This window comes from Calidris pugnax, unplaced genomic scaffold, assembly GCF_001431845.1.
Source record: "Calidris pugnax isolate Ruff unplaced genomic scaffold, ASM143184v1 scaffold58, whole genome shotgun sequence".
NCBI lineage: Eukaryota > Metazoa > Chordata > Aves > Charadriiformes > Scolopacidae > Calidris > Calidris pugnax.
Genome location: NW_015090868.1, coordinates 6572077 through 6644165, shown reverse-complemented (window position 1 = coordinate 6644165; position 72089 = coordinate 6572077). Strand labels below are relative to the sequence as shown.

Genomic DNA, 72089 nt, shown 5'->3' with positions numbered 1-72089 from the left:
AAACCTAGCACAGGTTGTAGCTCCCAGTGCAACTCTATAAATGATACAGCAAACTCCAAAGGGCTTAGCTAACAGGTACACCCTCTGCAGTACAGACAGTATATTATACCTTTGTAAAGGTATAGACTGTGGACTACAGGTGACACTCTAACTTCTCCATCAGCATCATCAAAACCTTACAACCTTTAAAAAGCTCATCGCCCAGGCAAAATAACTGTTCCACAGTTATGGCACTCTGATTTCCACCCAAGTGACTCGGTGTCAGCATTCCCTAATGAAGCTATCAGCTCGGAATAGCTCACACAGTATTGTAGCACTCTAATTTCCCCCTTTTATACTATCAGAATAAATAAATTTGCCAAGGCAAATTAGTTATGATTTTCTAAATTATTTCTTATGTAAGTGCTCAATCTGAAAATACCAAGTTTGGGAGGGGGTTTAACCAGTTTTCACTGACATCAGGGTCAACGTTGAGCACTTCTCAAGCCCACCATAATTGGCGTATATAATTTATTCCTGCACGTACTGTACGAGGAACGAACACAGCATAATCTTCCTTCAAATACTGAAGGAGTCAGTTCCAGCTGTGCCACTCACAAGGCAACAGTGACAACAAAGCACCGCTGTTAAGAGGCAAGAAATAAAAAGTATTATTATTAAACATAAATCAAGAACACCGAACCAATCTAAACCCTTCTCTCGATGAATGTGCTGGGAGGGGAAAGGGGTCAGAGGTGGGCAAGTGGTGCTTTGATTCTGCCCTAACATCTTCTTTCTGTTTTGTGCAAGCAAACAGTCTGCTGGGGCTATAGTCAGCCATTTGCAGACGGGGCAGCAGGAGCCAGGCTAAGGATGTGTTTGCTTTCTGGGACACCTTCCTCCTCTTGGAGTGTATGTACCAGCAGTAAATGCCACCATAGCACGGCTAATTAAAGGCTAAAGTGTGCGTGATTAATATCAGATACCCTAATGCTGTAATATGTGTGTAACGCTGATATCTTTTATTAGCTCAAATGGTAGAGTTGGAGATAAGAGGCCAGCTTTGAATACATAAGCCTTTTATAATGTTTCAAAGGTAATATACAAAATACTACCATTCCTTAGACACCTTGTCTCACTTATGTCTAATACACCTGGAGCAGATTCTTAATAACTTATGTCTTTATTAATCCACTTACCACCCTTGCTAGTATGAGATGCCATTATAGAAAAATAAGTTAGATTTTACAGTTCTTGCTAGTCTAAATCTCTGTATGGTTTATCTATGATCATGGACAAAAGTTTCCACACTATCCTTACTGACTATATTCCCTCAGGGTCACAAACTGTCTTCTGCTTCCAGTCAGTGCAATTCTTTGAGTTCTCCTCTCGTTAATATGAGACTGAGAAGGAACATGCTGTTCAGCTGCTGAGTCTCCTGGGGCTTACTCTGTACCTTTACGGTGTGTCCTAAGCTTATCTGGCTGGATAACGAGGGAGAGACAAGGGGGACAGGTGACTGTGGAAGGGGAAACCATCACAAGCCTACACACAGTTATTTTTCAATCAGATTTGTATTTCAATCTGATTTTTTTCAATCAGATTTAGATCATTTAGACTGCTCTTTTCCAAACAAAGTAACATCTTATTTAAAGGTATATAAACAATCAATTTAATTTATGTAAGTTAATTAATTAAATGTAAATAATACATTTAAAGTGAACTGAATTCCCAATTAAAATGTTCTTTTCCAAACAAAGTAACATCTTATTTAAAGATATATAAACAATTTAATTTATGTAATTTAACTAATTAAATGTAAATAATATATTTAATTTATAGTTAATTGAATTCCCAATTAAAATGTTATTTCAGTGAATAAAACATCTTCATTGCCATTTTTAATGAGGTATCTTAGATTTCCCTAAATGCTTCTTTTAACTTCCTGTTTCATACAAGTTATTTATAGACGAACAGGTATGAAAAGAATGAAGTAGCAAGCTTTTTCCTGCCCCAAGAGAAAATGAGCAAGAAAGGTTCCTGGAACCAAGAAACACTCTGAAACTATGTCTAAATTAAGACACCCAGGAGCAGCTCCAGAGTCCCGGTTGATGAATGTGCTGGGAGGGGAAAGGGGTCAGAGGTGGGCAAGTGGTGCTTTGATTCTGCCCTAACATCTTCTTTCTGTTTTGTGCAAGCAAACAGTCTGCTGGGGCTATAGTCAGCCATTTGCAGACAGGGCAGCAGGAGCCAGGCTAAGGATGTGTTTGCTTTCTGGGACACCTTCCTCCTCTTGGAGTGTATGTACCAGCAGTAAATGCCACCATAGCACGGCTAATTAAAGGCTAAAGTGTGCGTGATTAATATCAGATACCCTAATGCTGTAATATGTGTGTAACGCTGATATCTTTTATTAGCTCAAATGGTAGAGTTGGAGATAAGAGGCCAGCTTTGAATACATAAGCCTTTTATAATGTTTCAAAGGTAATATACAAAATACTACCATTCCTTAGACACCTTGTCTCACTTATGTCTAATACACCTGGAGCAGATTCTTAATAACTTATGTCTTTATTAATCCGCTTACCACCCTCGCTAGTATGAAATGCCATTATAGAAAAATAAGTTAGATTTTACAGTTCTTGCTAGTCTAAATCTCTGTATGGTTTATCTATGATCATGGACAAAAGTTTCCACACTATCCTTACTGACTATATTCCCTCAGGGTCACAAACTGTCTTCTGCTTCCAGTCAGTGCAATTCTTTGAGTTCTCCTCTCGTTAATATGAGACTGAGAAGGAACATGCTGTTCAGCTGCTGAGTCTCCTGGGGCTTACTCTGTACCTTTACGGTGTGTCCTAAGCTTATCTGGCTGGATAACGAGGGAGAGACAAGGGGGACAGGTGACTGTGGAAGGGGAAACCATCACAAGCCTTCACAGTCACTTTTCAATCAGATTTGTATTTCAATCTGATTTTTTTCAATCAGATTTAGATCATTTAGACTGCCCTTTTCCAAACAAAGTAACATCTTATTTAAAGATATATAAACAATTTAATTTATGTAATTTAACTAATTAAATGTAAATAATATATTTAATTTATAGTTAATTGAATTCCCAATTAAAATGTTATTTCAGTGAATAAAACATCTTCATTGCCATTTTTAATGAGGTATCTTAGATTTCCCTAAATGCTTCTTTTAACTTCCTGTTTCATACAAGTTATTTAAAGACGAACAGGTATGAAAAGAATGAAGTAGCAAGCTTTTTCCTGCCCCAAGAGAAAATGAGCAAGAAAGGTTCCTGGAACCAAGAAACACTCTGAAACTATGTCTAAATTAAGACACCCAGGAGCAGCTCCAGAGTCCCGGTTGGCTGCGTACTGAAGTGACATTGCACCCCCATTTTAGGGACAATGCATGTCCTTCCTGCACACTGGATCAGAAAGGAACCACAACATATTCCATCCTTGATACAGAGAAGCTGGAGCTGCGACTCCAGGGCATGCTGAAACTCATGCAAACTGTGTGACTTAGATGCGGCCTTAACTTACCCTAATGGTGGTTTCTTAATTTCTTCCCTGTCAAACTAGATGCCATAGGTCCATTGAGAAGGAGCTCCATCTCCATTTGTAGGCTGGCGCATGTGGTCAGGTCCTCTAAGCCCATTAAGCAGCAGCTGCATAAGGCAAGACAAAGGCATTTGCACCATCTCAAACCTACAGGAGATGTAAATCAACTCAGCTACAGCAGACACATTGCAAACCCTTCTGCTTTCCACCCCCTCCACCCAACAGCCCTTGGATGCTCCACCATCCAAGAGCAGGATGGAAGGGACAGCAGTGAGAAACCACTACATCCTGACCGTAACCCTCTCCCCACTCCATGCTGCTCCTCTGGCTTCCTCGCTGAAGAGACTGAGTGTAACCGGTGGTGGCAACAAGGGGAAGAGTCTGGAGTGAAGGAGTGAAGTTGATCCTGGGAAAGGGGGGGGAGAAAGGTCTTTTCCTTATGTGTCTTAATATTTGTCTTTTTTCTTCCTTAATTAGTAATTTTTACATACATATATATATATAAATTGGCAATAAATTGAACTAGCGTTCCTGAGTCAAGTCTATTTTGCCTACAATGGACATTGGTAAGTGAGCTTCCTCTTTCCCATTCACAGAATCACAGAATCACAGAATCTTAGTGGTTGGAAGGGACCTCTGAGATCATCGAGTCCAACCACAAAAAAAAACAACAACAAAAAACACAAACAAAAAAACCCCAACCAAACAAATACAAAACACACCACACCAAACGCCCACCAAAAACACCACACCCACCAACTAAACCCCACACTCAACACCTCACCATAAACCAATAACCTTGGGCACTAGAGCATGCCCTGAAGAGCCATGTCTATACGTTTCTTAAATCCCTCCAGGGATGGTGACTCCACCACCTCCCTGGGCAGGCTGTTCCAGTGCCTGACCACTCTCTCAGTAAAGTAGTGCTTTCTAATATCTAATCTAAACCTCCCTTGCCGCAACTTCAGACCACCTCCTCTGGTCTTGTCATTCGTCCTTTGGGAGAAGAGGCCAACACCTGCCTCTCTACAACCTCCTTTCAGGTAGTTGTAGAGGGCAATGAGGTCTCCCCTCAGCCTCCTCTTCTCCAAACTACTTCTCCAAACTCCAAATTCCTCCTCCCTTCTCCCTGCATCCCGCTGAGCGAGCCAGTGGCTGGGTGGGACTTTGGCTGCCGGCTGGGGCCAACCCACCAAAGGCAGCAGAGAATGTGGGACAGTGCCTGCGAGCAACGTTTGGCTTCACAGGAGAAAAGACACTGCGGGGCGGGTGATGAAAGTGAAAGTTATGATAGGTCAATCCTACATTGCGCTCTCAGTTACACTGCAGTTTTGCACTGGAGTAAATTAAATTACCCTGTGTTAACACAGAATTAATCCGACAGAAGCATCTGGCCTCAGATTTCATTCTCACCACATTCTCAGCAGAAAGCAAATAAAGAGCTATTCCCTAAGCTACACTACGGGGCCTATATGCTCTCTCCCACTCGACTTGAGCAACAAAAGTCCCAGTGAGCATACATAATTATTTGTTTGGGTCATGTTCAAATACAGAATGGTGTCACGGAAGGTATAGTGACTTCTGTATAAACACTAATTATTTCTGAACAACAGGCGTAGGCATAATCTTTGGATAATGATCTTTGAAATGGCCAGCTTCAGTGAATTCTGAAGGTTGATTTGGAAATGGCACTGATCAGTTAAAAAAAACATCAGAGACAGCATTTCATCACTGAACGATCAGGTTCTGTTCTCTCTGCTGTGACAAATGCCAAGCTGTAACTTTAGTCCCCAAAATCCTCTCCTCCCTTATTCTGAGTTTCTAATCTAACAGCTCTCTCTCCTGCAATTAAGGCAGACCACTCCTCCTTACAATATTCATCCTCTTTTTCATATATATATGGTCTACCTTTGGGTTTGACAATGTTGGTATACCTGAGGGCTCCTTGGCAAAGAAACCCAGATGTGGCTGATGCCCATGTGTCTAACTGAAGCCTATTGCTGGTATTTGACAGCAAAACCAGTAAAGGACTTGGCCCATATGAAACTCAACTTGCGCAGTGGACCATTCAGATTCCAGAGGTTCTGAGAAGAGGAGATTTCTCAGTATCTCACTGGCAAGAGATGGTAGTTCAGCTTCAAGGGTCCCATTATTATTTGTGGGAAGATACAAGGCCTGCATCAAAGTGCTGGAATTTACTTCTCCAGATCTCAGGGTGGAATGGCTTTCCCCAGTCCCAGCTTCCACAAGAGACCTCCATTCACCCCTGCAACATCACTGGCTTCTGCCCTGCTACTGGCATGACAGGGGGGATGGAGCCCTAATTTTTAGAAAAGAATAAAATATCTCTATCTAGACCAACACTTCTATATTTTAATCAAACTCATTCACAGCTAGGTCTTGGAGGCTGAGTACAGCTTCTGTTAACCAATACCAACATCTCAGAAGTACTTCAGACTATGTATTGGGTCTGTGAATGCTTCAAGTTCCCAGAGAGATATTAAGTATATTTATTATGATATTTTTTTTTTAATAATTAGCTTTGATTTAGAAGTCCATCATATTTGCCAGCCTACAGAAAGCGTTAAGGTATGTTACAGGCCTTTGAAGTCTTTCTTCTAAAATATGTAATTAGTATGTAAAGAGCAACTAAATTACAAACAGTATATACCCATCACATCAGCTAATTTTAACTGTAATCATCATATTCCACGCAAGAAATACGTCATAAAGGAGCACACTTAAGAAAGGAGAGTCAGCCTGGAAATGTTATGTGAGCCTTTCAGGCTAAAAATAACTCAGCTCACAAATGAGAAATCAAATGCCTACGCTGCACACCAGGAGTCAAACCTGGCCACGAACCGGGGGTATCTGACATTTCCATCTTCATCAAGGGGGATTCTGTCAAGTAGCAGCTCAAACTCTTCATCAGTAATCTCCCCAGCCAAACCTGAAACAAACAGCAGTTAGCAGGGCTCGCTGGCGGAGTTCACATTTGGGTCAACAGTACCCACAATACCCCGAGCATATGGCTGCCATTAACTCTTTGTTACTGCTTCGGTCCTCAAGATCAAGAGCACCACGTGAATATCAGAGGTTAATCAGGGTTTTGATGGCTTCAGCTTTCTCAAAGAAAGAAATTCTACCCGAGAATCCCGGCATTGGTGGGGCACAGAAATAGAAATACCAGCATATTGAGCTGTGTGCAATTGTCCTCTATCAAAAAGTTATTCATTACGCTAAAACACTGGTATTGCTTAAACTAGTTAACTCTGAAAGGCTTTTCATTTGGACTGTTTAGCATGAAAGAAAATGGAGAGAAAAACTGTCTTTTCGGGAAACAGCTTCTTAGTGCTTTTGGAAAGCATTTCATAATGGCTTTAAAGACATTTTGCATACAAATATTTTACAAGTGGCAGTGTTTATTCATCAGCAAGAAAGTGTTTTCACCTCTCCAGAACAATCAAAACATAATCCTTGAAATACTGGCATAAACAGGAATGACTTAAGCAATAATAAAGAACAAGGCGTTCATTCATGATTTTGCAAAGCTGATAAAACTCTGCTGACTTTTGGGGGAATATATTGTCTTTTTGGCAAGGCAAGGAAAGGGTATATAAAATGTAGTATTTATTTGTTGTTTTGGTTTCATCGTCATGCTTTCCCATTCTACGTAACCCAAGAAACCCTTCTGTTAGAGTGCTGTTTGTCCTTCACTTATTTGGGGGGTTTCTGACTTGGAGGTTTGGAGGATGGAGAAAGGCTGTAGAATCTTTTACTCTGCTTTATTTGGGAGGAAGTCTGCCGAGGAGACAGCAGATACAGCTGCTTTGGCATCTGCCCTCAGCTGACAGGATCTTATTTTACCAGCTTTCGACTTCACTTTATCTACATTCGCTTCTCATTTAGACACGTGCATTTAGGGAAGCTTGTGTTCTGCCAACACACATAAAACCACATAGAAACAACATAAATCTGTAGCATTTTTTTACCTATGAAGACTATAAAACCTAACTTGGCTGGGGGTGTCAGTAAGAAGAACTTTTCAGGAATCTATAGCTCTTAAACACCATTGCACAGGTCATTTGAAGACTAACTATTTGCGTATGTGATCAATGGACAAAATCAGCTACATGATCAGTTAAACAAAGTCTCCTGTCTGATGCTGGCTCCTAATCCTTCTCTCCATCACTTGTATGAAGGAATGCCATCCCAGAAAGGAGTTTAGGCTGTATATAAGGCATAAGTAGTTGAGAGGCCATGCTGAGGACCAAAAAGTTAGGTAAATTGTCCAACTCCTAGCTCTGCAAATAAAACAGATGGACTGTTTAGTCATTATATTACTTCTCTGTGTGTAACCACAGTTAAAAAGAAAGCCAGATAGGTTCCATGTAAAGCAACATGTGAGATTCAAGGAAGAAAAAGAACAGCACTTAGTACAGCAAGCATATGTATCTGGGGTAAAGAAAATGGCTTTTCATATTCATCACCACTATCTTCAAATAGGCAGGTGAGCAACCAAGCCACAAACTGTTAAAAAAGCAAAATGAAGCCGTTTGAACATTGTTCTGGAGTTAAAGACAAAGAATTGCTATGAACTGAAAAATAGGAATAAGGAGGAAAAAAAACAAGCTCATGGGATTGGAAGTTATGCCTTAATGATCACTATCCATTTTGTCCTCTGAGTATGACTAAATAATTAGTGGAGGCCCTACTTCTCTAGCAACTTTGTTTGTTTCAGTACAAGAACTTTTGTAAAGCCTAGAAGGAGACAGAAATTCACACACAGATCACTCCAGAACCTTTTGCTGCAAATAAATTACCTTTCAATTACTAATTAAGCAGACTTCTGTGGGGGTGCTCACTTGTATTATTCTTCCCTCTCCATAGCAAAGGATGGGTGCTCTGATTGCGCCAATATAAGTGTTCGAATGAAAAGAAACAGAATCTATGATTTATTGTTGTTGGCCAAGAAAATTTTTGATGTAAAATGAGGGAGAAAAATCTTCATTTCTGCTAAACCAGAGGAAAAAAAAAATCAAACCCCCTTGATAGGCAAATGAGTAAGGACTTCCTTGGTAGTGAATCCAATCTGATCACAACTTGTTACTGAGAATATTTCTCATTATATATGTTCAGTATAGCTCTGAATAATACCTGCTTATTTAATTTCACTTTGGGAGGCTGATAGCTAGCTATTGGCTGGTAGCCTGACCCAGACAGGCAATTCTGTAACACAGAGTGAACCACGCCACGGCAGCTATTGCCATGACAGCTTCTATCATATCTCTTTTGTAAGAAGAATGTCTCAAACGGATCTTCATATCAAGCTACAGAAAGAGACTACCGAAAAAAAGGTTGTCTAACGCTCAAGAAAGTTACAGAACTGTCAACTGCCAAGATGGACTTCTTTATACCCACATGGAAGAATTAACTACCTCTTTTCTCTGTATAACTTCCCATTCCCAGCATCAGCCTGTAACTGTGGTCAGTGATACCTGATCTGGGCAGCTGAGCACTGAAACCCCAGACATACACTTGACAGCGTAAAAATAGATTTTATGAGAAAAAGACCACAATCATTTAATGAACTAAATAAATAATGTCATTTCTACAAGGAAGGTGGGTCAGAATCCTGCTCTCGTGACCACTTTGCTGTTCACCTCTAGTAGTACAGAACAGCCTTCAAACTGTTTTGACTGAAGCATCACCAGTGACACACACACTGTTACTGGGAAAAAACAGCAATTTGGAAAGAGCTCCGGGTGTCACAGCCCCTCTTAGGAGATGTCAAAAGTCATTTCACTGTTGCAGGTCCCCAAGCTTCCTAAATGCATTCGGGGAGACAGGAGCTGATCCTGAAGGGCTTGTCTAAAAGGACGCCTGTAAATATTTACATTGTAGAGTGATGAATCCTATAGGAACAGGAGGGGAATCAATGCCAGGTTCTGGAGGGTTCCCTATCCCTGCCTCATGTCATATCTGCAAGGTCAGAAAATACACAGACTGGTCTAAAGGAGTAAAACTGGGGGAAGGGAGGAACACGGTTGCACCAACTTTGCATACTGACATTTTCTCCATTATTAAAATTCCAAAGACCTATTTTACATTACCGATCTCGGGATTTCTGGAAACATGCTGTGACTACATTACGTCCATCGTGCTCACTGGTGTGGAAACAGAAAAAGCCTTGAATGAAGAGAGTGTATGGCCTATACCATTTGTTATCCCAAACACTGACATTATACCTTTCATTCTGAACCTCCTCTTAAGCTTTACAAACACTTCCACGATACACAAAAGCAGTAAACAGGAGGATCAAGTGCTCCAGCACGCAAACGCAGCCACCTGAAACTAAGCAATGATTTAATCAAACAGCAACAGCACACAACAGATGAATCACTGGGTTCTCCAGGGCACATTTTCAAAGGCAGGTGCAATGGGCAGGGCTTGAGAAAAAGATATCTATTAACTGGAGGGCTAAGCCTATTTAGAGAGAAGCTGATGCAAAACGCAAGGGACTGGTTAACAGCGAGGTTGAGAGCAAATGCTTTGGCAAGAAGCCCAGAGCCCCAGCAAAGGGAGCACCTGCAAAAAGTCACACGTGGTTTATCCTACCAATACCTACATTTGCACATCCAAACCAGGAAACTCTTATTTCCATTTTATCCTATGTTTAATATCAGCCATATCCCCGAATAAAGGCAGTTCTCCCCTCTCAGATCGTAAATCAAAGAGACAGAGGGGAAGATAAGGTACATTCAGCAACTGGTTCAGTCAGTCAGTTACTGAAGTGTCTTTTAATCATCTATAAAGACACTAGTCCTGGGTACCAAGGTAACAGCGGGTTTTTAAGAGGTCATTAGTGGAAGACAGAAGATGCAAAAAAAACATTCCTCTGCAAGAAGAGTCATAAAAAGCAGAGAGGAAGAACCTAACAGGGTGCCAAGACCAGCCTGCTCCAGGAGCAGAGACGGCAAGGCAAATGAGAGAGCAGGCCAGGTCAGAGGGATAAGTGAACCTAAAACTCTGATGGACGTTTGAAGGAAGAACGAGACATTTATAGTGACCTGATTGTAGGGAGAAGTAAGTGGGAGGAATTTTCAAACAGGGCACGATATAGCCAGAAAGATAAACTAAGGGGATTATTCCAGCAGTGTGACCTCAGATCTGTCCAGGGAACAAAGGCAAGGCAGAGAGAGGTACTTGTGGTTGTTGAGAAGTAGGCAGGCAGTTGTGAGGTGCACAGACACACAGGTCCTGTGTGCAAACCTGTGTGTGGAAATGGTGGTTTCTGCTGGCAGGCAGAGCATGGATTCACCACATGCTGTATTTGCTCATAAAAACACAGCCTTTCCTCAGCACCTCTTGTGCATTTTATAAGAGATCACCAGGTATCTCACCTGTGAAAGCAACAGTAACGAATCAGAGTCACAAACGAATTAGCAGCAATCTCTCTCTTTTGCATTTTTTTAAGGAATCAGCAGCAACAAGTTGGGCAATTCTGCCAGAATTCAGGAATCCCCTCAAATGATAAAGAACTCTCAGAGCTACCTTTTTCTGGGTATTAAGTTCAGATACAGGCACACCATGCAGGACCATTGCTGTGCCCCCCACTTTTGAGTACTGTATTTTACACCCCCAGGGCTACTTTACACTGTGCTCAGGTCTTGCTTTCATGCCACTGGGGCCTGAGAACACTTGTTATCCAAGATTCTCCCATCACCTGTGGGAGACCTATGAAAGAGGATGATGCAAACCCCAGCTCCTCATCTGGACTGTTGACATTGCACACAACAGAGGGTGTGAAATGCTTTGCCTGGTCCTAGGAGCACTGCCACACCTATAAACCACGGGTGAAAAACCCAGGCAGAGGAACAGGCTACCAAACAGAATAAAGGATTACTCCTTGCTGCAAAGGAATGATTCAAGAACTGCAGTGTTTAGTACCTGAAGGGTAACAAGATGTGCCATTTCCCCACTCTGAACAGCTGGAGATGTTAGGGCAGATTTCTGAAGTTAGATGCAGAGGCAGCAAAAGGAGGTAGACAGTGCAGGTAGCAACAGAGAGCCTGTAAAAAAAAAAAAAGGGATAAAGAAAAAAGAAGAGCTTTTCATCAACCCAGGAAAAAAATATCACAAGTAACTTGGAGGCATTTTTGCTACAGAGAACCAGAAATCTCATATTATATGGACTAAACCAGTTGCTACTCTGTTCATTTTCACAGAGGCCGTCTGGGCCTCTCAGCAAGAAGCCATGTACCAGCTGCAGCTTCCCCAGTGCCACCCAGGGCTGCCCGCTCTCCTCCCAGCTGGGATCTGCACACTGCAGCTGCTCCCTCGTGCCCACAAGGATGCTAAAAATACAGCTTTCCCAGCTATAGCAAAATATAGCATCTCCTGGTGATACCTCACATCTGATACCCTGGAAAAGTATACCTTCAGCTCCAGTCCAGATGTGATTGGAAGTTCACCTGCTCTAAAATCTGCCCTTGCATGCAGATCACAGAATTACAGAACGATATGGGGTTGGAAGGGACCTCTGGAGATCATCGAGTCCAACCCCCTGCCAAAGCAGGTCCACCCAGAGCAGGCTGCACAGGAACGCATCCAGGTGGGTTTTGAATGTCTCCACAGATGGAGACTCCACCACCTCTCTGGGCAGCCTGTCCCAGGGCTCTGCCACCCTCAAAGTGAAGAACTTCCTCCTCATATTTAGATGGAACTTCTTATGTTCTAGTCTGTGCCCGTTACCTCTTCTCCTGTCATTGGGCACCACTGAAAAAAGACTGGCCCCATCCTCCTGACACCCACCCTTTAAGTATTTATAAACTTTGATCAGATCCCCCCTCAGTCTTCTCTAAACTAAAAAGACCTGAGTCCCTCAGCCTTTCTTCATCAGAGAGATGCTCCAGCCCCTAATAATCTTTGTTGTAATCATCTCTGCCCCTAATCATCTCTGCTGTACCCTCTTCAGCAGTTCCCTGTCCTTCTTGAACTGGGGAGCCCAGAACTGGACACAGGACTCCAGATGGGGCCTCACCAGGGCAGAGCAGAGACGTGTAAGAGAGGCGAGAAGGTCAAGCAGTGTATGTGCAACACAGGCAGCCTCAGGAGAGCCACATCCTTGTGTAACCAACTCAGAAAGCTCATACCTTTTTCCTCTGAAAGCAGATGTAGATCTTTCCCAAACAGAGTGTGGGAAGAGCTTGGCAAAAAAAATTCTTCTGTTTCATTAAAGCTCAAGGATCCAAGCCGTGATCCGACGAGCTCAAGCTGTGTCATTTGTAACAAAGCTCAGCCAATGGCAAATGCTACAAGTACCTTCTGAAAATGTGACAAAAGAATTGCACAACATGTCACATCATACACCATTTGAAAATATCTTTTGCACAAGTTGACGTGTTGAAAAATACCCTTTCTTAAATAGCTTTTCACTAAGTATCTGTTTCTCTCTTGCACTTTCCATTTGTCAACCATATTCCTTTTATAAATGAACTAATTTTAAGCATTTTTAAGTGAATTTTAAAATTTTTGGAATAAAGTATAAAAAATAGAAATAAATCCACTTCAAACACTACAACGTAGAAACTTGAAAATGCTGACATTTTTTGGCAGTTTATTTTGTTTTGAGCAATTGTGTTGAGTACCATATGCCCTGATAAAGTCAACGTTGACTTGTCATTGTACTTATTTAAATGAGTCAACTAATTTAAAAAGGAGCTCTCTATCAACTGAAATGATACATTCAAAATATTGAGAATTTCCCCACAAGTTTTCTAGATGTGTCTCTCTAGTGGAGAAGTGCAATGCTACAAAACCAATGACAGAGTGCCCAGTTTGGTACATCTTTTATCTTCAACTCTCCTTAGCTCACAGGCTCAGTGACGTGGACCTGATTTAGTGTGGTCCTTTCCACTTGCCGACGCATAAGAGAAGAGAGGGGTGTTACACCCATTTTACCCAGAATCACCTATATATTTGGGCCCAGTAAATGTGCACAACTTCCTCATCTTAATATTCTGATGACTCCAACAACTCCAGCCTAAACATAACCATCCTGTTTCTTAGCACCATTACACAAGTTGCTTTCAGCCAAATTTATCAGGGTTAATTGGTGTGAAAGAGTGAAAATTAGAGCTCTTAACTCTTCTAAATGCTAACTGGATCTTCCACCTGCAGCAAATTGCCAGTCCCTGCTATTTAAAGCCAGATTCCAAGGTCACGACATGGGCCAAGTCTCCTCTTTGCAATTCACTTCAAGGACTGATTGAGTACTTCAGAACTTGGCACCGCAAACGCAGCACGTGTACAAGAGGCAGAGATTTCCCCAACAAATTCACCAGCACTGACTTGTGGTTTAATTGGGCTTAAAACACAGCTTTTCCTTATTATCTGATTATGTCGAGCTCTGTGAAATTCAATTAAGATATCCATTGTACTGAAGAAAATTTCAAACTGCATGCCAGTGCTGTCAAGGGGTCATAACATAATTACAGTTCTCTGCAGCACTCCACCCCGCTCCTCACTCCATGAGGAAAAGCCCAATGAGAGATTTACGAGGCTGAGAGCAAATTAGCACTAAACGCAGCCTATTTAGGGCTTCCTTTCTCCAAAGGGCAACCCGCCATCTAGTGGCAAAGGACATTCCAAAAATACCACTTGGGTTTTTCAGAAGAGGAACTTCAGACATTTCAAAACTTTCCCACATTGTCAATTCCAAAAATACCACTTGGGTTTTTCAGAAAAGGAACTTCAGACGGAAATTTTACCACATTGTCGTAGGTGTTTCAGATTTAACTAAAAAAAAAAAGAAAAGAAAGGCTTAAAATACTGTACACTATATCACATTCTAAAGACCTCTGTAGATAGCCACTAAGAAAAAGCACACAAAGTAAAAAATTAATCTCTTCTATCCATATTGCATTGAAATACACACTGTAGGAGCAATTTTTCTATCTAGTTCTGTAGCATAAGTTCCTTTTTCTAGTTAACTGTTAATGAGACATTCATGCATCACAGCTTCAGAGAACCAAACCATTGGATACTTTTTCCCATCCACAGTTTTCTTTAGCTAATTGCTCTAAAGCCAAAGTAGGAGTTACAGACCCCATGGTGACAGCAGTCATTTAAAAGGAAGTAAGTGGAGGTGGGGGAGATTAATTAGGGGTATAAAAGAATGATGAAGTATAACAACCACCCAGCTATGTCACAAACTGACAGGTCTATTCCAGAAAGGTCACTTCTGTCATTTTCCCCAGCCCCAGCCAGACATTCCCAGCCCCACGCCTACGGAACAGCTTCGACTCACCGCCGAGGACGTGCTGAAAACTCAGGTTTTGCAAGGCTGCCTGATTGTTAGTGCTGATGGGAGAGGAGATGGGGAACATGTGACTGAAAGGGAGAAGGAGTCGAGAGCTGCCATTGAGTCATCAGGATCTTTATGCCAGCTCTGAAACTGTACCCTCAATTTCTGATCTGTTCTGTCTTACTTTTAAGCAGCTCTGTTATACCAGGTCTGGCTGGAGTTGAGTTAACTTCATCGCAGCCCATATGCTGCTGTGTTTTGGATTTGTGACTAAAACACCAGTCTTTTGGCTACTGCTGAACAGTGCATGCACAGCACCAAGGCTTTCTCTTTTTCTGAAGCTGCCCCCTCTCCAGTGAGTAGGCTGGGGAGGGTGGGAGCAAGAAGATGGGAAAACACAGAGCCAGAGCCAGTTGGCTGACCCCAACTGGCCAAAGGGTTATTCCATACCACACACTGTCATGCTCAGCAACAAAAACTGGCAGTAGGAGTGTCTTTCAAGGTAGCTATCATATGCATTGCTCAGAGACTGGCACACTGTCATGCTCAGCAACAAAAACTGGCGGTAGGAGTGTCTTTCAAGGTAGCTATCACATCCATTGCTCAGCGACTGGCTGGGCATCATTGTGCTTGTGGGAGGTGGTGAGTGACTGCCTTTGCATCACTTTGTATTTTTCCTCTTTCCTTCACTTATTAAACCACCTTTATCTCAACCCAAGAGTTTTCTTGCTTCTGCTGTCTTCTCTTTTGCTTTCCTGTTTCCTCCCCTGTCCTGCCTGGGAGGGATTGAGCAAGCAGCTGTGTGGGTGCTTAGCTCTTGGCCAGGGCCAGTCCAGCACACCTATTCAATTAGCTTGTCATAGCAGACATCCACAGAGAGATGTTACAGAGCTGATGGTCCAACTCCAGTCCTTTGCTCCACTGATAATGCAACAATGTACTGAAACAGCACCTCCAAGACAAGGTGATGCTGTAGTTCTGAGTGTTCTTATAGTGTTGCTTTACCTTGTTCAGCTGTTTCTGAAGTTCTGAGTGTTCTTATAGTGTTGCTTTACCGTGTTCCTGACTAGGGATTTAAGAGAACAGTGATGCTCTGCCTCATTTCTGGAAATGACTGTTGTGTTCAGTGCCAGTGGCTTCGAAGATGATAAAAACATGTATTTTTTTTTTCCTTGGCAGATTCTTCTAGATCACACAGACAAGATGGGAATTAGTGAGCACTCATCTGTCTCTAAGCAGTTTCTCTCTCTGAAGGAGCTGACTGCCAAGAAAGAAGTCCGGAATCCAGAAGTAGTTTTGGGTGGTAACTCATGAAGTCATCTGCTTCCTCATGCAGATCATGTATCTTAAAACCATTTATACAAATACTTGGATCTGCTGTCAGCAAAGCATAGGTCCCTTTAAATATATCCAAAGAAAAACTTTAGAAAGAAGCAGGGAAGAACTACAGCTACTGGTAAGAACCAAGACAGATGCAATTTCCTGGTGGAAAGGAGACTGTAGGAGGTGCAGCAGAGCCTGCTGCCCCCAGCCTGGCAGAAGCAATGCAAAAAGGAATCTATTCCCAGAGGTGAACACAGAAGACAGCTCTCCATGAACAGCAGTTTCTAAGCTTTTTGACAGGACAGCTTCACATCCTCCACAATCTTGGAGAGACTTGGGTTATATCTGTGGGAGCAGGAAGGGGGATCTCCTCCACACATCATCTGTTATTTTCCAGCTCAGAGGGATTCCACTCTATCCAGGACAACATCCAGAAATGCCCACTAGTGAAATGGGTGAGATGGCTAAAGAATCCTGGAGACTCTGTGCAAGCCACCCACAGGTACACCACAGCCAGAAAAAAACAGAAGCTGGGTGCAGCTGGGCTTCTGTCCAAAAGAGGGCCCTTGTGTAAAGGTATCTGTTGCTGTGAAGACACTGACAGCAGTAAAAGCTCCAGATTGTGGGCTAAAAATCTGATATAAAACTGACCTACAGGAAAGTGCTGAAGAGGAAGAAAATTTGTGCTGAGGCAGCATAAGTTGGTGACTAATAACCACCACGAAGCTGATGGCTGCACGCAGTCAGACAGACTGCAATCCAAGCATTATCAGGAGCTGTCAAACTCATTCCTGAACAGTGTTGAGATCTCCCTGTTAGAGCAGGATGTCAGGAAATGCCTACCCAGGGAGACAACTCTTGAAGCTTCAGAGGTGTCTCTGCCTTGCTTTCTTGGTAGCAGGGGTGAACCGCTCTCTGTAACTCTTCAGAATAAAATGGGAATAAAACCAAGTAATCAAACAATATTCCCCTTAAAGATACAGGACGTTTAGTGACCTGTACAATCATTTGAAGCTACAGAGACCACGCTGCTCTGGGCAAAGGACAAGAATGTCTAACGTGACTGACCGGGATGTGCAAGAATAATCACTCTAAGAATAATGAAAAGCTTGTCAGATTTTTAGCCTTCAGTGTTGGGCACACCTCCCCACACAGGGAGGTGGCATAGGACTGTCCAGCTGTGGTTTGAAAAGGAAAGATCAACTAGAAAATCCAGTATTTCCCTGCCCCTTAAATAATCTGGTTACTTTGCATAGTTTCCCTTATACAGAAACACAAAGTGTGCCCTGCATGCACTTGGCTGCAGGCACTGTGAAAAAGGGTGCTTAAGCAAACATTCCTAGGAAGTTAAAATTCTGTCTCCCCACAGCTAGATGGTTCTGGGTAAAGAAAATCATTCTTACCTGCACTCAATTGCTGCCTGAAATTCCTGCTGACTAATCACCTTTCTCTTGAATTCATCCGGTTTTCTGAGAAAAATGTAAAAAAGACAAAACAATACTAAGAAAACACCATTTCTTACACCTTGAAAGCAAATGAGCCCTAGGTTAGTGAAAGGATTGACCTATTTAAACCAGAGATTTCATCAATTGGAGAAAGGGTCCAATTTCATTTCAAATATGTTGCCTACCCGATATGGTAAGTGGAAAATTGTCTCCCTTCCCCCTCCCAGGGTACAGCTCCAGCCCACACCGTACAGGAATGGCATAAGACTTCACGGAGTTTACAAAAATACTGCCTTATATAAACAGGATGTCAGAGATCTCCGACAACCAGCTGAGCACAGGAGTGAATCACTGAGGACGCTTTGCTGGCATGTTTCAAATTAAACATCGACTTCTGAACCGGTCGTCTGTGACCAGAACTCCTTCAGAATAAAGGCTACTGCCCTGAGAAAGCCTCCAGTTTCCAGTTAAGAAGAATTAGCAATAAATATATATATAGCATGAGATCCAGACTCCGTTTTTGCTGTAACTGCCAAACCCCAGCTGCAGGGCAGTCACAGCATCCTGCAAAGAAGAGAGCAGGCATCATTCTGGGGCCCAGGGGCTGGTGTTTCTGGTGCCCCAGGGGCAGAAGCAGGCAGTGAATGGAGCATGCAAGACACCCATCAGCTGACATTTAGCCAGATGCCAAGGTTTCTAAGCTACCAGGGATTCTCTTCCACAAGGGATATTTCCACCTGGCTCCTTAAACCATGTATCTGTCAGCTTCATATTGCAGGAGGTGAGAGGGACTGAGGATTTCTCCACTGGTCACTGCTGGTGGTTTGTCTGCCTCTGTAAGGCATTGAATGCACAGATGAGGCTCCACAGAGCAACTCAGAGTAACCAAAAAATGGGGGGAAAAAAAGGGAAAAAAACCAGTGGGATCCTGTCCAAAGACTATCACCTTTGGAAAAAGATCCCCCTCTTCTATCACAGGTGATTTGATTTTTCTGTGTTTCAAATTTCACAGCCTTCAGCAGTTTGCACTCACAAAGGGATTGGAAATGAAACAAAATAAATGTGATTGGACAGATGCTTACCAGAACGTGGCCAAGAGTGAAATGAAATCAGACTGAAACAAGTTTGCCAACTTGGCTTCAGTTGCAGTCTCACCAGATGCTGGACTGATTCTGCCATCTCCCATGTCTCTGTGAGATCTATGGAAGAAAAGACACAACCAGATTTTACTCGTTTCTACTTTTTTTCAGCCAATACTCACAAATTCTGAGACTACCAGTAAAAATGATCAATTTTTTATCTTCCATTAGAACTGTTTTCTGCTGTAAATGTAGCCAACTAAAAACCTGGCCTATGTAGAGAGCAATATAATCATTGTTCTAGGCAACAAGTCCTCCTGCCACCCCACCTGAGGTGTGAATATTATTTGAGCAAACCATCATCCCCGCCAAGCAATGGCAAAGTCTCTCTCCTCTCTTCTGATTTGGGAGCCTGGAAAATTAAGCCAAATCACCCCAAAACTGAAAAACAAATTAAGTGGAAACTTAAACAGGCATTTTTACTGGTTCTCTGCCTTCCCCAAAATAAGCCCAGAGTTACAATCTGACTATTGTTTATAATACAAGCACAAAAAGCCTCAGCTTTACAGCCCAGCTTGAGGTTGCAGGCTTGAATGGAAAGGAGTTTCTCTAACAGAAATCAAAATACTCACTCCTGAAGGCAGAGGGAGCCAACAAACAGCCTCACAGCTCCACTCTTACAGCCACTTCCCAAAGTGAAATCACACTTCTAACATTCGTTAATTAACCTACATATTTTGATGGAAGGTTTGATTTATTTTGTCATTCATGAACTGCTGCATAAAAAGTCACCGCAACCCTCTGCACATCTTACAGCAATTTTCTGAGTGGCTGTCAAGATTAATGACTACAGTTGCTTTTATTTACCACAGTACAACAGTGAGTCACAGGGCTGTTGATCAGTTTTGCCTTAATTTAGATTTTTTTAGATTTATTTTTTTTTCACTAGTCAGAAAGCGAGCCTATTTTCTTGGAAAGGGAGCCACCACATGTGTTCTCTAAGTCATGCTGGGAATCAAACTTATTTAGCTAAATCCAAGCCACATACAGTCGGGGCAGTATGTCCGAGGCAAAGAAATTGAAGGCAAGGATTTAAAAATCAGTATCAAAAAGCAAAACATGAATGCAACATTTCAAGACACGAACATTAAGATGAGTAGCAAGGCCTAACAGTGTAATATGTTTTGGGAAGTGAAGCAGTGGTTTTCCTGAATCATATACCACAAACCCATTTAATTCAGTAGGGTCTTGAAATCAGTCCAGATGTGGCTGTTCTGCTCCAGAAGAGAGCCCCAAGTGCAGCTCTTAGAGCCACCAAGGACATCTGCAGATGTGCCAAGGCTCAGGGCCACCCATGCCCCGACCGTGGCAGGGGTGTGCTGCGTTGGGGCAAGGAAATGCCCCGCGATGGCACTTCCCTCCAGCTCTGATGGAAATATCAGATTGCTTCTGTTTTGCTTCCACACTGGCTCCCAGATTAGATAGGGACAAAACAAGTCCTAGACACCTCTATGCATCCTGTAATTAAACAGGAGTAATTTGGGATGGCTGCAGCTTTCTACACAACTTTATCTCGAGTACTTGTAAGTCGGGAATTTAATAATTCTAGATAGTAAGAAGCAAAATAGCAAAGTTACAAAAATCTGACTTACTGACGGAAATTCCTTCCTCTGCATCTCCCCTGCACACTGAAACACTACCAAGGATGCCAGAAAGTATGATTTCTGGGTCACAAGGTGCTTTGCACTGCCACGAGGACAATACCAGTTCTAAAAACCCAATACAACCATTAGCTACATTCGGTTGCTACGAACTGGACTGCTAGTGAAGATACGAGGGCACATTTTAATTGGATGAAGCACTCTATGAAATGAGAAGATGAAATACACACTGCTGCTTTCCTATTCGGATTTTGTTAAGGTTTTGCTGGATTTTATCACCAACAGCAGAGGGCAGCACCACAGCTTGGCTCAACCCGACACCAGCCTCTGGAAAAAAAGACCCCGTAGGGAATTTTCTGTTTATCAGAAAGGTTATTCTAGGATACTTCTGCACTGGGCATAAGCCCAGCAGTTAGAGGCACTGTCTGCTTAGTAGGTATCTCCAGCTTCCCAAGTCACCCCCGCTATGGAAGGCCACGGAGCCTGGCACTGTCCCAGGCTGACCTATTCAGGGGAAAATTAATCCTGCTCCAGAAGGCCAATGCTAAAATAAACCCAGGCTTGCTGGAGAGCGGAGAGGCGGCAGGGAAAAGGAGCCTACGTATAATGCCTGCTTCTCATCCCCTGCTATAACCAGCCTCCTCCCACCCCCATCACTGCTGCTCAGAGCACAACCTCCCTCCCCTGCTCAGCTGTGCCCAGTGGGAGAAAGTGCACGGCCTTAGGGTACTTTTCCCAAAGGCTGTTTCGATGGGATCTCTTCATCCCTGGAAGTGAGGGTGTTTTAGCAGTGGAGGGAAAGTGGGAAGAGAAGAAAAGAAGAGTGCTCTGCTTAACGTTTTGGTTTTTTTCAATCTTGTTTTGCAGACTTGAGGGGCAGAACTGGAGACAAAAAGTGTATAATAATTAGCTGCTGGGTACCAGGGACACTGCTCTCTTAGAACTTTCATTTTTTTAGTTCTTCCTGCCTGTGGATTACAACCAGTGAATGCAGACTTGAGGGGCAGAACTGGAGACAAAAGTGTGTAATAATTAGCTGCCGGGTACCAGGGACACTGCTGTCTTATAACTTTCATTCTTTTAGTTCTTCCTGCCTATGGATTACAACCAGTGAACGAGAAAGCCTGCAACTTCAAAAATGCCTCACAAAAATGAAGCTTGGCATTAATGGTAATGTAAGGGGTACTGGCAGAGGGGAGATTTAGATTAGATATTAGGAAGAAATCCTTTCCTGTGAGGGTGGTGAGAGCCTGGCCCAGGTTGCCCAGAGAAGCTGTGGCTGCCCCATCCCTGGAGGGGTTCAAGGCCAGGTTGGATGGGGCTTGGAGCAACCTGGTCTGGTGGGAGGTGTCCCTGCCCAGGGCAGGGGGGTGGAACTGGATGATCTTTAAGGTCCCTTTCAACTCTAACCATTCTATGATTCTATGATTAATGCTGAGAATAATCAAAGGTGCTCACTAAGACATGCACACCCTTGTTCCAGACATCACTGTCATCTGCACCTTCAAGTACTTTCTTCCCAGCCTGGCTCACTAAGACATGCACACCCTTGTTCCAGGCATCACTGTCATCCACACCTTCAAGCACTTTCTTCCCAGCCTCCCTGTGGCTGCCCCATCCCTGGAGGGGTTCAAGGCCAGGCTGGATGGGGCTTGGAGCAACCTGGTCTGGTGGGAGGTGTCCCTGCCCAGGGCAGGGGGTGGGACTGGGTGATCTTTAAGGTCCCTTTCAACTCTAACCATTCTATGATTCTATGATTAATGCTGAGAATAATCAAACAAAGGTGCTCACTAAGACATGCACACCCTTGTTCCAGACATCACTGTCATCTGCACCTTCAAGTACTTTCTTCCCAGCCTGCACCCTTTAGCCCTCTCTCTGTTTTGACTAGTTTCTGTTTCTACTGACTTTTTTTCCTTTTTTTCCCCTTCTGGATTTTGTTCACAAGGCAAGATGGAATAAACTCTGACAGCTACAAACTGTCTCAACCACTTTCCTCTCCCCTCAGAAGTACAGTTATCATCTTCAACACTGGCCTCCCAGTTGCTGAGGTTCTGGCTGTTCTGCAGACCTTTCCTTCCTTCATGCATCTACACTGGACTTGAGGATTTTTTGCTGAAGTGAATACATTTCTTTGCTTACACTTTAATGCTTTGGATAACTTCTGATGGAAAAAAAACCACGCTGTTCTTGGCAAAGTCCTGATTAGCTCTGCTCCGGGTAGTTTTAGAGGAAAATGGTTGATGAGGAAAAACTCACTGGCATAAGAAAGGATCCCAGTTGGGAAAAAAAAATATGAAAGTTGCTACTAGTGTGCCTATAATTTAAAAGGCATCTAGGCCCGTATTTCATTGTGCAATTTCAACAACCTCAGCTGACCAGTTAAATCAGAATACCGTATTTTCTGGAGCCCCACTCATTCCTCTCCAACATGACCTGAAATTAGGCTGTAGGTATTATACACATCTATTCTTAACAACTACCTATCTATTGCTTCAGTGTGGGCATATCCTGTACACAGGGACAGGACAAGGATGTGAGAAAATATGGAAAACTGTTACATGCTCAGGCATATCTGAGAAGGCTAATTTCTATATTAGCAAAGCCCCTTAGCAAAGAGGCAGCTTATCTTTGAAAAACAGTAAGATTTTTGCTAGCATAACCAAAGCACCTCAAATGAAATAAGCCCTATCATAAAAAAGAATTCCTTTGCCAATACAAACTGCATCTCCATAATGGCTGGAGAGGTGCACGTGTAGTTCTCTAAGCCAGGAGTGTTATTTTATTCCTACAGTCCTGATCAATATAGCTACACTTTTAATAATGGATGGCATGGAACTGGCCTTAATTTGCCATTTTCTTGCAAAATATAGAAAGCTTAATACTTCAATTTATTATAAAAACACGCCCGACATTATAATCAACGGTATTTGAATTATAATAACAACGTATTTGTGAACTATTTAACCAGCACATAGGGTGACAAGAAATTGATGATCCAGCCACGGGCAATATAATTTGTTCATTTCTCACTTACTTGAAAATAAACTTGAATTTCTATTAAAATTATTGTGGTAATAGCTGTTACAAGTATCTGTAACAGGGACATGTAATTAACACTTAATGCCTGCAATTGTTTCTGTAATATAAAAATATGATTACCTTGTTTTGCTGTTGCAATGCAGGTTATCTGACTGAGCACAAAGCTGTGGTTCAGTTAAACATATGTTGTTTTCAGAAATCATTTCAGTTTGTCCTACAATATATGAAAATAAAATCACTGTCAGCAAGAAAATTCTGAACTGGGTCACAGAAGAAAGATTGGTCTAAAGTAAAATCACAGAATGAGAAACTCTACAAAATATGTGAAAACAGGAAAAAGTAACAACTTGAGCAGGAGCTACCAATATTGACACTGTTATTAAAAAAAAAAAGCTTATAATATAATCGGATGTATTGTCAGAAATAGCAGATGGAAACAAAATAAATCACTTAAATTATTTAATTTAATTCAAATCTGTAAGCCTGAAAAATGGCCTTTTAAAAGATCCAAAAGAATAAAATTACACATAGTAGTAACTTAACAAATGTAACCCAGAAGCAAAGATTACAGACATAAAAAGATCAACTTAAATAATTTTCTGACACTCCAAAATCACTGCAACCAAAAGGGTGATAAAAAATGAATTGAGAAGAGCAAAGACTGGCTACTTTCATTATCCCATTAAGAGTGATGTAAAAATAATGTTTATAAGAGTAAGTTTGAACAGAAGAGTAAAAAAAGCTGTGAGATTCCCTCATATACACTCATTTGCACCAATATTGTTTCACTGAGTCCAAAGGGTTTACACAAAGGTAAGAAGAACCAATAGGTCCCTACAGCTCTAAGAGGAGGCAGGCAATGGCACAATGTGCAAGAGTCACCAGGGCTGTGGAAAGCTGAAGGTGAGAGCCATCGCTCAGGGAATTACAGGAATGATGAGAACAACGTCGCACCACGCAGAGAGAGCTACGTGACCTACTTTCAACCTACTTTCAATTCTTTCAACCCAAAAGATTTTCCGAAGAAGGGCACGCTGCAAACTTCAAGTCAGAGAACTCCGTTTTAGTACTTTATCTTTTAAATAGTTTTGCTTTACTAAGCTTTGAAAACAAATCAGACCTCTTTCCTAGCAACTCAGGCAGGTGCATCTGAATTCTGCATTCACACCATCCATTTTTTCTCCAGTCTGGAAACAAACAAACATAAAAACCCCACTAGGTAAGCAGGAGAAAGAGGCAAAGGACTCTTTTTCCTGATCAGGATGTAAAACACAGTTGAAGCACTTCTGTTGTGTTACCCACTAGCAGCAAGAGAAACTTTTAAGGTGTATCATGGAAAACATAGAAGGCTTCAGCCCATAATTTAGCTTTTCTCTGATCGCATACCTGCTCAGGTTGCACCAGGGGTCATGGAAAACATAGAAGGCTTCAGCCCATAACTTAGCTTTTCTCTGACCACATACCTGCTCAGGTTGCACCTTCAGACTGGATATTAGGAAAAATTTTTACACTGAAAGGGTTATCAAGCATTGGAATGGGCTGCCCAAGGAAGTGGTTGAGGTGCTGCTTTCTTCAAATACTGGCAGCCCTGGGTAAAGTCCTACAGAAATATCTATTAAACCAAAGAGCTTCATCGGATGGGATGATGATGCACACCAGTAACTGGAACTGGAATTCTTAGGATAAAACCTTCATTAAAATGTAATTTAAAAACTCCCACACTAATTAAATGAGCTAAAAATGTAATTTCAAAAAGAAAAAGCAATTTAAATGAGATAAAACAAAGATATTTTAGCATCTTTGCTAAAAGGGGGGCAGGCAAAAGACCCTTTAAGGCTGGACCCCACCACCCCACTCTCACTCCAAGCCCTCCATTCCCCTCCCACCCTCCCTCCCCATTAGCATCCCATTTCTGCCAGTCTCCCAGCTCTCAGTCACCACACACCAGTCAGTGGGGCATGAGCTGACACCTGAGTGCATGTACTGAGAAGACCTTATCAGTCTGGACAAACTGGGAGCAACTGCCAGTGCCACCATCCCATGGGGCTGTATGAAACCAGCAGCAGAACCCCGAGACATTAAAGGGATATTTAGTTTCCTTTGAAAAGAGGAGACACCAGATCTCATGACTGAAGTATGAGGAAGAAAAAGGAAAGGTCAAGGGTACTACATTAAACAATATCCCCCTCAATCCACAGTCTAATTTTAGGGATTCCCTACGTTTCCTGCTTTGCACCTGCTTTCAGTCCTCGCTCGGGGAAAAGGTCTCTTTCAGGGGAGCTCTCTTCCCCTTTCTTAGAAGCTGGGGAAAAGCTCCATCTGCTCGGGGTGGCCAAGGTGCAAAGGGTGCTCCTGAAAATTAAAGCTGCCGTCCGCTTCCCAGAGCTGAGGTTCATGAGAAGAGACCTCAACAGACCTAAGAGAGGCAGAGGGCAAGAGAGATAGGAGATCAGATTTACAGCCTCATTGACTCATGCTAACAAACACGTCAGTCAGAAGAGATTTGCTGTCCTGAAGAGAATGTCTCTTCGTGGAAGGGCCAATCTTTTAGCACCTACATGAAGATGAATCCTATTTCCATTATTGATACCCTATTACCAAACGAAAGCAGACCCCGTTATCCTCTGCATTCCTCAGTATAACATCGTCTGAATGCCTTTTTAAGGCGAACTCCTAGGTATGTATCTACAACTTGCTGCACTGCCTTTGATGTAATTATTCCACACAACACAGTGACCCAAGAGTGAATCATAAGCTCTTGCTTTCTTATGGGGGTCAGACTGAAAGAGCAGATGAGACACATGGAAACCAGAGATGGAGCCATGTAATCTTCATTTGAGATTCGAACTTTTCCCCAAGAACCAGACACTGAATGAAGGCCGGGTTTCACTACAGCCTTTACTCTTCTTTCACCTCTGGTGCGAGCCAAGCAGCCTGAGCGTGCCTGGGCATGTGCTTCCTGGTGCCCCTTCCTCTCCCTCCCTCCCTCCTTCCGAGGGGACTGACTGTGACTCTTGTGAGGGTCTGACCTTGCAGGGTTGAACTGAGGGTACAACGCAGGAAGGCATGTTGCCTCCTCGTCGGGAGAGCCAGGTCCCAGGGCACGTCGGGGTATTTAAAGACCTCAACGCTTGCAAGTTCACAGAGTGTATCCAACATGAAGCAGGTGTCTTTGTCCTTGACTCAGAGAGGTCTAACCCACTTCTGGTTAGCGATGCTCATGGACGTTCCACCACCTCACCACCTCCCAGGGGGACTATACATCCCCGGTGACCTTTCTTGTAGGGCACGCCATCCACACAAGGGCACCTGCCCAACATCCGTGTCCCCCTCACCCTTCACAGTGTGAATCCACACATATGAAACCAAGGCTTAAAGCACTCTTGCTTCTTCGAGTTGTCTTGGATCAACAAGTCGATGGGCGGCAGGTCCCAGGCCCCTCTCAGGGCGAGCTCTCAGCCCTCAGCACCAGCCTCTGGCCCACACGAAACAGTTAACGCCGCCTGAGGTACTCCTGCCAGCTTCCTCAGTCCCCTCCTGTGCCTCCCAGGAGCTATTAATACAGCAGGCACATGCTCTGACATAGCGTTCCCCGGCAGCGACCAGATAACTTTAATTTGCCCTTTAAACGTCCGGGGCCCAGTGGCCCTCGCCGTCCCTCCACAGGGGAAAATGGCGGCGCTGCCCCGCGCCCCCCGGCAGGGGCGGGCTCTAGGGGGGTCCCAGCCAATGCCCGTGCCCCAGGGGGACACCTCCTCCTATCGCGAGAGGCCGGGGGGTATAAGAGGGGCGGCGCGGGGCCGGGGGGCTATTTGGCCGGCGGTGCGCGGGGGCGGCCGGGTGGGGAGGTGCGGGGCTCGTTGGCTCTCTCCGGGCAGGGGGTGTCGGACCGGCTGCCAGCATGGGTGACCAAGCCATCAGCTTCCTCAAGGACTTTTTGGCCGGTGGGATCGCTGCCGCCATCTCCAAGACGGCTGTCGCCCCCATCGAGAGAGTGAAGTTGCTGCTGCAGGTGAGGAGGCGGCGAAGGCCCGGGGGAAGGGGGGGGTGGCGGCGGCGGGGGGGAGCCCGGCGGGGCTGTGCCACAGGCTGCCGGCCTGACTAAATATGGGAAGGAGCTCGGTCGGCTCCGGTTACCCGGTCCCTTCGGCACCGCCTCAGGAGAGCGGGAGCCGGGCCAGGCCCCGTCGTTGCCCTTCAGCGGGCAGGGTCACCCTGATGGGGTCCTTCTCCCTACCCTTCCACCCCCTTCTCCTTCTCCCCCCCACCACAGGTCCAGCATGCCAGCAAACAGATCACGGCCGATAAGCAGTACAAGGGCATCATCGACTGCATAGTCCGCATCCCCAAGGAGCAAGGCGTCCTCTCCTTCTGGAGAGGCAACTTGGCCAACGTCATCCGGTACTTCCCCACCCAGGCCCTCAACTTCGCCTTCAAGGACAAGTACAAGCAGATCTTCTTGGGGGGAGTGGACAGGCACAAGCAGTTCTGGCGTTACTTCGCGGGCAACCTGGCATCTGGGGGGGCTGCCGGAGCCACCTCCCTCTGCTTCGTCTACCCCCTGGATTTCGCCAGGACCCGGCTGGCGGCTGATGTGGGCAAAGGAGCCAACGAGAGGGAGTTCACTGGGCTGGGCGACTGCATCGTCAAGATCTTCAAGTCCGATGGCTTGAAGGGCCTGTACCAAGGATTCAGCGTGTCTGTCCAGGGCATCATCATCTACAGAGCAGCCTATTTTGGGGTTTATGACACGGCCAAGGGTAAGAAGTGCATGGAGAAGTGACTGCGAGGGAAGGAGCCATCCGGGAAAGGCACTCTAGGGCACTTGGTGGTATGAGGACAAGCAGGGCTGGCTCAGCACCAGTTCAGGATGCTAGAGTATGCTCAGGCGTTTCTGAAACATGTTCCTGCCTTCTTCAACTTGCTGCTCTGAGTAGAAACCTTGGGTTTGCAGTGTGTTTTCAGACACTTTCCAGATTTTTTTTTTGTTTTAAGGCTTGTATGGAAGGGGTCGTATGGTGGCTTCTTAGTCATTGCGGCTCATGACACAAACCTGGGAGGGTTCTGCAGGACAGACCTTCTAGTCAGGGAGGGCGAAGAGGGCTTAGATCCCCAAATCCAACAGTAATATAAGTGTGCTTCACTTACAGTACCCATCAATACTCAAATATGGATACAAGGAGAAGTTGCAGGCTTGATTGAGTGTTTCCTGGGGTTGGCAGTTGATTGTTCCTTCCACAGCCATCTTCTCCACAACCCTTTTCTCCTCTGTACTGACTCTGCTCATTTGTTCTCCACGACAGGTATGTTGCCTGATCCAAAGAACGTGCACATCGTGGTGAGCTGGATGATTGCCCAGAGCGTCACGGCGGTAGCAGGGCTGGTTTCTTACCCTTTCGATACCGTGCGACGTAGGATGATGATGCAGTCTGGCCGAAAGGGAGGTAAGAATAAGTGCTCCTATGGTGTTCTGGCAGCAGAAAGTGTCTTTTCATTGAGACGTGATGGGAAATACTGGGGTTTTTTTGTCTTGTGGAAAATTAATGATGTTATTGGAATCCTTAAGAAAACCCTCTGGGAAACTCATTGTTGGTTATTGCTGTCATGTTCACTTAAGAGGCCAAGACTTGATTGATTTTGATTTCCATATGGAGAATTAAAATTGCTTTTGATGAATCAATTACTTAATTTTAAATTCTTGGCTGTAGTTTGCTTATTCCTGGTTGGTTTAAATATATGAAACAGACTTGCTTTATAACTTCAAGCCTTCTCACCTTTTGTCTGTTTCCACAGCTGATATTATGTACAAGGGCACAATTGATTGCTGGAGGAAGATAGCTAAAGATGAAGGAGCCAAAGCCTTCTTCAAAGGTGCCTGGTCGAATGTGTTGAGAGGCATGGGCGGAGCTTTTGTATTAGTACTTTATGATGAAATCAAGAAATATGTCTAAAAAGTAACATTGCAATGTAGTTCAATTGTTCTCAATCAACTTTTTTAAAGAAAACCATGCTGTTGTGATGCAATGGACGACAAAATATTTCCTAGGGAAACAGAATAAAATTTATGAGTAACATATCTGGTTGAGATGAGGATGCATTAATTTAAAAATTGTCCACTACATCACAGTTACATTTTGTATGAAAATTTCTCCAACATTTGTATTGGAACCTGTGTATATATTATACTTCAAATTTGAGGTACTACATTTTGTCTGGAGACAAGACTTAGGTGGTCTTTGCCTTAATTTAATATTGTGAAATCTTCATAGGACAAGATCTTCAGAACTACCTGTTGTACTAAGTGATGTCTCTAGCTACCCAACAATGTGATGACTTTTATAATATGAATTAAAATCATGTTTTCTTCTAAAGCTGTATTTTTTTAAGATTATATTAAGTGAAAAAGCATGTCTGGAAATTTAAACTATGCAAAAGCACCAGGCTGAGTTCCAAACTGCAGCCTCTTCACAGATGAATTGTACAGTCATACGGTTGGAACCAGAATCTGATGTTTCAAACATACTCTGCAGAAGATGGAAATACAGTGTTTCAAAAATTCCCTATATCTTCACAAAGCAAAAAGTTGTTTTCTCTGATGTTCAATTGAACTAAAACTGAAATAATGAAATAAATTAATATATTAATGAACTTCTTCCTGTTTGTTTTCAGTACATGAAACACATTACATGTCCTTTAAGGTGATGTGCTAATCAGCACCCTATTAGTGATTGTCTGGTAATGCTTATTAAGCCTCTTAAGTTTTTCAGCAGAGCTTTAGGTAGGTGGAGTGGTTATTGGTAATTCTACAACAGCAAAGCCAAGTGGATTCATAAACTACCCCTATAGTCTTAGCTGTTTTGATAATTCATTTCTATTACCCTTAACTTTGAAGTGGATTTGATAGTGGAGCCATTGCTGCTTATTTTCCTTCAAAAAGTAATAGAGAATACTTAATAACTATACTTTAAACTACCCCTATAGTCTTAGCTGTTTTGATTATTCATTTATATTACCCTTAACTTTGAAGTGTGTCTTCATTTGATAGTGGAATCATTGCTACTTATTTTCCTTCAAGTAATATAGAATACTTAATAACTATACTTCCAACTACATCATTATTAACAATAGCTCAATTATAGAGCTGTTAATTACCAGTGAGATCAGAACGTGCTCAATACAGAGTTGCTAAACTTTAGATGCTGCTTGTGAACTCACTGATGAATAGCCGCTCTAATTACACAAAGTAGTGAAAGTGAGTTGTGTTCAGTTAAGCTACATAGAAACAAATGTTTATTATGTATCCACCTGGATAAGAGTAAGCAAGTAATACTCAAATAAGCTTTTGTTTTAGCTGCATCTTTTACTATATACCTAGAGATAAGGTGGCCTTATATAGATTTTTGATAATTCTGCAATGCCAATCATTTCTAGTGCCCCAGGGTGGAAGAAGACCCATGGAACCAAATGTTGGAATTGCAGCAGCTGTACTTAAAAAGTTAAAAGGCTGAGTAGTTAGTTACACAGCTGACAACTTCCACATTTAATAAAGCTGCAGAGTAGGTGGCCCCTGGGCTGGCAGAACTGGTGAGTGAGCTGTGTTGCTTCAAAGAGGGTTATCACTGCCTGCCCGAGGTGGGACGTTCTTGCAGGTACCATCACTGCTGTTCCCCAACACCTGGTCTCACAGCATTGCTCGTGTGAAAGCTGGAGCCATTCAATACACAAGAGTATCATCCCTTGCTCTCTGAAAATAGATTACTCTGGAGTATAAATGGAACAAGCCTCCCCAAAAGAATGTATTTGTGGATGCTGAATTGTTTAACATTCCATGTGACTATCACAGAACTATGCAGTTACTCTCAGGGACTGGAAGCACATTTGTCTTATTATAATTGAATATGAAGATGAGAACTCTGGATTAACCACTTTTGTGAGTAGCAGTAAAGGCTAAGAGAGCAAGCAGTAAGAGCTAAGAGATTCTCATTTTTTATCGGTTCCAAGTTATGGTCTTTAGCTTCCACTTCCCTATATTTGAAATAAATTTCTTGTGAGGTGCAGGTAGTCCTGGCTCGCTCTCACTCGGCACGAGGGGCTGTGTGTGTGTCTGCTACAGATTCAGACCAGCAGCTCCATTCTCCATGAAGCTACAAGCTTCTCAGGGACTGGAAGCACATTTGTCTTATTATAATTGAATATGAAGATGAGAACTCTGGATTAACCACTTTTGTGAGTAGCAGTAAAGGCTAAGAGAGCAAGCAGTAAGAGCTAAGAGATTCTCATTTTTTATCGGTTCCAAGTTATGGTCTTTAGCTTCCACTTCCCTATATTTGAAATAAATTTCTTGTGAGGTGCAGGTAGTCCTGGCTCGCTCTCACTCGGCACGAGGGGCTGTGTGTGTGTCTGCTACAGATTCAGACCAGCAGCTCCATTCTCCATGAAGCTACAAGCTACTACTGGGAAAAAATTGGTCCAAAGATGATGGTGTATTTTAAATTTACCTAAATTTAATTATTTTTTGGCCCATGAAGATAGTGGCTCTTTCAACCTGGCGTTATGGTTTTACCTCCCTTCTTTCACGGTTACTATCTCAAACACTTGCTTTTCTAGATACCTGGTCTGTTTTCTGCCCAGTAGTAAATAACTAGGGTTGCAACCTATTGAAGCATAAGTTTGTAAAGAAAATACTTCTACTGTTTTTCAAAGTGCTTATTGCAGTAGTCTTGGTTAAAAGCTTTACCTGCCTGCTCCTGCTCTTTCTCTTCCTTTTCCCCTTCCTCCACACGTTCCTAACGGCTCCTTATGAGAAGCTGCTCACACACTGCAATATTCACTTCACTCCATAGTGGATAACACAGGTGGTCCTGAAACCACAAGTGACAACTACAAGGATCAGTGTTGACAAATCTTGTCTCATCTTGGCCAGGAGGAGGGTTACCAAGAGACACTCAGCAGCTTTCTTGACCAAGGTATTAGAACCACACATCCTGAAGGCAAACCAGATCTGTCTCACAAGCGTTAGCAATCTCCACCAATACCTGGGACAGGATGATCTCAAGGTAATTTCAGCCCTGGAAGATGGTTCCATGTGCCGCTCTGTATTTCCTCATTCATCAGGTGACAATGACATGAGCTCATGAGCAAACACCAATACCAGCAGGAAACACCACAAAAGTGCAGTCAGTGTACTGGGTTCATAAGATAGACCACTTTGGTACCTTTTCTTCTCCCTCACCATTTGGCTTGTTGATACCTCACTGTTTATTCGTCATCACCTGCACATGATGGCCATGACTGCACAGCTACAAGGCTTGATGTAGGTCACTGCCCTCTTCTCCATCACACTGATGCGCAGACTGTGCTCCAGGGAAAGCCACAAGCTCTCAATCTGCCAGGTGACTCCATGAGCTGCCCAGGTTGGGAAGGCAGGGGGTTATTTCTGTCTATTGGCCATGGAGAACAAAGAAAAGCACCGGGATAAAAACGTTATTGCTGATCTGTTAGAACAAAGTCTCAGGCTTGTTACAGGGGTTTATCCTGAAAGTCATTAGATGACAATTGGGAAAATACAGTTCAATGTAAAGTCTACATACATCAGGGAAGACGTATCAATCCAGCCAGACATTTGGTTTAGACAATGAGATGAACCCTCATCTGAGTGGCAGGATGACAGCAGAGATGCCTCAGGATCTTCAGGGAAGACCACAAGCAATCTGACAGGAGACAGGCTCTGGCACAGGGGAAAGCCTGTGCATTCCATAGGAGGAACAACCTTGTGTCATCATTCCAAATTAGCTTGAGTCTCTTAGGTTCTCTGGGATCAAAACTGAGCTCTAAAGGATTCAGTGGTCCACTTGGGAAAATGCACCTCACGTGTCACCTGTCCAAACAGGGGTGTGTCATCTGTCCCTGCTCTTCTCACGTGGTCAATGATCTGAACTAGGGCCTTCTTCAGGACCTTCAGCATCATAGAAAGACACAACAGAACCCTGTCCTGGAAGAAACAGAGCCCACAATGAGGCAGAGACACTTCCAGAGCAAAAACATAGCATCACAGTTCATGTCTCACAGTAGTGAGGTCAATAATGCCACTGCTGTCACCCAAACCAGCAATCCTGTCACCTCTGCGGGGACACTGGGTCCTACCTGACACCGCTTGTCAAACATGCCAGCAGTTCACTAAGGAAGAAGCAAAGCAGCTTGTGCTTCTCTCTCAAAGAGATCTTCTGGAGGGGAAAAGAAAGAGAACATAGTGGCAGCTTACAAAAAATAGAAAATACAAGTCTATTAGAAACACAATTTTTTGCTGTAAAAAAATCTTGTTGAGACTTTCTAACTTAATGAAGACCTGTCAATATGGCTTATTTTAGAAAACCCACAAAGTCACTAAAAGATAAAGCTTATCAATGAATAAACTAATGCTTTGCATTTTCCTCCACTACCTGTAGTACAAAACATTTCTCCCCAGAATCCCCCTTGCACTTTAATACCAACTGTAAAATTCTGAAAGAAGCTACTGCAGTGACAAACAATTCATGTTAAATATTTTATTTCTTATGCTTTACAAAAATGACATACAAAATTGACATTCTTTCATAACAAAGTTAAATAAAATAAGATGAAGCAATTAAAATAATCCATTTCGTGAACTTCTTCACAGAAAAAAAAATATCATATGAACATTCGAAAGTATTTAAACTGTGACCCTGATATTCACATTCAAGGACAAAAAAATCTTTACATAGTGAATAATTTTAAGTAGCACAATAGTACAAATAATAAATACAGCAGCACTATGCAAAAAATTCCTTATAGTCCCTATCAATGAATAATAACAGCAATAAAAATCTGTTTGCCACAATGCTGCTTAAAGTCAAAAAGTTCAAACATTGTCAAACAGCTAAATTTGATCTGCAGGTCACCAGGCGCAGCAGCTCTGCCCAACTATCACACAGGACCAAGTAAAGAGCTTGTTACAACGCAGAATACCCAAAAGCCTAAGCCCTCATGCAAGCACGAGCAAAGAATAAGAAACTTTCCTTTTCACAGGGCTAAGACCCAGCATTACTGAATACAGCTTTTTTTGTTTTGGTTTTTCATTATGCGTAATACAAAGAGATTTCCTTTCTCTCTCCTGGGAAGAAGCTGGGGAAGCAAGCAGGGCTCCTGCAATATCCACGGATAGTGGCATCACAATTTATGCTCTTTATAAGACTGCAGTCCTACAAAAGAAGCTCACTGAAAGTTTGCCTTGACATATAGAAATAAAGCACACCACTTACTATTTGTAATTACCAATTCCATTACAATTTTGCTCCCCTTGTAAATGGATGTTGCTCCTGAAGCTTATTGGACACTACTACAAATATTTGGTACGAACATGACATTAAAAAACAGGTTAAGAATAATATAAGATTTCCTGTTTTCTGTCTTCTTCTATTATTACTTCAAATCCTGGTTAGCAGTTGCTCTCAAAATCAGATGTTCAAGTTTCCTGCAGCCCAAGTTTATATCTCCCCTCTGAGAAGGGTTAGGACCTGTAAAAGCAGGGCCATAAAATATTCTCCTTGCTTAGTATTCTCTAGCTCAAAAAATAACTAAAACTTACTCGTGTTTCGAGTGAATCTGAAACTGTTGTTCACTTCAGTCTTTACTCTTGTTCAAATAGCATCAGATTCTTCTTTTCTACACAAACTTCCAAAACAGTTTTAAATCTGGAAGAGATGCAGCCTTGAGTAGAAAACAAGTGTTCAACACCTGGAGTGCAAGAGTGGCAGAAAAACATCTTCTGCAGGCTCAGTATTCTACCTACCCCCGCAGGAGCACACCATCTGCTTTTCACCCCTTCATGCAGCTGTAAAAAGAAGATTCTTTCAGTCATAAGAACATGACCCACCAAGTTCAGAAGGCTTACCTAAAGCCCGGATGAAAAACGAGGACAATCTAGGAATTAAGCATATGCTTACGAGTTTAATGCAATCTTTTAAAATAATATTATTTTAAAGATCTTCTTTACATCTTGTGCCTATAGTGCAGCAATTCTGTCCTTCCATGTTACGTATACAAAATCCACTTATGATTTGAGAATAAAGTAACAATTAGCAATTTCTATTTAACTTGTCCATTCAAATACTTCCTTCTCTTTCATAAGTTCTTCCTGTCACGGTAAAAACTGACCGAAGTGAACGTGTTCCCTTGAAACCATTTTATAAGCAATTATATCATATGCAATGCATTTTAATCACTGAACGATGCAGGAAGAATTTTTTGCGCACAGAATTTACAAAAGCAGTAAAAAAAAGAATTCTGAGGATCATCTCAGAACACGAGGCTTATAACCAAGCAGCACGAACGTTAGTGGGTTTAGGTCTCTGTAACACCCCGCCGGCTGGATCGGACATGGATTTTTCATTCCTCTGGCTCCTTGTACTCGGTACACCCGATGCTCTCGAAATACCTCCTGTTCATAACACACACAAAAAAGAGAATCCTTATTAGTACTGCATTCATTACCCTAGTTTCCAGTGAAAGAAAATAAAAATCAAATCACAGTAAGTTGAATACAAACCCAAAATGTTTGTAAACAGCCAGGACAAAGAATTCAAGCTTATGCCCTAGTGCTACAGTTCTTCAGCCCAACTCCCCCATCTATGGGGGGACATGACCTACTTTCAATTGTTACACACACAATTTCTAAGAGAAACAAGGCTAGATTTGCACTTTCTACATGGGAATTTAAAACTTTTTTAGGGTTTTTGTGTTGGATTTTTTTTCCTCCTCCTCTTCTCCTTTCAATAAAAGGTACTGGCAAAATAAGTGTTTCATTACAACAATGATTTATTGACCTTCCTGGAAAAGATGATTAACAAGATAATTTATTAGAAATTTAGGATGTAAAGTAAACAATTCATACAGTCATCACACTTTTGGCAAGATTTTTTTTTTTTAAATCACCTTGATCACTTATCACACAGAAATCATTAATCTAAGGAAGCCAGAGAACAGAACTTATTTGTTATTCTTAGCAGTAAGTGCTTCACTATTCTGAATTACAAAAAAGAAACGCATGCAAAGAAATGCAAGAACCTGCAACTTCAAAGTACTTACTAGAAGGACTAAGCTGGCTGAAAGCAGATCTTCCTCTTCTTACAGTTGGTGAAGAACTTAGATAACTTATCTGGCGCTGATAGTCCATCAATTGTTCAGAACGCCTCATTCCAGGTGTCGGTTTCACTGCTTCCAGTCTTTTCAGGAAAGCCTTAATATCGAAGAAAAACATCATCAAGAAAGAGAAAGGATGAACAAGAAGCTACAACACAAATTGATTTTTCTTTGACCTGCAAAAAAAACCAAACCCCAAATTTTCAGCATTGCACAAGAACTCCTTCCCTGGTGACCAGCATGGGCTATTCTGCTCATATTAAATTCTTTTTTCAGTGTTAGAAGATGACACAAATAGTAAGTATCTCTTACATATCATTAATTTGATAATGAGTACATCTTCAGTACCCCCAGTTCTCTGTACTTTATGATAATTTGAAACAATACATCTGTTTGGTAACATAAAAGGTAGTAGGAAGATGGGCTACGCTCTTCTAATCCTACCTTTGGTTACTCTTCTCAATTCTGGAGGGATGAGAAGTTGTGTTTGTTTTTTTTTTTCCCCAAACACACTTATATTATTTTATATTGCCCTACATGATCCCCAAAGAGAATTCCTGACCTCAATTGTGTGAAAGTAATATCAAAGGGAAAGCACAAACATCGACCGTTGACAATATTTGTTTGATCCATAATGTAGTTTGAAGAGATTCTAGTTGAAGTTACTGTTACAGACATCATTTCCTCTTGTTGAAATTAACTCTGGCAATCATGCAGCAAGCATTAAATTTGAACAGCTGCTTGCACAGTACTTGTAAGTACAGTTAGTTTCCTATTCTGCATAACTACTTCTACTTGAATCAGGATTAAGTAATTTCCATAATCTAAAAAAAAAGAACCTGATGGCAGGACAAATTTGGAAATACCCAGCTACACACAACTTCCAAGTAACAGCTTCACATTTTTACTATATTTCACCTCTAGCGCTTGCCTAGATCTATACATTCCCTCCACTAACTGATTTCAATTCCTTTGATGGCCTACAAACATTTGGCAGTGACAAAACCATTCCTGACCAGGGTTATGACATGCATCCTATCAACGAGAGACAATGCAAACTGTGATTACACAAGTCTGCAAAATACTAAAAATACTTCTGTGGATAAGGATGTATTGTCTAGATGCATACTTATATGGCAGAAGTCAAGAATCTGTCTGTATAGCCATTAAACTGTACTTTGGGGTCATTCTTCCCCAAGTCTTCTTCATGAAAGTCTGAGGGACTTGGGTCTTCTTAGTCTGGAGAAGAGAAGAATGAAGGGGGATCTGATAAACACCTATAAATACTTAAAGGGTGCATGTCAGGAGGATGGGGCCAGTCTTTTTTCAGTGGTGCCCAGGGACAGGACAAGAGGAAATGGGCACAAACTTGAACATAAGAAGTTCCATCTAAACATGAGGAGGAACTTCTTTGCTGTGAGGGTGGCAGAGCCCTGGAAGAGGCTGCCCAGAGAGGTGGTGGAGTCTCCTTCTCTGGAGACGTTCAAAACCCACCTGGACACGTTCCTGTGCAACCTGCTCTGGGTGGACCTGCTCTGGCAGGGGGTTGGACTAGATGATCTCCAGAGGTCCCTTCCAATACCATATCATTCTGTGATTCCCCACTCCCAATCAGGTACTGATTTTTTTAATAAAGAAAAATAAAAAAAAAAAACCATTATAGAAAGTGACTTAGGAAACAGTATAGTATTCACAGGATGTCAGTTGTCATTGTCTGGCTGTAACAGGAATCTACAAACTCTTGGTAGTTTGGGCACTGGAAATCCGTACAGAGTGCACAAGGGAGAAAGGACAAGTGGTTTTGGCTCAGACACAATGTGTCACAAGTGCTTGCATCAAGTGCCAGTCAGTTCATGGTCAAGTGGAAATACCTAAGTAAGCAAAAGTCAAAGGAAGGACTTCAGCTAGAAATAGCTCTTCACTAAAGCCAGTTGCAGAACATGAAACGGTAGACTTGTCTCTAAATGTTACATCCAACATTTTACTCACAACTTCATCTGCACTTCCTAATAGAACTAAACACATTTAGACTTGCAGAGACCGCTTATTTACCTTCACTATTAGAAATGGAAGCTCTCAATACGTCCAGCTCAACCAGAAATGGATTGGGTAAATTGCAGAAGTGACTTTTCTCTGGGCTTGTTTCAAGCCTGCACTCCAACTGTGCCAGCCTCACAGAATTTGCATACCTTAACACTGCAGTGATTTCAAGCTTGATTCTGAACACACAATATTTATATATGCCCACTTTATTCTAGTTTAAAGTAAAATTCTGCACTTTTGCTTTTATGCCTGTATTTTGAAAGGTATAAAGTCCCCATTACTAAAGTGAAAAAAATAAGAGACCTCTCTCAGTACAGGTTTTTACTGGACATGATACAGCCCTGAGCCTCAGAAAAAGCAGATACAGATTCTGTGGTGCCAAAGTGTTCCAAGAAAAGCTCTTCTAGAGAAGAAGAGAAAAGCTCCTGTGGTTCCCATGCCCTCTGCTGCAAACTGTACCAAGGGCACCGTTCACGTACACGCTATTCAGGGTTGTGAATTTTGCAGTTTGGAGAACGCCCGGCTGTTTGCAGAAATGAACTCAGCACCACACCAACACGGCAGCCCTGACCTATAAATCTGTAACCAATCTCATTCTTATATTTTATTACCAACCCTACAATCTTGAGGTCCTCAGCTAAGGAAGTACCGTTGTACAACGGTACAAGTACCTTGAACAAATGTTCTTTTTTCAATTATACATATCAATCTATTAATTCTTCCATTATGTCTTCCTTTTGAGAAATGGACTGATGAACACTGCCACCTTCCTTGTTCTTTTGAAGGGCTAAATCTCTGGGAGCCTGGATCCTGAACCACTAAAGCAAAGATATCAATCTATTAATTCTTCCATTATGTCTCCTTTTTGAGAAATGGACTGATGAACGCTGCCACCTTCCTTGTTCTTTTGAAGTGCTAAATCCTGAACCCCTAAAGCAAACAGAAATTTTGTCATTGATCTTAATGACCAGAGAATCAGATCACATAACATAATCCAGGTGTTCAGCACCAAATATAAGTGCCCAATCAGATTTAAGGAATAAAAAAAAAGCAATAGATACTAATGCCAGGAATGTCACTCGTTGCTCTAAATTGCATTGTAGCTCCTCAGAGCTCTTCATTCAAGCTCAATCCATAGATAATACCATATCATTGATGACCTCCCAGCTTGGCAAAAGCCTCCCAAGGCTTTTATTTTCTCCATCATCTTTTACTTGATTATTATACTGAGTTTACAATAAAAGTAGAAAGATAATATTAAAAAAAAATCATAGAAGGTGTTCCTGCATGGTTGCCTTCCAGGGATAGGATAATCCTTTATAAATTTAGGCATCTGGATGTAGATTAGTATCTATAAGGACACTTAAAGACATATTGTGATTGACAGAAGGAAATGTCAGGTTCCCAACAAATGGAGAACAAAGGAACCCAACACTGTATCAGAAGATTGCTGCTGTACAACAGGCCGAGACAAATGCTGGTAATTCAACTTTGGGCATATCAGGAGAACACTAAAGCCAATTCTAATGCTCTCTGACAGGAAAAAAAAAAGAAAAAAGTAAAGTAAATCCATACACACTTAGCTGCAGCTATGTTGAAAAAGAAAGAAAAAAAACCTCTGAAAATGCAGCACTCCTAAAGTGAGTTCAGAGAGAAGGTAGAAAACGTGACTTTTTCCTGTTTTACTTTGCTTTTTAAATGCATGAAGGCTTCAGATTCACCTCCTTTGAATCCTAACCAGCTGACTAGTGTGCCTTGACAGCTGTTCAAATTTATTTATATTATGCCTCCTCTAATGTCACTGATGTTAGTGACCACACTGTCCCTTTGCAGAGTCCCGGTGGGGGAGGGGGAAGCAGATAACAGTGCATTCAAGGACAGCTTTCTGTCCTTATCAATACACATATTCATCATTTTCTTCAATTGCCAGCTGCATAATGAGCTCTAAACTGACAAACTCTAAATGCGAAAAAGTCTTAAAATTCTTCAATCTACAGAAAAGTCTTTTAAACCAAACAGCTGCTAAGTTTACATGTGACAGGCATCACCACAAAGAAAGCGGGGTAAGAGTAGGAAAGAACAAATCCCACAAAAATGAGCAGTGTGCAAAATAACCAACGCTTTCCTTGAACATGCCAATTAGTCAGTCTTTATTATAATTAGCATAGCAGTGTTCAGGAATCTTGAGTGAGGGTCAGGAATCAGCAGATAAAAAAAATAAATCTGACCACAAAGAGCATATAGCCTAAATACCATGATCACAGAATTGCCCTGTATTTTCACCGCACTGCAAGATCTGTCAGCCAGGCACATCCGTGTGCCCGTCCCACATCCTGACAGCTTCCCCTGATGAGGCACATCCGTGTGCCCGTCCCACATCCTGGCAGCTTCCCCTGATGAGAGGGCCATAGAAGCATTGGCTTTTTTTGGGTTTTCTTCTCTTTTTGCATTGCACTTTGTGATCTCAGAAACCACCAACATTTTGTTTTCAGTCTTGGGATATAATGGTTTTGACCCCAGTAAGTGAAAATATCTTATAAACCCCCGGGTGCTTGAGTTCTAAGGAGCCCCCAACCCAACATGAGTATTTCTGAGCTCCTAAGATGACCCAAAAGACTACATCCTCTGTCCTAACTGCATTCTCTACAACTTTCTCTTCCAGACTGAGGCCAGTAAGGCTCAATAACCTTGGTATTCATCCTACAACCACATAAATATGCAGCATCCAAGGCCTGAAGCTCCTTGGGGACAGGACAAAGGGAAGGCAGAGAAAAAGCAGTGCAGAACACATCGAAGGAGGAGAACACAAGGTGCCCAGGCACATCCCTGATGGACCAGTGCCCTCCCCTCCCGTTTTCTGCTTAGGAGTTATGTCCCTGGTTGTGGCACAACAGGGATAGCAGGGCAGCACAGGATTGAACACTGTGGCTCAAGAAAAGGTATATTTTCCATACATGGCAGCAGTCCCTAACATGGCCAGAGGAACTACCTCTCCCTTGCCCTTTGTTCCCCACCCAATGACCACAGCTCATCAGCACCATTAAATCAAGTGGAGACAAATGAATATACACTCATTTATATCAGTATTTTCTAAAGGAATGACTACACCAAGTGGTGGGGGGAAGCATTAGTGACATCTGCAGCACAGACAACTCCAGGAACCAAGTAAGTGAAAAGGGAAAGACAGCCCTTGCAGAGAAACTCAATAAGTGATTTATTTTATTTGTGTGGGAAGATGACTATACTGGAACTGGGATCAGAGTTGGATCTGTTGGGTTTAGGGTACATTTTGGGAGAGCAAGAAGTGGGGGAAATAAACAACATGGAGTGTTACGTGCAGTGAATCATAACAGCATGGGGGAGAAAGAACGCACAGGGATGCATGGGAAGACCAAATATCCACAGAAAAGGAGAACACCCTCACCATCTAAGGCTTGAGAACTACTGTCCCAGACCTGCTGAGATCCTCCAGTGAACTGCCACTGTGACCCCAAATCAAAAGGTCACTTGTTTCCTAGGAACTTGGCTGAACACTGCACCCTGGCTCACTAAGGTCATTTAATGCCTAAATGCTTGTCAGAGTTAAAAATGATGAAAGAAACCCAACAAAAAAACAACACAAATATGAATTACTTCTAAATTTAGATGAATTGACTGAAGAAGGGTGCAGTGTCTGCAAATCTGTATTTCGAGGTCCCCAAATACTTACTAGTATATACCAGTATAGATTTTTGCACCACACAATAAACCATTAGAAGTTTCAATGGTGGGTAGTGTCCAGCCTGTGAAGCTGAGCATCTTATTTATACTGGCAGAAATAACAACCAATATGTCAATACATTGAGAGACACATATATGCAGACATGGAAGGAAAAAAAAAAGTAACACATCAGCCACGCTTATGTCCTTTTCCATGGGACAGGAGACAGGGTTGAGTATCTTCAAACACAAGGGTGGAATGTTTTCTGAATCAGCAGCATCCTCTATCGGCAAACGACACTCTAGACTTGCTGGCTCAAATAAGAAACCAAAAGCAGGTTCCACTTACGAAAGCACTGAGTCAAAAGCAGCAAGTACAAAATTATGACATTAATTTTAACAGTGATCCACTTGATAATTGTGCTTTTTCCACAAATTGCTAATCACTACCTTGCAACTACTGTTCTTCCAAGCAATGCACCTTTTTATTCCATCATAGCTCTTTCTAGCAGAGTCTGTGGGAGCAAGATGTATTCCCCATACTTCCTTGCACCCTTTCACAAAGCCAGAGAGCACCAAACTGCTTAGATTCCCCTCTAATTTCCTAATATTTGAATTACTTCCCCTGCATCACCTCTGATGCCAAATGCTTGCACCAGAAAGCAAGCTGTCCTTCTGATAACAGCAAATATAGGCATTACTCCAAGAACGTTCCAGCAGAACAAGTGAAAGTTTTCCCCAGACAAGGAGTTAACCTCAAGACAAGAAATTATAAGAGCTGCAATCCAACAGGAAAAACATAAGTAAATCTCTGCATTAAGAGTCTTTAACACCCTGCAGACTATTGTTGTAGATTTCTATTCTTGAATTATTTACAAAACACTGCATCCTTCTCCAACAACTATTTCAGAAAGGTGTACCAAGCAGCATATCCTGTATGCAGTACCTCAGGCCTTGTATAAAAAAAGAAAATATAAATTGTCTCAAGTAACAGAAGAAAGATTGATAAGGAAGTTCCATGGAATTCCAGCTCTTCAGCTTACAAGGGTGAAGAAAGCTGCTGACCAAGAGAAAACAAGTTCATAAAGCACATGCTTTTAGCTGTACAAAGCAAAAAAACCCTCATCAAGAGGCAGGGTAGAGCACCTCTTTCATTTCCAGTCTGAGAAAAGCATGTCATGCTTGTAATCCCAAAAGGTAGTGCTAGAAAAATCAATGTGTTACAAGTGCGATGCTCTAGGCGCACATGCACTTCAAACAGAATAAAGTAAACAGAATTGCTCAAAACTGATAGCAATGTTAAACAAAACACGATAGCTGTATTGATGAATCACTCTTCTAAAAAGAAGACCAGAATATAGAACAGAATAAAGTAAACAGAATTGCTCAAAAGTGATAGCAATGTTAAACAAAACACGATAGTTATTGATGAATCACTCTTCTAGAAAGAAGACCAGAATATAACATCCCAAGTTTGGAGAAAAGAATAAACTAAATGTTTTTACAGTCTAAAATAGCATTATGCCCTCACATAAATTCTAAGGAATTATTCTGATGTCAAACATGTTGACATCAGCAACGTGAGTGGACAACTAAAGCAGAAGTGAATAAGTAAATGAAGGATATTATTTCTTGGACTATGAGCAACCACCATTAAGGTTCTAAAGGTACTAAATCAGCAAGGTGTGAAACGACTGTGTGTTTATGCTGAATTTTTTACCTAAAAGTTGCAAAGGCAAGACATTCTTGGACAAAGAACATTGCAATACATCATAGGAGAAAAGATTTGTGGCTTTGCATAAAGAGAAATGTATTGTAAAATACCTCATACATTAATTAACAATAGATGATTGTCATGTAGTAATACCTCATACATTAATTAACAATAGATGACTACTGTAACGTAGCACAGCACATTACTATTAGAGTGTGAGTGGCACAGCAGTTCCCCCCACAGCCCAAGAATACACTCTTATTATCAAGGTTCATGTGGAAGAGCAAGTCCTGCTTTAATGCTTTAAATAAACTAAAAACAACCACACACACACTACCCCCAACACACCATGAAAGCCCTCCTAACCAACCTAAAACCACTGAAGCCTAAGAAGCTTTCTCCCCCAGACAATGAGAACTATCACACATCTATAGCAAGCATTTATGCCAAATTCTTTCAGTTGTGAAGTATAATGTTCTTTGGTCAATTGTAGTCTAGTAGAGCTGGAGAGAAAGCTTCATAGTTTGAAAAGTTTGAACAATCTAGATTTCTGAAAGCTGGAAGAATTAAAACCTAATGGATTTTCCTAGAACAGGTGGATCAGACTTTCCTCATGTTGAATATCTATCTCTGTTTATCTAGACAAAAGGAAACTGCAACCTATACTTACACAGAAGAAAAAAAGTAAATACATTACTTCCACTTGAAATTTTCCAAATATTTTAACTATATTTTATCTCCTTTTCAAACACACTAATGAGCAACTAGGAAATATGAAGATGTCATTATACATATTACAGTTCAATCACTAAAAGCATCTTATTCAAACCAGTATTATTTTTGTTATTTGACAACTTTGCCAATATCCTTATGAGTCTGAATTTGTTTTCCACTGAAGTTATTGTGATGGCCTTTACATCCCAATACTGTGAGAAGCAGAGTGCTACAAATATTGAAAGAGACGGATAGCTATAAAATGAGTCAAAGAACCAAATTAACATTCACATTGTATCTTCTGCATTTCAAATATAATGGGTTTGATGCTACTGTATTGATTGCTTTATTTTTTGCAAGCCCGTTCTTGAGACTAGAAATGGTGATGCATGAAACAGGATGAATAGTCAGACTCCTACCCAAAGTTAGGAGTGTGTTAACAATAATGCTTGTTCCTCTTACATTGAATGATACTGAAGCAGACCAAGCTCATATAAACTAAAATCTATTTTCATCTGGAAAAAAGCATCATCCCCCCACCTACCACCATATGAACAATTATTCCAACAGCATAGTAAGGGAAATTCATTGCAGACCTACCGCAGTCAAGCTCCAAGTTGTGCCTTATCAGTTTTCAGCAGCAGTTCTTCTGCCAACAAATAGCCCTTCTCAATTTACAGATTCAAATCCAGCCTCAGAACTCACCAGATTTTCTCTTTCGATCCTTTGCTGCTCCTTTTGCCTGTTGAGGGCAGTGTGGTACAGTCTAGGAGGAGGTCCAGCTGACTTCTTCAATGTGGTTCTTCTTGGCTTTGCAGATTGTTTGGACAGTTCCTTTAGCAACCTTTGGTTTTCCCGATCAATCCGTCTCACTTCGTCATTCGAAAAAGAATAATTTTTCCTTGTTCCTTTAGATGGCTGATCCACGGTTAGATTTTGTTCTTTTTTCTCTAACTGTAGGAAAGCTTTGAAAGGCAAAAAGTAAAATACCAAGATTAAAAAAACCAACACAAATACAAATCATGCATTCTATTATTAGGATTTATTTACAAATCTGAAGAAACAAAGGTACATTTTACCTCCCTCCCATGTGAATTCCAGATTCTGCACTTCAGAATTTTTCAGGGATGCTCAGTTGTTTTCAGTAGATTGATTTTTACACGTTTCATCACAAAAATCAAGTCTAACTTTGGCCTTAGTTAAAACCCATCTGCTTCCTTCTCACTAGGAATCCCCCTCCTCCCCGTTTATGAGCAGGAATCCAGAGGAATTGAACAGATGCAGTGAACAACTGAGCAATAGGAAAGAAAAATGGTTGGTGTCTCTGATCCCTGCTTTGACTCCCTCATCTCCACCATTACCTGTATGTTTGCCCAACTTCTACATTGGTACAATATGCTCACACTTTCATCCTCAAGTATTTTTACTGTAGTTACTATGGTACCAGCAATCGACGTAGGCAATTTTTTATATATATATGCTAAAAGAGCTACTGTTATACAGCACTAAACCAACAGTGAACATAACCATCATCATAGTGGTATCATTTGTGGCACCAAAGAAGTTTTCCAAGCAGCGGAAAACACGGCTTCAGGAACCCAGGACTAGAAATAACTTCTAGAACCAAAAATTAAAGCATAAATTAGTATTTAGATGTTTGCAGAAGGAAAGAGATTTAAACTTTGCTCCAAAGATGTCTAAAATATCTGTCTTGGCTGAGAGGCAGAACAGAAATGGTGTTTCAGAGAGAAAACTGACACCGGGGAAGCATGACTCTGAGACAAAAAAAGCATTTCCCAAAATGATTTTGTTGATCCTTTGCTCCTGAAGTGATCCTACATCCCATTGGTGCAGGAATTGCAAAGGCAAAGATGAAAGTTAAGTGTAATGGTTGGAGAGGAAATGAGTGAGCATATATAACTGCAGAAAAATTGCTGGGACCTGTTTACAGTTTAAAACAGTAAAACCCCAACAAATTAAACCAGGATAGCAGATTTCCAGACAAAAGAACAATGAATGCACACTTAAAAATACACAGCAAGACCTACTTGCACAATTGCAAGATAATAACTGTAAAACTTCACTGCCAGCCAGAGTGTTAATATGTTTATTACAGTTCCACTGGAGCTTTGCAATTGACCTATTTCTAAGCTTTTGATTTCTCCAGCTCTGCAGTGGATCTTCTGGCAACTGTTTTAAGCCTTTGCTGTCATGGTACTGCCCCATCAAACCACTGCATTATTTATGGTACAGGAATGGTGGTACCAGGTTTGAATAAACGGACTTTATTCAAGTTTTTGGAGCTGTGACAGACGAGGAAGCCTTACTCAAGCCATTCCCCACATTCTTCCAACATCATAGTGCCTCCAGAAGATACCGCTCACTCTTATCCTTAACAGCCCCACACAAGCAAAACAAGCATCCAAAGAAGAAGTTTTGATAAAAGCAGAAAGAAAAAAAAATCATCCATGCATGCAGTAGTATTTCCTCAGCAAACACATCCCATCAGCAGGTTTTGTTTTTTTTGGTGAGGGATGTCTGAGGCAGCCTGTAATAGCTTAAAAACCACAAAGAATGAGTGTGTTCTTTCTTCAAAACAAAATGAAATCTTTCTCGCAGTAGCTCAACTGAGTTTATTCCAGAATTGATGCAAGCAAATATTGCTACGGTCTTTGAGAAACTTAGGAACAGTATCCAGAACTCAAAACCCAAACAGCTAATGAATTTAAAAATCCCTCTGGAAGTTAGTAAACTTGGATCGTTAGTATGCCAGCCAAAATAGGCAAGAACTGCTCCTTGGGCAGCTCTAACTGTGAGGTACTTCACATTAGCAAATATTGTTTTAATTTGCCAAGAAAAGATGCAAATCACCTCAAGACCAAGACCTAGTGTAGATCAAGCGCCCCAACCAATAAGTTAATAAAGTATAAAGTATAAACATCTTAAAAAGTATCTTCAGGCTTTAGTAAGTTATTCTCAAGGAAAAACTAGTACAGCCACCAACACCATTTGAGGAGACAAACCTGGGGTGAGACTCATCTGGATACACCTACAAGGGACAAAAAGAAATGCACAGAAAATAACTAGAGCCACACAGTTCACACCGTAACTGCAAAGCACTTCTCAGTAAAAAAACCTAATTAAATATGTCCATATGGGAACATACAAAACCAGCATTGTTCAAATTACCTTCTTCCAGCTGTGTTCTGCAATCTGAAGAAAATGCTTTATCTATATCAAATTACATAATTGGTAATTGTATTATTATGAAGCTATGAAAGATAATTTTATCTTTTGCCTTACATCCATAGCATCTCAGAGGTTAAACAAGGCTGCACATCATGTGCAAGAGTGGAAATCAGGTTGTGGCAAAGAACAGCTTATCAGCTGAAATCTTGACCTACCTTTGTGGCACCAACGCTATCAGTGATGCACTCTCTTACCAGAGACATTTAAGCTTCTGAATAACTGTCAGTGCAAATTCCAAACAGCTCTTTTCTTCCTGAGAAAGGTGTGAACTAGTCAAATTCCATTTAAAGCAATGGCATTCTGAATGAGGACATTTTTAATTAGAAACACAGGTTTCATGTCTTCACTGGTACACGATGGTTTTAGTTCTCTAGAAGGTAGCTGGTTATACTTTGGCAGAGAATGTATGCTCTTACGATGCAGCTATTAACTATAACCAGCAAACACAGATTAAAAATGCTTTCTGAGAAATAAGCACCAAGGTAATTACCTATCTCTTCAGTATGTGAGCAACGCATGACAAAATTTTACTAACTTCACTCTCACCTTCCAGCTTCTTCAGTCATGCCCCCCCACCACACAGACTTTTCTTTTTTCATTCATCTCTTTTTTCTTCCTCCTTTCTTTTGCCTCTCCTAAGTCTTTTTCCTTTCAACATGTTTTCCTTCTACAGTGCTTCATCCTTATCACCTCACCATGAAGACAACCTTTCCCACTTGTGGCAGGCACAAAAGAAACTCCAGCCCACTTTCTTCAGTACATTGCTAATTCTTAGCCTCATTATTATTCATTATTTATACTTGCTTGGTGTAGAAACTGGCTTTTCTATGGCTGACAGCTTTCTGACAACTCTTGAGGTGAAGGGCTTGCTAACAGTGGTAACATCAACTTTATCACAACTCAAAAGAAACATATCAATAAAGTGAAAGAATTGTTAAGATCACCATGAAGGTTCTGCTGCGAAGCTTTTCCGTGAAGCCTGAGCAGAAGATTGCCCAAAACCAGTAACTAATCTCTTGATACACTGTTGAATTACAGGAATTTTGCACCAAAAGTTCAGACCCAATGCAACAGGTGCAGCAGCAAGTTTTCTTCAAGGGGATGGGGTGAAAAGATCAATCAGTTCCTCAACTGCTCTTTTTACAGTTAGCCTTCTGTAGGACCTAAGGAAGAACCACATTTGAAATTTCACAAGTAGCTCTTTGCAGCAACAGTGCTGCAATACACCAAGGCACTGGATCAGATCACAACTCTTAATTTTTTAAACTTACTAGCTTGAAGAACAACAAACCAACTACTCTCAACGTGTTAAGATCTATGTTAAGGAAGAATTTATGCTGCAAACACCATTTCAAAACAAACCATAACTGATTGAAGTCTACCCACAGATAACCTTTTCTAAATCCCAGCAAATGCAGCATTGATCTCCTTACATACTGTGCAACAGGAGAGTTTAAAGTTTTGTAGAAAAAGAGACAAGCAACAGAATGAGATCCTCACTGAAAGAGGATCATTGGTACTACAGAGTAAGTGCTTGTTCCTAACAAAACAAGCAGAAGGCAGGAAACATCCATGAAATCACTGCTCCTTAAACAATGCTCAAATAAGCTGCAGTCTAACGAAGCAGTAAGAAGAGAGAAGAGGTTCTGCATGTCTGCCTGTCCTACAAAACCAGGGACAATTCACCATCGATAAACAAAAAAGAATCAAGACCCCATGGAAGAGGTAAATGCATTTATTCCAAATGCTATTAAATATAACACCAACTGTACCTGAAATATAACTCAAATATTGGAGTTATTTCAACAATTTATTCAACAATGCACCTACACTAAGTGTTTGAATGGTTTACCTGACTATTTTTGCAGTGGCCAATGCCAACAGGAGGTGACACTACAGTTTAAGGTTGTGATTTAAGGTTCTAAATAGTCTGTAAGCCTTGGAACAATTAAATATGATTTACCCGTAGCTTCACACTCTTATCAGTAGGTAATAAGCAATTTAACTAAATCCCTACTTGCTACTTCATTGTCATAAATCAATAATTGGGGGGAGAGTGATAAAGGAGCAGCACCATTTCCATAAAGACTCGCACAGTGTGTGGTTCTACTTCTCATTTACTGGTGAGCAGGAAAAGAAATTCTCTGCTATTCACAGGCTTTCTCTGAAAGCTGGTTTCCATGGAGAGACACCTGACTTTCTTTTAAGCAATAAACAAGCTGTTTATTGCTTTCCATTTGTAAGCATTGAAATGACCTTGCAGAGTGAGAAAAGCCAAACCTTATATAAAATACAAATGATAATTAGCAAGTCAAATGCATTAGGACAGGACGATACAGTTGTCCTAATGCCATTAAGGCTGAAATTAAAATCATGCATGTTTCAGGGTATCTGTTGCAATCCCAGTAGAAGAAAATGCATTAAATTGCTTCAGTGCTTACACTTTCCAGTTTGCCTGGTGTTTTGTTTTATAGTGCTCCACTACCACATCTGTAACACAACTGAAAAACACAAAAGGATTAAAGCACAGTTCTGCATCAACATCTAGTGGTTTCAGTTTACAACTATTTCCCTGTAGTATCTCTAAACAAATATTTCCTAGATCACCCATTATTTCATGTCACAGAACTCTTTAGAAAGGATTTTGGAAAATTCATGATTTGATGTTTTAAGAACAGGAGAATGTGCTTTTCAAGTATAAATTTTCCCTATTTAAATACACTTAAATAGATCTGCTAGTTATTTCTTGATATCACGAGAAAGACAACAGATACCTTAGAGGTGCAGAATTTTTTTTCCTCCCAGAATTACAATTTCTTATAAATGTTGGGAAAACATGTATCTCTTTACAATCTTAAAGATTCTCAATCTGTTTTCAAACTCTACATATAAGAATAATTGCTCTTCTAACTCAACATGAATTACTAGACCTGTGGAAGTGATAAAATATGTATACACATAAGCACAGAATTAGTTCAAACTATGAACACACAAACTAAACAAAACTTAGTGGAAAAGCTATACACGTTTAGTTCAACAGCAGAGTTTGGGTGTTACATATATAGAGTCTACTCTACATTTAGATATTGTTTAACAGTTATTCTACAAATACACTAGTTCAGTATGAATGATTACACAGATAATACATCCCTGAAGAGAAAATTTCAGTTACAAAAAACTTATTCTATTTCCTGAGTGACAAATTATAGCAAAAAAAAAAAGTTAAAGCAATTGCTACATGTTCAGTTGAAGCTGCTACTTAGTTCTCTACAATAGCTTTTATTCAGAAACACAAAGCTTTTACTTTCATAAAAATGTTATTTATATCACAGTGCTTTTCACCACGTGAGCTCTGCTTATTTTACAATGGAAAAATTTAAGACACAGAAGAGGCAAAAAGATTTATCAGAGAGCATATAGGTCAGCAAGAGCTTCAGAGATGGAATTCAGGTCTTCAGCCTATGGCCCATTGTCCTACTTACCCCATGACACCACCTCCTCAAGTTAATAATAGCTAATACCATGGATTTACAGACTAATTCTCACAAACACTTGTGTAAAATAAGCAGGTATCAACCCCATTCTACAAAGAAGAAAACATGGAGTGCTAAATTCTTTAGCATTCTATATACCTGTGCAATCCCATTAATACTGTCTTGATACCCAACTTAAGTTCAGATAAAGAAATACACAACATTTTTAGTATACAACTCTGTACCCTGAGCTACAGAAACCAAGAGACTTGTCTAAAGACAGAGAGCAAGTCTGTAGCGTAACGGGATGGAAATGGATGAGCGCTTAGTTCATGCTCATATGCTTAACCCATTTCTAACTGCACAACCTCAATTCCTTAAAATTACATGGGATTTTGGATCAAGACATAGCATCAAGCATCGGAAGAATTTCTACTTTTTTTATTCCCAGCTTTCTAACATGAAAGCACTTCCAAAACCAATTTTTGACAATATTTATTTGCATTGGCATATTTGATTCTCTTTTTGTGTTCAGATTACTCAAGAGTACAGCAGAGGAGATAGCTCTGACATTTATTATTATAGGTTTTGAATATTGCTCTGAGTTAGTTATTATTTTTAATTTTCTGAAAGATCTTTAAGGTTTATAGCAAAGTGGAAACAGCATTGACTCACAAAAGAATGGCATACAAAAACGTATATAACATCATGAAGCCACTGAAGAATTGCATTTCTGTCTGAAAAATTATAATCACACCTGTATTTTTTTCCATGCAGACAGCAAAAAAAAGGTAAAGAGTGAGGAGAAGTAGTCTGTAAAATATAACCCTACTAACTTTGAGTAACTGAAACAGTGAGTATCTATGTTCTTGGCCACACTGATAAGATCTTTAAATTCCTAAGTAGTGTGGCTGTCTGGCTCCGGAGTGCTACACTAGTTCTTATAGTCATACACCCCAATGACAACAGCTACAGAACATTGTAAATGAAATGACATAAGCTGCCTAAAGACTGACTTTAGGTCTGTAAAAATGAGAGGATTCAAACACCATATATTAAGCATTTATATATATTTTAAATAAGCATGCCACCCAAACAGCAAGTGATTTTCATGAAGAGAAGTAAAATCCACTAGCAAGAAAAGCTAGGTCACAGATGCCAAAACTGTACTGCAGATAAACCCAAAAATTCTTGGGTTTATCTGCAGGAATAAATAAGTAATCATTAAGTGAAGTAACTTGAACAGCTAGGATAATCTTCACTTTGCCCCCAGCTACTGTTATCAAGTAAATTTCTGACATTTGGACTAAAACTAGTTCAGTTATTTTCCACAGGGCTAAAGGAGGCTGCACAGCAAGTTGCAGCATCTGGTAACGCTCACTTCAGGAACAGCTTTCATAAAAAAACCCAACTTTCAGATGTAGGAACCAAGCATTACCATATATCTTTATCAATCTCTTGTTCTAAAATCAGTGATAAAGCCACACAGCAATACCTACCTAAAAAGCATTCAAAGCACAATATACAGCACAGAGACTATGAGATTTCCAACCAAAATCATGTTACTTGTGATATTTCAAATTATTCAGAATAGCATAACTTAAAATTTGACTTCTATCAAGAAGACACGTAGCTATAGGAGATGTCAGGGCATGATATTTTTTTTTTAATCTAAATAAGTTTTTTTAAATGCTTATAATAAAAATGAATAGTTGGCAATATGAGCACAAACGTGTATCAGGGGCATATAACAGGGAAAACTATTTCAACTCCTTTTTAATTTAACTGTGACATTTTTTCTAAATGCTTCAAATGAATTCTATTTTAAGATGTACAAACTACCTCGCTGCTTAATAACCAGACTCTTCTTCTAGTCCAAAACTCCCTCTATGAATACCACGTGCTTTTAACAGATTTCTTCCCTTTCTTTGTTCTCGTGATTCTTTAATACAAGAGGTTCTCGTTTTCCCAAATGTTCCCATTACCAGTGCATAGAATTGTACAAAATTAATTACTGCATGCTCCCTAGAAACAACACAGTAACAGATCACACAAATTCTGTGAGTTTCTGGGGACCTAGGGAAATTAAACTCACATAACTGCTGTAAATGCTTAGCCCCAGCTCTATTACAAACATATTTGACAAAAATTTTGAACTAAATGCTTCATCAGTATAGATAACTGGAACAATCTTATACTTTAAAACCAAACCTGAGACATCCTGATAATAATTTAAATACCCTCCCAAGCACTCAGGACTGGGCTTACACCGTTCTTACTTGAAACAATGTTCATGCCTATGCAGTTCTGATGAACATTTAATGCAGACAGAGGGGGAATGATTTGCACTTTTTTTTCATTAATGAGTAAGGAAAAACCTGGAAGCAATAACTCAGAATAAGATTAGCTCCTCTTTTCCCAGACTAGTTAGTTTCCACCATTAATAATCCTACCTCATTTAAACTTCAAAATACCCAAAGTAATAAAGCTATGTTGTGCTTGCCAATTTAGAGAGGCACCTGGGAATAATATGCATGTTAATCAGTAACATTAGCTGCCAACTGTATGAATTCTACTTCTCATTACTCAGTTTTTATTATTGCTATTTAGAATTGGTTTTCAGTTTTGGGAAAAAACTACCCCCCACTTCAAACGAAGACTCATCTCTGAGAATACTTACTCTGAGCTATAATACCCATTTGTTTTAGGGATGAGATGAATCCTTCCATAATCACCAGTTATTAAATAGCTTCTTGCTATCAGGGAACAAATAAAGATGCAGGACATCATAATTTCAATTGCCTAGCAACAACTCTAACAACATTGAGAAGCTGTTGGAGACTTTTCTAGTACAAAATAGTTGCTGGAGCACAAGGACTGTCAGAGATCAGAATCAGCTCTACCTTTCTTGATGGATAACTCTGCTTTTCTTACCATCAGAAGAACTTCCATGCAAGCAAAATCCTCATTTCTACTTACAGGAAAGTTAAATGATGCATACAATTTATTTTAAAGCTTTACTCAGTAGAGGCTCAGTCTGGCAAGGTGCAAAGTGAAGCAAGATAACACACACAGTTTTAGCTGTGCCAGACCTACTGCAATACAGCAAACATAGGTCAAAATGTACCAGATTTAGATTGTAAAAAGGCTTTCCTCACTTGAGATCAGCAGATTTCTTCAGCCAAGCCTCTTTTATTCTATAGATTTTATTCCTGAGAAGTCCAGGAAATGAAAACAAGCGCAAAAGCACCATGTAGACGTTTAGATGCGCACATGAGATCACTCTGTGCATTCTCACCTCGTACAACAAAGGTTTGCAATGAATGCAGTAAAAGAGATACCAAGTTCTCTCTCATAGACTTCATCATTAAGATTTACTAAATATATTAATTCAGATTTAGTAAATCTATTGGCAAGAAGCAACCACTCAAGTTCTAGTAAAAATGAAATGTTATTTCTCTCTTTAAAATACCTTTAGTCAGCTTTGTGGTATTTTAGAAGGCAGACACTTATTTCAGAAGTAGAATTTCAAATAATTCCATTACATTATCGGAAAGGCACCAAAGTTGAGGCAGACACTTATTTCAGAAGTAGAATTTCAAATAATTCCATTACATTATCAGAAAGGCACCAAAGCTGAAGTATAGAATCATAGAATGATTCTATAGTAGATGAATACTATTTAAAATTACATTATGCAATATAGTTTTGGACTGTCTTTCAATCCAGTATTTTATCAGAAAGGTTGATGTTTTAATTTAGATATTAAGTTGTGTCCAGTAAACCTTGATTTCTAAAATGCATGTGCAGTTTTCTTATTCGATTTGTTAATATATCAAATGTTATTTAGAAATTCACCCTGTGTATCTTACTTCTAGGTATACGTGTACCAGCACGTGCTCATATACATTCTTCTTTCTACTCTAGAATCAGTAATATTTACATAAATAAAAATTCAAAAAATTAGATCAACAGCTTAATCACAAACCAGTTTTAAAAATACATGTGGCACATTAAAACCTTATTCTCTTCTAGCAGAACTTAATTGTTTTCAACAGCATACACATGTCATAATTTGTAAAAAGAAAAATGTAAGAGTCACCTTTCAAAAGCTGATTCAGGTCCATGGCATCATGCAAGACTTTTTGACTATATCTGCGATCAAACTCGGAATCTAATGAAAAAAATACAGACATAAGATTGGCTTTCCCAACCCCATTGGTTTTACAAATTTCATGTCGTACTTAAATTCTTCAAAATTACCATATAATTCTTGGTTCACATTTTCCTGTCTTTTTATTTTTAGTTTCTTATCGTTTGACGCTGCAAGTTCAAAAGACTGGATAGGGCTGATGTCTGGAGTTGACAGAGGTGTTACGTCAGTCACGGTGTCTTCAGACTCCTCCAAGTACTCACTGAGCTTGGGTTTTCCTTCTGCTAATTTCAGTGCCGACTTGAATTTTTGTTTTGGAGACAGAAGATCGTTCCTAGAAGCATTCCTCTTTGAGAAAGAACAAGATAAATCTGATAAATAGCTATCGGAATCTGTATCAGAACTATCTGTATCTGAGCTTGAGGATGAGGACGAGGAAGATGAGGAGGATGAAGAAGAGGAGGAACTAATATTAATATATTTTTTGCTAGCCTTTTTTATGTTGTTTGACTGCTTAGCTGATTTTGGTCTAACCTTCTGGGCTTTGCCATCGTCACTGCTATCTTCTTCATCTGTATAATAATCTTCTTCACGTTCTTTAACTATTTTGGGGATTCCAGCGGGAACGTTCTCCTGCGTTGCTCTACTTGCTGCAAATGTCACTCCAGATGTCCCTGCATTTTCTGCAACTAGAGAAACTGACAAAGATGAAGCATCTCCAGGATTATCTGTGTTGTTTTCTAGGGGCTGATCCTTCTGCAAATCCTTCTGCTTTTCTTCACTTTCCTCCTCACAACACTTTGCAACCTTTGGATTAGAAACTAAATCAGGGTCATCAACAGCTGCACTTGTATTTTCTTTCTCTATACATTCACCATTTTCTTCAGCTTTCTTTTTGTTTTCCTCAAAATCACTGTCAAAGAAAGCATGATCTACTTCACCATCTGATACATCTTCAAACTGGTCCATGGCGAAATACGAAGTGCCACCTGCAACCATCAGAAAAGGTTTCCAAAGATCAGCATAAAACCAGCTCCAAATACAGTTTTAGCATAGTAGTTGTGTTCTTTACTCTTTTGGCTCTAGTAATTTATAATTCTGCAATTAACTATGTTATGTTGCTAGAGTCAACTCTGTAGAGAGTCCCATAAAGAAATTTAGTGCTGCCACATTGTACACAGCTTACATGTTAGACCGAAAAGCTTTAAGCCAACAAAACCCATCATGATTTCAAAACTTTTACTCCTAAGGAAATTAGTCAAACATTGTTAGTGGCTAAAGAGTCTTAACATTACAAACAAGCAACTGAAGTGTCTTATTTTATCCCTTTAGTTAGAGCCATTTTAAGCTAGAGCCGCTAGTGAGCCATCATTAGTTTGGATTTTATATTAAAAACCTTGTTTGTATGTAATGGTCATCATCTTGGCTGCAACAGCCATTCAAACTGCAGACTTTCAGCAGGTACAGCAGCAGCAATTTCAACTTACATCAAGTGATCCATAGCTCTATATATGTTTTAGTTGGGATCAGGAATCTGCTTTTCTTGACAGCCCTCTAACTCACACTGCATAGTACAGTGAACAAATTTGATTTTTTTTTTATGATGAAACTAAGCTTTAAAGTGTGCTCCAGGCACAAACCTAGTGCACTTAAACCAGCAGTCACCATTCAGTCCCTGGGACCAGATTATGGATAGCCCAAATACAGTGTGGATATCAGGTCCTCATCTACAAATCTGATCCTATTGTGATGCTTCTCGCAGAAATGTATGGTGTTAGATCCTACGCAGGTGGCAGGGGGATATGAAAGTTTTCATTGTGGATATCAGGTCCTCATCTACAAATCTGCTCCTATTGCGATGCTTCTCACAGAAATAAATGGTGTTAGATCCTACACAGGTGGCAGGGGGGATATGAAAGTTTTCACTCATTAGTAGGATATATACACAGTTAAAATAAAAACACCCAAACACCTCACAACCAAACAAAATTAGCCAGTATCAAAGACTACTGTTCCCATCTAGCCAGCAGTACTTTTCTCCTACTTTTTTTTGTAAATACAAATTTTGTAAGCTGCTACCAATAAACACATAATATTCCTTAGAGCCAAGGAAACCAACAAAGACAGTGGAAGTAACTATACAAGGCAGGAGAACCAGAATTTTACAAGATGGATGGTCTCCCTTAAACCACATATAGCTTGTTGCCATGGCAAACAAAGATGAAAAAGGAATTCCTAAACTTGCTTTGAAACTGCAAGACTAATCCCAAGAAAGCTTCTAGCTAAAATTACTTCAAAATACAGAATTATTAAAGGTCTATGTCACTCAGTTATCTTGCTGCTTCTCAAATAATACTCAGTTAAGAGGAATTTGAAATATGCACCCCAAATAAAAAAAGCACAACATAAGCCTTAGAAGCAGAAGGTGTGGAATCTCCTGTGGTTTTGAGAGTCAAAAAGCCAAAGAACTGAAAAAAGACCAAATAAGGTTAAGTCTTGTATAAAGCTGAAAGTGCTATTAAACAATAGAAGCAGAGGTCAACTTTGGTACCATGAAGAGAAAGTTTTTAAAGCACTGAGCTCCTCCAAGAGGAACAAAACAAAGCTAAAAGCACCTGGGAACTCTTAATTTTGAAATATTGCATGGAATTCGGAAATTTTTCATGTGATCCCTGGCTTCAGGCAGCTTCCATAGTCTGCAATGCCCAACTGTCATGTGAATTCCTGGAAGTTCTTACAGCAGTTTCCTAAAAGGATAATCAATTTTAATATATCAAAACATTCACAATAGAAAATAAAAAAAATCAGAAGAGTAACGTGTTATTTACATTTAATTTTCTACCTTATGTAACCTAAGCCAAAAGGAAACTAAGCAGAAATTTTTGGCACCACCTGTAGATTACACATCATGAATTATTTAGCAAGTACAATTCTGGCAAAGTCAATTCTATGAAGAAAATTAATATAGGAAGTACAGTGTTAAAATTAAAACAAAATCTACAATGCAAGGTTTTTATTACTTGAGGTGTCACCAGTCTTTAGCTTCAGATAGATTCTGAGTGGTAAGTAATATGGTGTATTTCACTTGTCTCAGATACATAGATTTGATTACACTGTATAGAACTGTTGTACATGTAAAAGCTCAGCAGCCTGACTCTGCCCGAGGAGCTGGGGTTTTAACACCAGTCATTCCATTGCCAAATGCTCCTTCCACTTTTCTGGCACAGCCCCCTAACGATTTTAGCCTTCATCTTAATGGAAAACAGACATGCTGTGCTGGTCAATTTCTCTCACTGACACTCTTAATCATTAGCAAACTAAACATTAATTAATTCTGTAGTTTCCATTAAAAACAAACTAGAGGAAATGAAGAGATGGTACCCTTGGTTCCTATTGCCCTCATGCATCTGGAATGTCTTTAAGGGAGCTGGAATTTGCCAAGCAGCAGCAACTTTGCTGATAAACCATGCCTAAATTAATAACTTGGCTGTGTGCACACACACACACTCACATCCCTTTATACACAGGGCAGAGTGTAATTCTATTTCTGTGAGAAGTACAGAATTCTGTCATATCAATTGTTAAAATACAGAATCAACAAGTGATATTCCGAAATTCCAAGACAACTGTCATTAGGGAACTACTTACTATTAACTGCTAATTCTAATGACTATTGCATTTAATTACAAAAAAAAAAAAAAAGATGTTTTCTGTGGCTTTCTGCTGTGAAACCCTCTAACACAGATATGTTCAACTCAAATGAGCAGGTTGGCCATTAATTATGTCACATCTTTTTTTTTTACTGTAGTATTTCTTTCTCCACAGTAATTCTCTACCTCTCCCCCCTTATTTCTTGTAACTGTAACATCCACCCATTACCCCGACCAAGCACCCATTCATCTTTGTCTCTCCCTCACTGCAGTTCCCTTTAGTTTATACCACTTCTTAATCCCTTCACCTGTAAAAACCAAACTTGACCCATTTAAGATAAGAAAGCAGCGGTGGAGCAGCCATGGAGAACCTCAGTCTGGCTGCAAGGGCAGGAGGGACCCACACTTTCTCATCAAAAGGTTGACACAGTGAGCATCTGAGTACCTACTGAGATCACATCCATGTCTCCCCAGGTGGCCACTGGAGGAGCAAAGACCACTCAGCTCTTGCACAGACCAACCCCTTACCTGCTGCTGCACTGCCCAAAGGACAAGCAGCATTTTGACATCCTCCTCCACGTTAAACAAAGATCAAGACCTTATTCATGCTAAATGTTATCGAGTGGTTTTCCTCCACCAACTACAGCACCACCTGAAATATTTTTGTGGGTGATACCTTATATTGCAGCCATGCCTAAAGGCCTGCTATAAGGCATCTCAAACAAGGGTAAAAAGTGACAGCACATAAGAAGTGATATAGCGAGGATACAGATTTAGGTGTGGGTTTGTGTTTGGACATGTACTGCCTTTTGATAACATTTTCTGAACGTTAGAAACTAACACCTATGAAGTACATTAAGTACCCAGTGCAGATTCAAGCTATTTTAACCTCAGTTAAACTTTAAAGTTATCCAATCAATCTCTCCCTTTTTTAAATGCAGGCCATCTGAAATACACACGTCAGAGAGTACTGAAATAGATTACAGAAAAAAAAAGAAAAAACTCAACATTAAGCTACAAGCTGTGATCAACTTTTTTTTTTAAGCATTCTACTCTCATAATCAAGGAAGAGGATAGTTCATATAGAGAGGAAAGCTATTTTTTGTTTTTCTTTCCATCTAGCAACATATAAATTCCTAGCACACAGAACACTACACTCTGAATTTGTACACTATACATCCTCTGAAGGCCCTGAGTGCTTTCAGGACATGTTAGATTCTGACTAATAAAAGTGGAAAACAAGCCCCTTAGGCCACCGTGGGCTGAATCAGCGATTTCTGATGTTACTGGATGCATACTGTGCATCACCACAAAGGCCATCACACAGCATTGCCATAGCACACTCAACATGAGCCAACAATGTGTTTCCTGCAACAAAAAGGAACAGACTTCATCTTAGGATGTATTAACAAACATATGTGAAGTATCAGAAGCAATAATAACGTTGTATGCAGCTCCAATAAGGCCCCTTCTGGTTTAGGGTTATTGATTTTTGTTTTGTAAGTATACTTGATACTGAATGAAGTAACCAAGGCAGTGACCTTCTCCCAGCCCACACAATTAGTGCTCCCACAGGTGGCACCTCTCCTTTCAGCTGGAAATTTCTACCTCTTCAGAACACCCTCCTGATCTCAGAGAGCAGAAACAAGTCTTTGAGAACTAAAGGGTTGGAAGGTTAAAGTGTTTTAATTAAAAGATTTATACTGTCAATAACAGATGTTAAGACACTCCAAAATCCTCTATTTGCCCATTATTGCCCCTCTGTCAGGGATCCTGCCCCCTTAAACCTGCTGACAGCCAACTCACCTCTTTCTATGGTGAACTTGGGAGAGGGTGAAAATGCTAAGCCTATCATCTACCTAACATTTTCAAAACCAACAATCATTAAACAAGTTACCATGTAAAAACACAGGAGTTAAACCTCACCCTCCTCTTTCTCCCTCCCTTCCTCACTTTTGGCTTTAGGCATAAAGAAAAAAATAAATTTGAAAGTTTCTAGAAGAGAGCAATAAAATTAAAGACAATTAGAAAAGTTCAACTTCCGATGGTCTGTTTAGTTTAAAAGAGGGGAAACACAGGGAAACATTAAGTCTTTAAACCTGTAACACAGACTAACCCAAAACTTAGTTTGTTCTCAGATACAATCAACTGCAGTAAAGTTCAACCAGTGTAACTGCTTCCAGCCATGTGACAAACCACACATACCCAGCCCTACCCACCTCCTCTTTAATTAAAGCTTTTTTTCTTTTTAAAAAAAGAAACACAACAAACAACAATGCATGCAAAGGAGGAAAGACACCTCTCAGGATGCTATTTCCTTTGAGGGAAACCCCAGTGAAGGAAACAACCAGCCTGTTTAGTAGCTATTCTAGTTCTCCAAGCTACTCTGCAAAACACCACAAAGCAGACAGGACGTGGAATGAGAATCACAGAAAAATTTAGGTTGAAAGGGATCCATTATCCAGTCCAGTCAACTGCTTAAAGCAGGGTCAGCTTCATGGCTGGATCTACTTTTGCTCAGGGCCTTGTCCAACCAAGTTTGCAGGAACTCCAAGGATGAACACTTTGTGCCCTATGTGGCCATCTGCTACAGTGCTTAACAACACTCACTGTGATATTTTTTTTTCTTTAATCAGAATTTCCCTCATCACATCTTGCAACTATTAGCTTCTTTCCTTTCAGCATGCACCTTCAAGAAAAATCTGTCTCTGCCCACTTACATGTTGCCGCTGATTAACCACCCAGACATAACTACATGGTGGTGAACCCCTTTGCTCAGATTACAAACTACATAAAAGTGTTTACTGCTGACTCACGACAAACTTCTTGTTGCTGGCTCATGAGACAGCAGTACACTTGTGCCTGAACAGGCCACGGAACCAGCATTGGTCCTTCACAGCCCAGATCTGACAGCACCTAATTCAAGTTCAGATCAGAACTACCGTTGCTTCTAGTGCACCTGAAACCACTTGCCCAGCTGATTCTCAGCTGGCTCTTTTGTGCCTTTCACTGTCTTTTTCTCTCTCCTACCTAGAGAAAAAGGAAGACAACCTACTACTTCAAACCCATGGGGTCAATATACCCAGCCCTTGCTGCCCTTTCTCCTCTGGCTTTTTTTATTTTGGCTTGTTTTCTTCATTTGATTTTTGCCCTGGTTCTGCTGGACACAAAAGAAAAGATTTTTCCCTGCACGCTCTAAGACACAGTTTAGTAACTCCCAAACCTATGACAGGTTAGCCCTCAGAACAGCAGTTCCCCCTCCAACCAGAAGTAGGCCCACTGGAAATGCTCCAAAGTACTTTGGAGTACTTTTAAAAGGATTCCAGCAGAGAGCCCCGAGTCTCCTGGCTATTTCAGGCAAGGATTCAGTTCAGCAAATGGGCAATAGAAAGTCCTGGAACAGAGTCAATTGCCATCATCTGTTAGAGCAAATGAAAGCACATGACCACCAGAGAGCCCTAGATGACTGCAGGGCAAAGGCTTTCAAGTTAATGTACAAGGGAGGGGAAAAAAACAGAAAAGAAAAAAAAAAAGGAAAAGGTAGTTCCTCTTGAGCCAAAAATAAGCTATTCCCCTACTGTGAAAAGCTGCAATACATTATGCTGAGGAGTGGACCTGTAGCTCCAGGACTTTGCTCATACCCACGCATTAAATGTTCAGCAAAGGTGACCTCAGAGACTACTGATGTTAAATGGTGGTAGTGATGACACCCATCAGGCCTGTCTAAACAGGCCACAGCTACTCACTTCTACATGCTGCTGAGAACCCTAAGAAAATGACCAGCAAACCCTCCAACGAGAGTTCAAGAGCATCAAAGCTTTCATGCAAGAAATGACTACCTGTGCAGATGCCACTTATCCTTGGGATACCCTGGATTAGACTCTGTGCCCATCCTTTAGAAGATGGCAGGACCACAAAGGAAGCAACTCTACCATTTCACAAACTACCGGTGGAGTTCAGCAGCAGATAAGTCACGGTGTACCCCAGAACACCAGGCCATCCTTACCGAGTGGCACAACACACGAACCGTCTCCAACAACAGAAACGCTCTCTGGACTAGAAGTTTGCTCGTGCTTTTGATTTTCAGTGAATATATTTCTACCTAAGAGGAAAAAAACCACTGTGTCAACAGAAACGCTCTCTGGACTAGAAGTTTGTTCGTGCTTCTAATGTTATAGATCTTGCATCCTTAGTGACCCGACTGCACAAACAAGTGCATCATCAGCATTTCCCTCATCACTTCACGTAGATGTGCTTCTACACGGGTCAATAGATGACACGTGTTATCAGAGTCTGGAAAATACACATGCAGTGTCACAGGGACAGCGATCACATTCCCCTCAGCCACTGACAATAAGATGCAATGCTTTCGATTTTCAGTGAATATATTTCTACCTAAGAGGAAAAAAAAACACTGTGTGGTTCAGATGAGCAGGGTGAAGTACAGAAATTCAGTCACCAAATCAGTATTCAAAGAACAGCTTAAATATCACTTAGGAACAGTCCAAGTATATTTATGTTTCCTCAGAATCTGTGGTGGGAGCAAGTGAGGTAAAGGCCTCTTGAGATCCTCTCTTGCATTATATTTTTATGACTTGTTCTTGTCTTCAGATGAAAAATATCAGTATGGAAAAATCAGACAAAATGCTGAAAGATAAGGCTGTCTTTTAAATTCAATATAATACAGGTTTCCTGGAGTTAAAGTGTTTATTATGCTATTAAAATGAAACACTTCAAGAATGAAAAATACCCATCATTGAATTGTGACTTAAACATCAGTTGAGATTGTTGGATGGGGAAAACCTCAGCCAAGGAACATATGGTATGTTTCAGACCATTCCATCACCTGTATTGGTTCAGCATAAAGCCAGGAAACAAAGAATGAAAAAAAAAAACTTTAAAAAGCAGTTCTGGTGGAAGGACTAAGGTACATCCATCATAATAGTGGTCTGTCTATCTCCCATGAATTTAAGGAGACACCTTGAGGCTCACTTTGAGGCTCGTATCTCTCAGCTCCAGGTATATTATATCACCCGACTCCTGACTGAGCAGACTTTAAAAAGCTCGTAGTAGCTCCTGTCACCTCTGCCACAGAAGACTATATGCCACCTATTCCGCAAATTCTGAAATACTCCTTAGAGAATGTATGTGCTGCTGGGTCAAGTCTCTCAAGAAATTGGCCAATTGCACTTTCAAAGCCTCAACAGGCTCTTCAGTCCCAATGGCCCTTCTGAGCTCATGTAAGGCTTATGCAGAAACACAGGACTCTCTGAATGCCCTTTTAAACACAGGCAAGCACAAAACCAAAACAGAAATCCCAATAGGTCATAAAAGCTTAAAAGTCCCAAGAAAAGGAAGAGAATGTCCCCATACCACTTGTTCTCTTTTTCTCTGGTCTCCATTCTATACCATTACAAGGATTATCAAGGCTGAGAAACACAAAGGTAAGTGTCTGCACTACAAGAAAAAAAAAAACAAAAAAACACACACAAAACCAGAAACCAACCAAACAAAAAAAGAACAAACAAAACAACACACCCCAAACAAACAGGAAAAAGCGGTGGGAGAGCTTGAAGCATTACAAAAGCCAAGACCAAATTTTTTGAAACAATATTTTAAAATGACAATTATTTTACAACCTCATTCTTGAGCTAGTATCAAGTGACTAACTTTCTAGTAATTATGACTTAATTTTAGTCTTCAAATAGCTCCTCTGATGAAGTAACTTTTTGTGGAACTTTGTTCTCTCCAGATTGACAATTCCAGCAACCACCTTCTATCCCAGAAAGAGAGAGATTAACTATTTTTTCATAGAAGCAAAAATCTGCACAATGTACTCAATGCTCTATATTGAGCACCTCATAACAGACAAAAGTAGGGATGCAAAAGAAATTTAGCACTGCTATTTCTGTTATATTAATTCCATCCCACAGTCTTCCTGCTGTTCCTCTGAACGTTGCATAGAAATTTTAACCACACAATTTTTAAATATCTAAAAATCCAAATGCAAACTAGATGCTTTTTATATGTGTTTCACAGTAAGAATGAACAAGTGTAAACATTTGCATACTATGATAAAAACAGTTTCTGGAAAAACTGTGATTAACAGAACTGTAAGGGAAAAACTTTAGCCAGGCATAGAAATTAACGTGACCTTAAACTAGGCTGCACCTGAAGCCATGCTAAACTGTATTTTAAGATTCTAATTTACCTACCTCTAGAAAAAACAGAGCTTCATGAGCACGACACACATTGCTGTTTGTTGTATCGACTCACTGAGACACTCTGGAATGAATTCAGCGCTCTGCTCTGCTGCAAGGGCTGCACAAACGACAGCCGAGAAGGGCCCAGGATTCACAGTTACCTCTTTTGCCGTTTCCACCCAAATCCACGGGGCTCAGGAGACGCAGTGGTTGGTTATTTCTCCTAACGGCAGCCCCACTTTGGGAACCTTTAGGGCAGGGGGAGTTACGGCACCGTCGTCCCGAGGAAACCACGGAGGATGCGACTGTTGGCGACGACTGAACACGCTTGAGGAAAACTGCCTACAACAATCATTTCAGTGGACTTAATCCCTGCTAATTACACCCAACCAAAACACTTCACTACACTCTATGTTCCAGCATCGCTTCCAACGTGTCCCTCCTACTCAGGTAACTGGAAGGATGGTCCGCAGGACGCCGTAACTGGCCCCCAACGCCAAGGAATATGGTGCCAAGGTTGGGGGGCCGGGGAACAGGGCACGATGCCTCAGAAACCACCCCTCCAAAATCTTTTCCAGCCCCTGTGAGGAAGGGGAAGGCAGGCAGGGCGCTGAAGTGGAGCATAAAACGACGTGTTTTGGGCAGCGTGACTAAACTCCGGCGGCTCAACGCCAGGCGATGCATGTGGCACTCGCCGGGGAGACACCTACATACGTGTCGCTCAGGGAGCCGAACAGAAAGACAGCAAATTTAAAAAAAAAAACAAAACCAAACAACAAAAATATAAAGTATTTAGTGATTAAAAACCAAAATACGTCTCCCACCTTGTCTGATCTGGCAAAAATTACCACAGGCAGAGGAGGAGGAGGAGGAGGAAAATGCCGGCCACCCCCCTCCCGCCGCCCCCAACCGCCACGCACCCGCTTTCTGTGGGGAGGAGGTAGCGGAGGCCCCGCCGCCGAGCCGGGGAGGCAGCCCCCCGGGAAACCCGCAGCCGCCCGCTTTGTTGTGGTAACCGCGCAGGCAGCCGGGGTGGATACTCACGGGCACGGAAGGGGAGAGAGAGAGGAGGGGAAGGAGGAACCGCACAGCGATGCGGCCGCCGTCTGGATGCCCGGCTCCTAAGCAGCCCGGGCCAGCCCCCTCGCGTCGTCGGGCGGGGAAAGGCGGAGCCTGAGGGGGGCGGGAGGTCCCTCCAGCGGGGAGGTCCCCGTCCCCGGCTGCCTTCCCGCCCCTCTCAGGCTCCAATTCTCACCTTCCCTCCCGCCTCTCTCGGTTCCGCAGGAAGCGGGGAGAAAGCTGGGACTCCCGCAGAGGCGATGGCGCCTCATGCTGAAGCGATAGTGCCCCAAAGGTGAGGTTATGTGGCCTCCAGACTGAAGTGATGGGGCTCCAGGTGGAGGTGATGGTGCCTCAGGTGGACGTGGTGGTGCTCCAGGTGGAGGTGATGGCGCCCCATGCTGAGGTGATAGTGCCCCAAATTGAGGTGATAGTCCCTAGATTGAGGTGATAAGCCTCCATGCTGAGGTGATAGTGCCCCAAGTTGAAGTTACGGTCCCTAGATTGAGGTGATAGGGCTCCAGGCTGAGGTGATAGTGCCCCAAATTGAGGTGATAGTCCCTAGATTGAGGTGATAAGCCTCCATGCTGAGGTGATAGTGCCCCAAACTGAGGTGACGGTCTCTAGATTGAGGTGATGAGGCTCCAGGGTGAGGTGATGGTGCCCCAGGTTGAGGTGCTGAGGCCCCATCCTGATGTAATAGTGCCCCAAGTTGAGGTGATGGTCCCTAGATTGAGGTATAGGGCTCCAGGTTGAGGTGGTGGGGTCATACGCAGAGGTGATGGCGTCTCAAGTTGAGGCGATGGGGCTATATGTTGAGGTGATTGATAGAGGCCCAAGTTGAGGTGATGGGGGTCCAGGTTGAAGTGGTGGGGCTCCAAGTTGAGGTGGTGGGTTCATATGCTGAGGTGATGGTGCTTCGGGTTGAGGTGTTGGGCCCACATGCTGAAGTGATGGTGCCTCAGGTTGAGAAGATAGTGCCCCAGGCTGAAGTGACAGTGACCCACCTTGAGGTGATGGTGCTCCACATTAAGGCAATAGGACCCCCGGTCGAGGTAATGACCCCCACATTATAGTGGCAGAGCTGCAGCACCAAGCGACTTATCCAACCAAATCTTTGGGGTTGGATCAGGGCTTTTGCCCAAATGAACCTCATCTCAGGACCCTTGAATCTCACTATGATTATTGCAGAAACGCGGATGAAGCCTTCAGTCAGAGTTTCATTACTTCTAGCACTGGTGAAGTAAGTGGTGACAGCCTACTAGTCCTCTGCCACTAGGAAGTGGTAGTGTCCTGTGTAAGGGTGGGAAAGGTTCCAGCTCTTTAGAAGGGGTCAGTTGCAATATCAGACCTTGGCATTTCTTTAATAATAGTAATGTTACTTTTTAACAAAGTAGGGAAAGAACTATGTGGAAGGAAAGACTTCTAGATTACTGATCCAAACCAAAAATTCAACTTACTTTGGCCCCATTGTTCACCATGCAAAAGCTTTAATGACATGACCACACATGTTTTTTCTGAGCATACCGAATTTGTGTTGAATCCAGGCTGTGCAGCCAAGACAACTGCTGTGTATATGGTTCTATTTCACTTGGCACACGCATACACACACACAGAGGCACATATGTATGTATGTATGTGTGTATGTGTGTACACACATATTTTTAAATATATGTAGTGAATGTGTCAGAATATGACAAGAAAAGAAAGAAAATCTCTTGATTAAGACAACTGAATTTCCCTATGTTCACCAGAGTCTACTCCTACTTGTGCCACAAAGTGTTTAATGGAGGTTCTGCATGTTATGTAAAATAACTTTTCATACTTGGTCATGGGTTTCATTCTTGTTTTTCTTGAACCTTACTCCCTGTTGAAATGTTGAATAATCACAACTGCAGCTAAAAATCAATGGAAGCCGCATTTGGAAAACATCAAGTGCTACAAATTGTTGAGCACTCAAATTTTCTTAGGTACCTCACAATGGACAATAAATGGCTGCTTTTGTCCTTTTTTTTTTTTTTTCTGTGTGTCAGGTTCCTATCTGCAAATAGGCAAAATACAATACCATTGTCTCAAAAAGGCGTAGTGAAAAATGAAATCAGTTAATATTAGTGTAACTTAAATATTTTCTAGACAGGTGGGCAACAAAATGTATAGTTATCTTCTGCAGTTCAACTAATTTTCAGGAAAGGAGGAACGGGGAAAGATGGAATATGATCATGTAATTAAAGTTATATTGTTATATCTTTATGAATTACATTCTTGTAAGGAAAAAAAACAACTATGTAAGTAGGAGTTGTAATATATAAACATTGAGGTAAAGTTTTATCAAACTATGCCTGCTTTTATAGAGACAGTTTACATGGTTTCCACTGAAATGTGTCTGCATTTTATGTTTTCAATCAAGTCCAAAGCATTTTGCAGGCAAAGTTTTAAAAGGCAAAAACGGTTGGCAATTTTAAGCCTCTTCATTCTACAAGCCTTTGAGGAACAAACACAATCATTTTCTTGAGTTTCTTGAAAGGTGTCAAATAAGATTTATACTGAGAAGTGTAACAGACAATCTCCTCTTGCTCTATTAGCTAGGGTTCATGAAATCAACAGCATCCACTACCCAGTCAATTTCTCATCTGTCCCTCCTGTGGTTGTTTCTAACAGTGTCAGTTACTGCTTTTTCATACCACCAGGTTTAAAAGTTCACAAGAACTTCTGGGTTTTGTGCCCAAGAGGCTTTTAGGGATTTCTATAAACTCTTAACATGAGTGTAACTACAATGTAGCACCCCAGCAGTTACAAAAAAGCATGAAATTCATTCATAGTTGTAAGTATGCTAAAAATATAAACAATGTATGCACTTTACACACCTCTTTTTACCTATAATGTACATTTCTATTTTAATTAAGAAGTGGTAAATTGCTAACCTTCATAGCAATGTCATCTGAGCCAGAAAGGCTCACAAACCAGAAAGTAAATGTGGAAAAGCCTTTAGGAAAGTATTCATTTTGAGTTTGAACATTTTAAAGGTGCAAATTAAATGAGATTTAAAGTTTGCAGTACTAAGATGGTAAAAGTTGCAAAATCGTCGCTAAAGACAGATGTAAAAATGCGTTCAGACCAGCTGGTCTTCATCTAGGTTACGTTATAAACAGGTAAATTGCACTCCTAACTCAAAGGAAAAAAGTGAAGGTGCTGATTCTTCTCCCAATTCAGGTGTCGTTTCTGTTTTAAACAGATATTAAAATAGTCTTATCTTTGTAGGAAAGATATTTGCTGTAATGCTTGAATGAAGTAGAGTTTGAACCTCTTATCTCATAAACTAGTTCCATAACTGAGTAAATAGTTACAGGAGAATAAAATAACCCCCAGTTCAGAGAACTGACCTCTGAAGTCCTTTTGTCTTGTACAGAAAAGTAATTTTTAAAGTACAAAAGGGGAAGTTCAAATAACACTGAGGTAAACTTGAAAATTGCTGTTGACTTCAGTGGAGCTACGATGTCGTCTAGAACATCAGGGACTGTACCTCAGGTTGAAAAGTCACAGAATCTCATTAAAAGCTACAAGAAAAACAATCAAATCTCTCTCTAGCTCTATGGATACACACTTGAGTTGATTCAGACATATCTAATTCAGGGTATGATGTGTAAATCCCAGCTAAAATTGGTGGGATTACTCATTCAGACAAGAACTGTTTTTGTGCGTAAGCACTGCAGGACTGAACTGTGCTTGCAGGTAGGTTTATGTTTTTTTTATCTTCCTCTCCACTTCTGAGAATTAATACTCTAATAAGAAAATAATCTCTGTTTGCACAGGGCTAACAACGTTACATGCTCTGCTTCAGGGTAATTTAAAAATTCAATTCCCTTAAGTAGTTTTGACAGAGGCTCAGGCAGTTTCCTGAATGCATTTGCAGTAGAAGGCCTCTACAAACTCCACCTGGTTTCTTGTGAGGGTCCTTGTTAAGATCCCAGAATAGATCTTGAACTCAGTCCAAAGCCCTGTATTTTCTGAAATCTTTGAGGAATAAAGCGTGTGCTGGGAGACGGACCTTTGCTTTTTGTTTTCTACCTGATGAGAAAAAAATAACTTTATAGGCAACCTTCTGGCATGTTGGGCCTTATCCAAAAGCTTTCAGACTCTGCAAGAATTTCCCTGTTGGTCTTAAGGATCAGACGTATTGAAAGAACCTTGGTCCCCAGGCCCTGTGGTGAAGCATCAGGATGTTTTGGGACGTGGTATTTCGCATGGCAATGGACTGTCATTGCGGCAGTATTTTCACTATTATGATAGGATGATTTTCACCTTTAATCACATTAGAGACATTACTTAAATAATCAATTTGGGACACGCTGTGAATGGACTGAGCTAGCATTTAAAAGGCTTTTGTGGAATTTAATATCCACTAAATAGCATAAACTCTGTAATAAAATCGTATTTAAGTTACTGTAAGGACTTTGGATCAGATTAAGGAGCAGCCTCTCTTTTGGTCAGTGACTTAAAATGGGAGCTAAAGTGGCTCTAAAACTACTTTGGGATTTTGAGTCAGGCACCTGTAGGACTCATGCTCCGTGCCTGGCTCGCTGAGCATCGCAGAAGCACGGGGGAGTTTGGTGTCTGCTTTTAAAACAGTGAAGTTATATGGAAACGTGAACATTCACAAGATCAGGGCCTTGCTATTCACACCTTTTTTCTTCATCAGGCTAGTGTCATCCGTTTTACAGAAAGTAACTTTTGTTTACAGAAGTTTTACAGAAGGTGCATAAATCAAAAGGCCTCGGCTGTTGTTTAAGAGATAATACTCGGGGCTGTTTTTGACATGGAGACCGCCAGAGTAGCGGCAACCAGAAAAGTGCTTCCCAGAAGTCTCAATACTGGTAAACACTTCTAGAGTGCTGAGCTTTCTCAGGGGGAGATCTGCTCTTATCATGAAGCTCATGAGTAAATGCTTGTCAATCCACTTTTTGCAGGGTCTGGCTTCCCTAGGGAAAGCCCTGCCTGTTTCTCTGAAGGGATCAAGGCCTCCTGCCCTGGCTGTGGCTGGTAGCTGCTACGAACCTGCAAATTCAGAAGAGCTGTAACTGCACCACGACTACGGCAAGGTGAGCACGCACCCCGAGCACGGCTGAAATGCAGCAAGGCCTTTGCTGTACCAGGAATTTATGGTAGAATAGTTTGGGTTGGAAGAGACCTTTAAAGGCCACCTAGTCCAACCCCCCTGCCAGGGGCAGGGACATCTTCAACTAGACCAGGTTGCTCAGAGTCCCATCCAACCTGACCTTGAATGTTGCCAGGGATGGGGCAGCCACCACCTCTCTGGGCAACCTGGGCCAGGGTCTCACCACTCTTATTGTAAAGAATTGCTTCCTTATTTCTAATCTAAATCTTCCCTCTTTTAGTTTAAAACAATTACCCCCTGTCCTATCACAACAGACCCTGGTAAAAGTTTGTCCCCATTTTTCTTCTAAGCCCCTTTTAGGGACTGGAAGAGGCTCTAAGATCTCTCTGGAGCCTTCTCTTCTCCAGGCTGAACCCCCCAATTCTCTGTATTTCTAAAATTCACTACTGATG

At 41.2% G+C, this 72089-nt stretch overlaps 2 protein-coding genes across 9 annotated transcripts; one reads left to right on the top strand and one right to left on the bottom strand.

The window, feature by feature from the left end:
• Nucleotides 1-27225: 27225 nt before the first annotated feature.
• Nucleotides 27226-30057, top strand: SLC25A4 (solute carrier family 25 (mitochondrial carrier; adenine nucleotide translocator), member 4). Its single transcript, XM_014945599.1, has 4 exons — nt 27226-27421; nt 27683-28169; nt 28713-28853; nt 29203-30057. Exons 1-4 carry the CDS (start codon nt 27311-27313, stop codon nt 29358-29360), a joined length of 897 nt encoding a protein of 298 aa, XP_014801085.1. The 5' UTR covers nt 27226-27310; the 3' UTR covers nt 29361-30057.
• A 5299-nt stretch (nt 30058-35356) lies between these two features.
• Nucleotides 35357-66619, bottom strand: CFAP97 (cilia and flagella associated protein 97). 8 transcript variants are annotated; one of them, XM_014945597.1, is made up of 7 exons: nt 66510-66619; nt 56147-56601; nt 55723-55960; nt 55562-55633; nt 45443-45702; nt 36514-36664; nt 35357-35866 (listed from the first exon to the last, which is right to left on the bottom strand). In XM_014945597.1, exons 2-7 carry the CDS (start codon nt 56579-56581, stop codon nt 35739-35741), a joined length of 1284 nt encoding a protein of 427 aa, XP_014801083.1. In that variant the 5' UTR covers nt 56582-56601; nt 66510-66619; the 3' UTR covers nt 35357-35738. The 8 variants fall into 8 exon arrangements, with proteins under 8 accessions (XP_014801083.1, XP_014801077.1, XP_014801078.1 ...); XM_014945591.1 differs by adding an exon at nt 65627-65807 and having other exon boundaries at nt 55723-56601; nt 66510-66611; XM_014945592.1 differs by adding an exon at nt 63269-63364 and having other exon boundaries at nt 55723-56601; nt 66510-66534.
• Between the last annotated feature and the right edge of the window lie 5470 nt (nt 66620-72089).

Bases quoted from the DNA above. Each gene is read 5' to 3' on its own strand.
- CFAP97 (XM_014945590.1), bottom strand. From the start codon at position 56,581: ATGGACCAGTTTGAAGATGTATCAGATGGTGAAGTAGATCATGCTTTC. The intron at 45,703-55,561 runs GTGACTCTTACA...TGCCTTTCAAAG, and splicing joins CCTGAATCAGCTTTTGAAAG to CTTTCCTACAGTTAGAGAAA. The intron at 36,665-45,442 runs GTGAGTTCTGAG...TTCGATATTAAG, and splicing joins GGATCGAAAGAGAAAATCTG to GCTTTCCTGAAAAGACTGGA.
- SLC25A4 (XM_014945599.1), top strand. From the start codon at position 27,311: ATGGGTGACCAAGCCATCAGCTTCCTCAAGGACTTTTTGGCCGGTGGG. The intron at 27,422-27,682 runs GTGAGGAGGCGG...CCCCCACCACAG, and splicing joins GAGTGAAGTTGCTGCTGCAG to GTCCAGCATGCCAGCAAACA. The intron at 28,170-28,712 runs GTAAGAAGTGCA...TCTCCACGACAG, and splicing joins GGTTTATGACACGGCCAAGG to GTATGTTGCCTGATCCAAAG.